We start from the raw sequence: 68,262 nt of genomic DNA on the forward strand, positions 1-68,262 counted from the left end.
GGTGGGTACAAGCATCCTTCCCCCTGAGAGGTACAGAAGCCTGCAGGGATTATTCTTTGAGGTCCCTGCAGTTATGCAAGGGCCACGGAGGGCAACAGGAGCTGGCAAAAGCATTGTGGAGGTGTGCTTCTTGGATTTGGGATGGGGATTTCCCATTAACCCCAACATCTTGTCACCACAAGAAGCATTTCTACAGGGGCTCAGCACTACAGGACGTCTAACTCCTTGGCTGGGGAAAGCCAAAGGCTGCCCATGCTAAAATGTGGTTTAGTTTTTTTCCTTCTTGAGATTGTTTTATTTTTTTTTTTATTTTAAGCTTATTGCACAAAACCTTTGAAAATTAAGTATAATCCCTGTGCAAATCAAAGAAAACCTAATCACAGAATGCAAATGCCTAAAAATGCCTGTTCAGCAATGCACACAGGACATGATGTAATGTCTTTGGTACCAACCTGCCAATTTATTTCACAGAAAACCACCACCACCAGAGACCCTACTGTTATTAAGAACTGGATGCAAAATTATGTTCAGAGTGTTTTAATAACAAAGCATTCCAAGGCAAGTTAACACATATCACAGGGTATGACTTCGATTCCTGTCTGGCATGGCACTCTCCCCCGTGCACACTCGTGGCAGTTCAAACAAAGCAAAAAATAAAAAATAAAAAATAAATCTCCCCCTCTTTCAAGGCATGTTGCAGAGAGTCCCCAGAAGTTCATGCTGCCGACCATGCCTCTCCACGTAGAGCACCGATCTCCCCCAAACCGTTTTTATAATGTCCTCAATAACTTAACCCAATAGTCATCTGCTGCCAGTATATCACTGAAACTAAATAGAAAAAAAACTTTACATAAAAGATGTATGCACAATAAACGTTTATACTTTAAGCAACCAGCCATACCAACATAATTTATATAAAAAAACATTTGTCTTGTCCAACTAACGTCTAGTAGAAAGATGGCTGCTCAGAGAAAAGGAAGCTGACTGGCATCCGGTCGCTGATACACTGAATTTATTACCTGTCACTGAACTGCCGTCACGCGTCGTCGCGGACGCGGGACTCGAGATTTTATTTTTTTATTTTTTTCTTTAAACAAAATACATATGGCTGACGTAAAAATATCAGTTTTGATCTAAAGAAAACTATATATTTTTTTTTGCATAATATTTATATATAATTATTTTCCCCCTCCTAACATGGAAACTAGAACAACAAAAACAGATCAGCTAATGAACAACCAGACCCTTGCGGCAACCCACCAGTCACAGATTTCTGGGAGCGACTTTAAGAGCCTCCAAAGTTGGCTTTTTGTTGTTTTTCATTGGTTTAAGGTTGTTTGTTTTTTTTTAAAGCAGGTCTGAGGTAATAAAAAAAATATCAAAAGAAAAAAAAACAGTGCCCCCCAAGTATTTAATAAATATTTATGTGAGCTTGTAAGAACATCATGTTTTAATCTTTTTTTTTTTCCTTTTTTTTGCAAGTATTTAAAATAGAAAAAAAGCGATCTTTTGAGCTATGTCCCCAAACCCCACGGCCACCCCTCTCTTACACCACTGGTGCACACCCAGGCAAGCAGCACCCCCGTGTCCTGCCCAAGGCATTTTTTCGGCTCGCGTGCAGGAGGAAGGGGAGGACAGCGATGGGTTTTTGTCTGCGCGGGCAGGGGCTGGTGTCTCGACACTGAATTTGCAATTGAGAGGGGCAGTGGTGGCAATTTCTCCTTGCTGTTGGCAGTGTACGGAGCCCAGCCTTCACCCCCCCCCCCCCCCCCCCTTGCCAGCACCGGGGAGGGACGGGTGGGTCGGTGCTGGGCTGGGCAACGAAACAAAGACACTTGGTTTTTGCTGTTGTCGTTTAAGGAACACTTATTTCTTGGCAAAGTACTGGGCCCTCGCGTGGCAGGCGGTGCTGCAGGTAGTGCTCGGAGAAGGCACGGGAGATTCTGCTGTGCGTTCTTAAAGAAAAGGAAAAAGAAGAAACCAGCCAGCCCCCCACCTCTCGTGGGCACCTCTGCTTACAGGGACAGAGGCTGGGCAAAGACGACGACATCGTACAGCCAGTTATGACCAGGTTCTCTCTGCTTCCAACCAAACCAAACCAAACGGGACAAGGGACAGAAGGCTGTAGGCTGTTTCCAGCCCTAACCACCCAAAGCCACTAACCAGGGGTGCACCCATGGGGAAAAAAAACTAAAGCCCGAGCAAAGCAAACCCCTGCCTCCTGCTCTGCCCCCTTCTTGGCTTTGCAAGAGGGTCGGGGCAGAGCCGACTTGCCCAGCACCCCGGGACCTCTGCTCCACAGCCCGAGGCTCTCACCCTGGGGAGAAAGAGTTACAGGAGACCGAGGCGAGGCAGGATGCAGGGTGAAGAGATGATCAAAAAAAAAAAAAAAAGCAGCAAGTGAGGCATGCAGCACCCCCTGGGAGCCCTGCAGCCAGCCAGCCAGCCTGCCACCTCCACAAGGGAGCCCCTTCCCTGGCAATCACGGGTCATCCCACTGGCCACGGAGACCCCCTCCCTTCCAGGGGCCACGCAGACAACCTGACCTGTCCCTTCCACCATCTAAGCTGGCCCAGCCGTACCACCAATAACCTGCTGCTCATCCTCCTACCGCTTGGGGAGGGATGCGCGGAGCTGGTGGGCGCCGCTGGAGCATCCTCCGGGGCTCCTCGGCACTTAGCTGCAGCTTGCACTCCGAGGCTGGAGGATTATTTGGCCCAGCTGAACACACAAGCCAGAACAGAGAAGAAAAAAAAAAAAAAAAAAAAACCTCTGCTCCTGACAGCAGGGGCTGTTAAAGCTTTACAGGGCTCTTGCCAAAAGTTTCACAGCCGTTCGCAAGCAGAAGAGATGCATTTCTTAGGATTCCTCAGGAAGGAGCCCTGCTGCTCACCACCACGGTTCTTCCTCACCCCCTTTACACTGCCAGTTCACCTGCACTTAACTTGGTAGAAAAAAAAAAAACACACAACAGGATCTTTCATGGCTACAGCCGAGTCACTTTCATTCCTCATCTACCAGTCACTGCTTTGGAAACAGAGAGAAACGTGTGCGCACGCAGAGGAGGAGCTGTAAAGGCTAGGTACCATTTTTTCAAGGTGGAAGACTGGTGTACATCCCTGTATCTATCAACCTGCGAGTAAACACCTTCCTCCTGGCTGTTTGTTTGCTTTTTTATTATTTTTTTTTTTCAACTTGTCGCACTACAGTGCTAACTCCCCCACTTCCCACTGTGAAGTTACCGGGGGCAAATCCCACAAGCAAAGAACAAACCCCAACATTAGAAGAAAACCTTAAAAACCACAAGTGGAAAAATAAAAGTCAGAAGTGCAGCCCACAGCCCTCGGGCAGGGAGCGTGCATGTAAGACTACAACAATTTGAACTTTTCTTTGAACATGCATTTTTTCAAAGTGAAAACCCCCCTACGGACGCATGGAGCCCAACTCCTGGAGAGGAAATGACCTGGCTGTTTCACTTGGGCGAGTACCACTGAAAATTAGGGATGAAGATGCACAAAATTTTGGCGTAGCCCCTCTCCCGACACCCAGCATCGTGGTACTCCGGTTCCCACAGCTAAATAATCGTTTAAAAAAAAAAAAATAAGAAAAAAAAAAACAAAAATCCCCGAAATGATATACGTATGAGCAGTTTGACACGAAGTGACCGCAGTGTGTGATCAGTTACTGGTGCCAACATCACACAGGGCGCGGGGCGAAGGTGGAGGAGGAGGAGGAGGAGGGGGTCGAAGTTCTAAGGTCAAACCGATGTCTCCAAGCTGTGTAAGGGGCTTTCGGGCTCCGGGAAGGTGACCTCGGTTTGATCGCTGTCCACTGCATTGTTATTTCTGTTGAGGGATGTCGATCCACCCAGGCTATCCCCACCTCGCTTTTTGAGTCCGTCGGTCTCGGGGTCGTCTTCAGCGCTGTCAAGGAATGGTGTTCGAGGCTCGTCTTCCTCCAGGATGAACTCTGGGTGAGTCATGAAGTTATGGATGGAGCTTCTGGACTCGGGTTTCTCGAGGCCTTCGTACAAGGAGCTACGGAACGCATTCACCACTTTGATCTGCCGGGAGGCGAGGGCGCAGAGCATGGGGGGCAAACAAAAGAGGGGTTAGTAGCGGCTACGAGAGGCCCGAGCTCCCAGGAGAAACTAAAAATAAAGACAATGAAACAAAAAGGACGACAACAACAACAACAACAACATCACCACCACTGAACACACAGCTAAGTCAAAATGAGAGATCTATGGTGAACTAGGAGGGCCAACATGGATCAGACTCAGGCACTAGGTGTGTGATGGGGAATCAACCGACTATGGGGCGACTTCAGAAGCTGCAAGAAAAGACAAAAAAACTCAAAAAAAAAAAAAACAGATCACTTCAAATGAATGGAAGCCAAAATGCATTAGTTGTCATTGTGTGCGCGCACGCGTATCTGTGTGTATCAACGAGGACAAAAAAAAAAGTGGAACTACGACTCAAAAAAGAGGTGGGTTAGACAAAGAGTGGGTTCGCTTCAAGGCAAAAACTCTACCGTGGGAGCAACGTGTTTGTTTGCTTCGCTTTTTAGTCCTATAGAAAGGAACGGGCTTTAAAAAAGGCGTCACTGGCTTTTCAAGCCCACGTGCAGCAGTAGGTCCAAGTGGGTGCCACGAGCAGCAAAAGGGCCCCAGCCAAGCATGCAGGAAGGAAGCCAGATGCCCGCGAGCTTCCCCGCACTGCTGCCACCTGGATCCTGGGCTGGAGCTCTGCGTCCTGCCCTACAGCAACGCGCCCGAGAGGACCCGGCGGTTCCCAAAGGCAGCTATTCTTGTGGACGCTCTGCACAAAAAACAACCCCAAACCTTGCTAGGACCGCTCGCTGCTCCCGTGAACAGCCAAGGGGGGCTGTCAGCACTGCCAAAAGCCAGGCTCCAGGCACGGCAAGCGGGAGATCCAGAGCCCAGGTTGGGCAGCCAGCCTACGGCCGTGCCGCCTGCGTAGCACCGGGAGGGAGAGGTCTGGAAACCAGCCAGGACGGAGGCCACCGCTGGATCCGCTGCTCCTCCAGAAACCCAGCCTTGAAAAAAACCTCTTCCAGCCCTCCCTCTGCAGCTGGGTCACAGCCGTTGGGTCGGATCGGTGGCGAGGGGGCACAAGGCAGCGATGCTCGGGGCTGATGTGGGCGCCCCAGCGCCCCCGGGCAGCGGCGTGCAGGCGCTGGCATGCGTGGGGCGACCAACGCGGGCGCCTCGGGGCACAAAAGTGCTCCAGCCCCCATGGGTGACTCGGGGCTGCGGTCACTCGAAGACGTCAAAAGGCATCACCAAACAAGAGCGTTGCAATCTGCGGGCTTTCCAAGCGGAGCTGACAAACCGAGCTGAAGGCTTCCAAGCCTAGAAGGACCTGGTGAAATCACGCAGCTTTGCCTTTTACTGCAAAGCCGGGAGCTACCCAGCACAGAGTGCTCTCCAAAGCATCTCTTGGGTCACTCCACCGCATCTTGCACTGATCCTCCCTGCTGCCTCTCCCCAGAGGTCCCCATCCTGCCGCAGCAGCTCACACCAGCACCCTCCTGGCTCGTGGCACCCTCCCAGCCACCAGGGAACTGCCTTGAAGTCGGTAACACCTCCCCGTAGCAGCAGCAGCCCTGCTCCATCTGTCTCCTGCCCCACAGAAGGAGCCCTGGTAGTCACAGGCCACCTCTGCCTGCTCCCCATCCATGTCCCCTGCCTGCTCTCACGGTGGCACCGTTGGCTGAAGCTCGGGCACAAATAGGAGAGCCACAGATTGCATAGATGGGATGCTCTCCGCAGCATCCCCACGCTGCACCTCTGCAGCCTCCCCATCCCTCAGCCGAGGGAGCAGAGAGTGCAGGGCTGCTAGAAGGAGAATGATTCAAGTATCCCCTTGCAAGCTGATGAGGCTGAAAATACACGTGTGTGCTGCCACTTCTTCGCGAACAGGCTGCAGATCTGGTGAACAGACACACCCCTTGTCGCGGGGAGATGAGCCAGGTCAAGCGGTCCGCCTTGGTCCGATGCTAGGAGGGAAATCGCCACGCAGCACAGCCACCGAGAGCCTCCTGGGGGGTCTTTGGTCTCAGCACAAATAGCACCCACAGAAGCAGACCAGAGAAGTTACTCTGAGACGAGTCCCATGCCTGAAACCCTGGGGGTTTACCTGCAGGATGCTCCAGGGGCTCCCCTCCCATGGGGGTGCCCTTCCGAGCCTGTCAGAACAGCGGTGCCACCCCACGCTGGGCAGCAGCACGGCGTCCCCAGGGGTGCAGCACACCTTCTGGAAACAAACCAGCCAGCTCCAGCACGCACACGAGCTGGGTGAGACACCCCCGAGGAGATGAGCATGGGCCGGGTACCCCCGTGCTGCTGGAGCACCAGCTGGCTGTGGGAACGGAAGGTTTGCGTGGCTGGGAACGGGAATTCGGAGCTGCTTGATGCACTAGCGGCCACAGCAAGATCCTGGATAAATTCAGGATTTAGGGTGAATGCACAGGACAAGACAGACCACTGAACAGACCGCCTCGTGCCGATGGCGACAACCCGTCACTTCATCGGCATCCCAAGAGCAGCAACTGCAACGACTGCCAAAAGCACCGACTGCTCAAAGGCAGCGTGCAAAACCACCTAAACCACACGCAGCCAGCCTGAACAAGCTAGGGAGAGCCCTGGTGCCCCAGAACCAGGTGGTGAGCCCAGGACAAGCTCCAGCAGAGCAAGGAGCAGCCTCACAGAAGCCCTCCGACACCACTTCAAGCACTGGTGAGCCCAGACCCTGCCTACCACATCACTGCCTTCTGCTCCACAACAGCTTCTGCTGCAGCTTTCCCCAGGTATTCTGATTTAAGCAGCTCCCTCAAACTGATGCAAAATCAATTCAGCCGTTCCCTTGTCAAAGGAGCTTGGCGTAACCTCTGAGCTTGGAATAAATCCTCGTTTTACACCAGCACTGCAAAGAGCTGGGCAAAAGCCACTGCCCACACGGAGGTGGAAATTACAGCTTCTGCGCGATGCCAGCATCAGCTCCGCCACCAACCCATGGCTTGCTGGGCCCAACTGCCTCAAACCAGGTCCAAAAGTCCCAAAGAGGCACGGGGTTAGCTCCGCTGACCACCTCCTGGAGTCACTCCTGAGATTTCCCTCTCCTCCGACGCCCCCCAGCTCCGCACACGGGGCTGCCAAGGTCCAGCCCCGGGGAGCTCATCTCGGAAACGAGGTGGGAGGCAGCGGGACGCCGTCAATCTGTACGGAGGGAAGAGGAGCGCAGAGGGAGGGAAGGAAAGCAGCAGAGTGCATAGAGAAAAGTCCAGACAGAGAACAGAGGGAAGGCTTAGCAGCCTGGGTTAGCCTTTGGTAAGGTCGGCCGTTGCCTGGAAGGACACGTGCCATCCAAGTTATCTATCCCCCTGCTGCAGAACGGGGAGAACATCAATCCGCAGACTGCAAAGAAATCTGCATTTGGATTTTCTCCACCCAAATTCCCTACCCTGTGACCCCTCTAACGGGTTTTCTGCCGATCAAAGTCCCGGTGGTGCAGAGATGCAGTCAGGAACAGAAGGCAGCTGCACTGCTGCAGGAACACGGGGTTTAAACAAAATAAAACTCAGGCATCGGTGGTGGCTAAACAGAGAGAAAACAAAATTACCAAAAATTCTCTCTTCTCTCCCACGTTGCGTAAACAGCGGGGACCGAGCGCTATTCAAAAAGTCGCCGAGGGTATTGCTTTAATAAGAGAACGAGGAAAATGACTGTGCAATAAAAAAAGAAGCCAATTATCTGGGAAAGACACGCTACCTACTCACAGCCTGGCACAGCCCTGCGGAGAGAACCCGGCTCCCGTGCTCGTGGGCCACCTCTGCTCACATCGAACAGGGAGAGGGCACCGCATCGCAGGGCTGGGCTTGGGGCTGGGAACCCACGGCCGGACGCGGGATCCCGCTGGGCCCAGCCACGTTTTCTGTCTCCGTTTGCATGCAGAAAGTCACAGGCACAGAACGGAGCGGCCAGCCGGGCCCCGCTGAGCTGCTGCACGGGGCAGCGATGCTCTGGGGACACCGGGGGACAAACGGAGCCCCCCCATGGTGTCCCCGCAGAGCTGTGACACGCTTCGGTGTGCTCCTTGCCATGGCAGCACTGGCATTTGCGCTGAGCTGCGGCACGTGCGCTCCAGCGCCGTCCTGCCCGGGGCTTGCTCCGGCCTCGAGGCAGGGCTCTGGGGGTCCCCAGGGTGCACAGCAGGACCCCGGCCTCGGCACGGGGACCTCAGCCCTGGCCCAAACGGCATGCAGGTTAACCCACGGCACGCGGGGGCTACTTGCTTCCAAGCCAGCTCCGATCCAGGGGGCTCGGCCGCGGCTGAGCCACGGTGACCGGCCGCTCGCGCACCACCGAGCCCCCCGATCGCGGCAGGAGCCAACAAACCTCTCCTTGCACACGTGCAAAAAGGCAGAGAGCATGCAGGCGGCTCCTGGCCGCAGCCCAGCCGGCCCTCAGTAGCGTGCTGACTGCTGTGGGAAGGGTCTGAGAGGTTGCTTTGCTCTCAAATGGATTTAGGGTTTTGGTAAAGCAACTTCTCCGCCAGCCTCCTGGGGCCACAGCGCTCCCTTCTCACAGCAAGGCTCTGAGCTGCTGAGAAAGGCACGGTTCTTTCAACAAGAACCCCCCAGTTTTGCACCCCTCAGGAGGGCGGACTCATAGGTCAATCCTGCAAAGGAGGAGAAGAGGTGAAAGAGAAGGAAGCAACGAGGAATGGGGTGGGGACGGACCTGAAAGTACCATCGGCTCGTTCGAGGTGCAACGGCGTAAAAAATTAATTTGTTTTTAAACGATCTCCCGCCCCATCCTTCACTTTAGAGATCAGTGCGTCAGTCAAGGGCCAGAGGGAGAGAGAACAGGCTGGGGGAGGCTGTGCAGGTGCTCGCTGTGGTTATTAGAAGTCATGCATTGTAATAGACTATCACTCACTGCCCGCAGGAGGAGATGCAGCAGCAGCAGCAACAGCAGAAGTGGTGGGAGTGGAATTGACGGAGGAAAGAGCTACATGGGTTGGGCTAGAAACATTTTTTACATCGTGGTGCTGGCTCACGATGGAAGGCTGTCTCCTGAGGGCTCCCTGCAAAGAGGAGGCGCCGGTCTGGAATGTGTAAACTACGTCCATCTGCAAAGAATCAGAGAGTGAGATAGCGTCGCCCCGGGCAGAGACAGGGAGAGGGGTCGGGGACAGAGGGAGCGGGGTTCGGGCAGGCACACAGGGACAGGAAGGAAGAAGGAGGGATGGAGAGGGGGGAAGGAAGGAGGAGAGCCCCCCACCCACGCTCCCGCAAACCCGCAGGGGTTCGGTGGGTGGCTGGGAGCAGAGGGGAGGCGGGCTCCAGCCCCGGCAGGTGCGAGAGGTGCGGGGTTGATCCCAAGAAATGCGGGGTTCATCCCACCACCGAGAGAGGTGCGGTGGGGGGGGAGCACCCCGGGTTACCCCGACAGTCTGCAGGAGGAGCAGAGAGAGGCAGAGGGCAGGCAGAAGTGGGAGCTGGCAGCCAGCGGGCTGGAAACTGCACTGGGAGAGCATTTGGGGTCCCTCAGCCCCACGGGGCCACGGTGGGCACCCAGTGCTGGGGCCGTGCCAGAAGGCATCGCAGCCTCCCAGCCAGGGCCGCGGAGGACTCGGGGGGGCAGCTGGTAGGGAAGCAGCGAGGCAGCACCCCCAGGGGGGCTGCGGGCACCCTCCAGGGCAGCAGAGACCAAGCTGGGTCGGTGCCATCCCAAACTCTTCCCCCCGGGCTGTCCCCAGCCCCGCAGCTCCTCGCTGCTCCCCTGGGGAAGGGCCAGACCCGTGTGCGGCTCTAATTCACCCCGGAGATGCTTCGCATCCTGCTTCGCTCCTTGCCCAGCCCGACCTCCATCCCCAGCGGGATGCTTGGCCCCGGCACACCCGGCTGGCCGCGAGGAACGGCCCCGCGCTTCTCCTTCAGGCTCACTGACTAGGGGCAGAAGCCCGTGAGATGCTCAGGTTTGACCTGCTGCTGCTCTGCTCAGCGTGCAGGGCACCGCGGCCCACAAGAGAGATGCGAAAGCAGCACCAGGACTTGCCAAGAGCTGCAACGTCCAGGAGCATTTTTTGTCCGTATTCTAATAGCAAAAGCTTGTTGGAGCACAGGTCTGCCACGGCTACAGGAGGAGACCCCAGAGCCTGCGGGTCCGCATTCGTACCTACCAGGACACCTGGATTGCCTCCCAAAGCCCGCTGCTCCCAGGGGAACCAGCCGGGGGGAGCAGGCAGCTCAGCCCCCGCCAGCGCTGCCCCTCACCTCGAGATCCTCAAGGTGACATCTCCCAGAGGAGAAGCCAACACGGCACAAAAAAGCTAGCTCCGGTCCCTGTGCCAGGGGCATTTTGTCTGGCCCGAGTTGTTTTAGGGCTGGAGAAAAGGGAGCGAAGGGTGATGCAGCTCTGCGTGCCCGCAGAGATGGGGCCTACAGCTTCGTGCCATGGGGCAGCTCTGCCCCAGGCCTCGAGGGAAAAAGGGAGCTCTCCCTGCCCCGAGCAGCCAACCATCCAGGTGGAAAAACAAAACAAAACAAAACACCCTTTGGGGAAAAAAAGCAACTGGTGTAAAAGCCATCTTAACCAATCCTCCTCCCTTCCTCTGCTGCAGGGCTGAGAGCACCAGGCAAGGAGCCAGGAGAGCTGGCAGGGAGGGATGGCAAGAGCCCCCGCGGGCAGAGGGAGGCGATGCTTGCTCACAGCAGGGGGATCTGCTGGGCAGCACAGCAGCACCCAGCACGGCCGGCAGAACCGAGGGTGCCACGTTTGGTGGCTGCTCGCTGAGCCCCAAGACTTGGGAAAGCTCAGAGACCGCAGCTGGCTCTCGAGAGCACCAGCAGCCTCCTGGCACGGGGTGCAAGCCTTCTCCAGGCAGCTCGGGCTCTGCCCGAGCCCGATGAGAGCTTGCATCGACCCCGGAGCAAGAGCCAGCCCCGCCACAAGCCCCCGGAGCGGGGCAGGCAGGAACTGGGTGCGCCACGATGCAGCCCCACGGGGCTGACCCCCAGCAGGCTCCAGCGCTGACGGGCAGCGGGCTGCAGGACGCCCCCATCTGCGTCAGAACAGCCCCCCCGTACCTCCCCCTACCCCAAGCCATCCCAGCAGGCCAGACCGTCCCGGTTTCTCAAAAACCAGGGCAGACCCCGAAAGGCACAGGTGGTGGGAGAAGTCTAGCCCAGGAGGTTATGGCATCCTCCGAGCAGCAGCCGTCGCCTCTTTCCAGAGGGAGCCCCTGGAGAGAAAGAAAGAGAAAGAGAGAAAGAGAGAGAAGAAAGCCCCACAGGAGCCCCCACCCCACAGTACCTGCGTCTGTATCCTGTTGAGGCCCCTGAACCACAGGATCTGCCCCCGCCGCAGCTCCATCTCCGCGTGGTCGATCTCATCCACATCCTCGGGCAGCTCCTCCTCTGGGATCTCCTCCTTGGTGATGCCGTGGCCGGCTTCCTTCAGGAACTTCAGGTGGCTGGTCGGGACGGTGCAGATCAGCTGGGGGGCGGCAGGGAGAGCAGGGCTCAGCCCGCGGGCTGGGGCAGCACAGAGCCCCCAGCCAGCAGCATTCCCCAGGGGAGCAGCCCTGCAGCGAGCTGCCAGGACTCAGCCCAGAGATGCCAGCCCTGGAAGCACCCCCAGGGCAAGCAGGGTGGGAACGAGGAGGCTTATCAGCATCCTCCTCCTCCTCTCTGCTGGAGTGGTTTTAGGATGGAGCATCATCTCCTGCCCCAGCACCGAATGAATGCTGGGGGGAGGCAGGGCGGTGAGGCAGAGGGAAAGGAAAGGCAGTGGGAAAGCCCAGCAGGCTGGGATCCCGTCCAGGCACTGAGGAACGGGGTGGTTTTATTTTTTTTTATTTTTTATTTTTTATTTTTTTTTTTTTACACAGGCTGGCTCTTACCTGGCCCCAGAGGAGCTCTCCCACTCCAATAAAAATACACCAGAACCACTGGCTCAGGGTGAGCCCAGAGCAGCTGAAGGGCTTCCCACCAAACTCCACAATGATGATCTACGGCACAGGAGAGAACAAGTCACACGCCGGGAGCTCACAGGGCTGCAACGCTCAGCCACGGGAAGAACAGGTCCCCCAGAAGCCCACGTATCCCCTTTCCTGGGATGACAACTGGGGAAAGGACCTTGTATCTACGCTAGCAAAGACACCAGAGGTGTGCTGCCAGCCCTGGCACCTCCTGACACACTCTGGACCCTAGATGCCAGGTTGCGTCACCGAGAAGCTGCTAGAGAAGAACAAGGGAAAAGAACGGGGCTGTGGGGGTGGGACAGCAGCACCCATGGGTCCTCCCAGCCCCACCACCCTTCCCTTTCCTTAAATCCTACCCCACGGCCTCACCTGGGCTACAAAAGTCCCCAGCACCACCGTGCAGAAGATGGGGTTGCGATAGATGGCCTCGAAGACGTTCCTCTCCCCGTGGATCTTGCGCGCGTTGATCTCGTTGAAGAGCTGCATCATGACGAAGGTGTTGAAGACGATGGTGTAGTGCTCAGTGGGTGGGGAGTGGAGCGGGGCGTTGCGGCCGCTGTCGATGTCAAACAGCTTCTCCCCTAAGCAGGCAAGGGGTTTTGGGGTGGGGATGGCGAGGAAAAGAGAAGATGAGATCCTGTTCCTTACCTCTGCTCTGCCTCAATGGTATTAGGATCCCAGTTCTCAGCATAAATCCTTTATCACCACCCCTCTGCTTCCCACCCCATCAGCTCTGTGTTGGCCAACATGGGGTCCCCAACACCGCTGAGGGTCTGGTGGCCATCTGCCCCTTTTATTCGTACCCCAGTTTCTCGGGATCTCGAAGCTCACCCACAAAAAGCAGCGTGAAAATGATAGTGAGCTGGTAGACGGCATGCCCCAGGATGTTCTTCATCATGGTGCGGGAGATGAGCGGCTTGTTGCGGCCATAGGGCTTGCGGAGCAGCAAGGACTCAGAGGGGGGCTCGGTGGCCAGGGCTAAGGAGGCGAAGGTGTCCATGATCAGGTTCACCCACAGCATCTGCACGGCCTTCAGGGGGGAGTCCTGCAGGGAGAGGAGGGAGAAATGCGTCACACCACCAAACCTGCCCCATTTTCGGGCCGTTTCGTTCCTCGAGCCCAGCCCGGCAGCCCCGTACCTGCGTGATGCAGGCGCCTGTGAAAGCCACGATGACGGCCACGACGTTGACGGTCAGCTGGAACTGCAGGAACTTGGAGATGCTGTCATAGACATTGCGGCCCCACATCACCGCCTTGACGATGCTGGTGAAGTTGTCGTCCGTCAGGATGATGTCCGAAGCCTCCTTCGCCACGTCGGTGCCTGCGATGCCCTTGAGGGCCGGGGAGGAAGCGGCAGGGATGAGGCACAGGGCGAGCTCCGCGCTCTCCGTCTGCCTGGCTCCACGACGCTGCTTCTTCCCCAAAAACAGCCCCAAGAGAAGACCCCGCCGCAGCCAGGAGCTGATGCCAGCCCTGCCCTCTGCTCCCAGTCCTTGCTCCATGCAGCAAACCAAGCGCGGAGGCTCCCGAGCAGCACAGCCTTCAAGGACAGGCACGGCTGAGCTCCAAACTGGGGCTACGGGTCAGCTCAGCATGCCAGCCAGAGCTGTCAGTGCTCCTGATGGGCCACGCTGCAGCAAAGCAGCAGCCCCCCAGAAGTCACTGCAGTGTCTCAGCACGGTGAGATTTGCTCTGTAGGAGCTGGGCTCGCTGCATTTCCCACTGCCGGTATGGGGAGGCGCTCGCTCGGCACTGCACACACCCAGCAGTGCCCTGCAAGGAGCCCGTTCCCTGGCAATTTCCCCCAGAAGCTTTCTTGAGGTTTGCAAAACCTGCTTGAGATGGGAACCTCACCCTGCCTGTGCAGGGCAGGAGCTTCAAAGGGAAGTTGCATGGAGTCACAGCAAGCTCCAGGGCACTGCTGGACCTCCCAGCTCAACACCCTGGGCCACTGGGGGCAGGACCCTGGTGCTCCACGAGCGCTTTGTCACCTTCAGCTTGACACCGTCCCCACAGCTGGGGCAGAGAAGCCAGGCTACTGGAGGATTGTTTTCCAGCAATTGTTCGCTAACAGTCCTAGAAAGCTCCTGGGAATTCGATCAAACCTCCAAAGAAGGTTTCTTCTTCCTTTCTAAGCCACCAAGGAAGATTTGGAAGAGCTTCGCCGCTCCACAGACAATTCAAGTGTTCAGAACAACCAAGTGGGTCATCACAGTTTCTCTCCCCAGAAAACAAAGCCACCCCCGAAGCAGGGAGCACCCCTTGGTGATCCCACTGCCATCCCTACCATGGCAAACCCAACGTCAGCTTTCTTCAGCGCTGGGCCATCGTTGGTCCCATCCCCGGTGACGGCCACGACCTGCCTCTGGTCACCAACGGTGCTGTCGATGATTCCTGCATCGGGGACAAGCAGCACGGAGAAAGTCAGCTCCGAGGGCAGGCTCCAGCACAGGTTACGCTGCAGAAGCACCCGGGCAGAGCAGACCGAGAGGCTTTGGGGAGGGGAGGCAGCCACAGGGGGCTGCCACACACCCACCTTTGACAAGCGTGTGCTTATCCGTCGGGGAGGAGCGGGCCAGCACGCGCAACTTGGGCCAGATCTTGTCCAGCTGCTCCTGTTCCACCTGCAGGACATGATGGATGTGAGCAGGGCAGGGATCCCCAGACCCCTTTTCTGCCCCACCAGAGAGCACAAACCCCAAAACCCCTCGCCTTGAGGCACCCCGATTCCCCCGAGAGGACCCCCAAGGGCCCCACCTCGCCCTTCTCGTTGCGGATGAGCCGGTTGAACTCCTTCCCCTCCAGGCACAAGAAGTCCTCCCCCGGCAGCAGGATGCCGCACTTGGTGGCGATGGCGCGGGCGGTGTTGATGTTGTCCCCTGTCACCATGCGGACGGTGATGCCTGCGCGCTGGCACTTCAGGATGGCATCGGGCACCTGGGGACGCGCACAGGCAGTGGGTGGGTGGGCAGGGCAGGGCCACGCGGCTCCTCTGCCACCCTCCCCAAACGTCCCCCCCTCCCCAAATGGATCTGGGCAGGGTCTCGGTGCAGCCACGAGCCATTTAACATCCACCTGATGCTCAGCCGGGTGCTCAGCCTGGGGACCAGCTGCTGAACCTAAAGCTGCCGCCCCCCCCCCAAACCAGCTGAGCAATTTATCCCTGGGGGTACGGAGAATTCCCCAGGGACCAGAGCATCCCTCAGAGCAGCTTCCCGGGAGGGTAACCTCACTGCCCCCTCCCCATCACGCTGCGGAGATGGGTGCCAAGGCAATCCATCAAAACGGGGGCATTCCTCCCCCCCCCCCCAACTCCACACTGCTCCGGCAGCACGTTGCTGCCCTAATGGGTTTATCTATTACGGAGCGGTGGGGGAAGATGATATTAGTGAGGAATTAGCAAATCGAATCACAGCCTCCAGAGCCGGCACAGACGGGGCATCTGTAATGCAATTCCCGGGCCCAGATACTTGAACATCTAATAAGGAAAGATGCAAGCAAGGCAGGAGCGTGGGGGCAAGCTCCGAAATGTAATCAAGAGGCAGGTAGCGGAGGGTTTATTGCATTACGCAGCTGCCTGCCCGGCACCCCTGTGGTGGATGGGGGCAGCGAGCTGCAAGGAGGAGGGAGGAAAATTGGCTAGATCAGTCCTGCCCTCTCCAACACCCTCGTCACTCCTGCCTGGCATCTCCGTGCACCTTAGGACTGCACGTGGAAGGAGTTGGGCTTGTGCACAGACCTCTGCACCAGTAAAGGAGCGGGGTTTGGGGGGAAGCAGGCTGCCACCGGGTCCTTCTGTCTGGGTATGGGAGGGATATGCCAGCACGCAGCATCCTGGTGCAATTCGGGGATGGACGTGCAGGAGATGCTCATGCTTCCCTATGGGACTCATGATCCTTAGGGACATGGAAAAGGGCTCCTGGCCCAGGAACGGGGCTGGGTGAAGGACAGCGCGGGGGCTTTGGTACCTCTGGCCGCACAGGGTCCTCTATCCCGACCACAGCGATGCAGGTCAGGTCAGACAGGATCTCGTTCTCGCTGTCCCAGTCGGGCTCGGCATCGGCGGGGAAGTCGCGGAAGGCCAGGCAGATGGTCCGCAGCCCGTGGCACGCCATGGGCTCGATCACCTTCTTCACCATCTCATCCCGGTCCTTTGTCTTGAACACCCGGGGGTCACCGTTCTTGTCCAGGATCTTGGTGCACCTACGTGGGACCAGGACAAGAGGGTGAGGGAGACTGGAAGCAGCAGAGGCACGCTGCCTGCTCAGCGATCCACTCCCTGACACTCAGTTTTCCTGCCTGTAAAATGGGTGCATCCCCCTGACCCAGGGCTGCCTACAGCTCTACCAAAACCACGCTACCAAGAGCCAACATTTCGCCCAGAGCACCTCCTGATGCTCAGCCCCTTCCTCCCCGCTCCACAAGGGCTGGGCACCCCCTTCACCCTCAGCCCCACTCCCAACATCTCCACGGCACATTGAGAGCCCGAAGCCCCCGGGGCTGGTGGGATGGGGAAAGGACCCGGAGAGCAAGGAGGGGACGGTTACTTGCGGAGGATGATCTCGGAGGCTCCCTTGCTGTACATGCGGAAGCCGCCGTTGCCGTTCTTCAGCACCGTGCTCATGGACTTGCGCACCGAGTTGAAGGTGTAGACCTTGTAGAGCTTCTCCTCTGGCACCTCGTTGCGCACCACCTGGTAGTCCTGCTTCAGGTCCAGCACGAAACCCAGCAGGGCGCACTCCGTCTTGTTCCCCACTTGCCGGGGTAGCCCCCCTTCCTTCTCTGGTGGCTGGAGGGGAAAAAGGGAAAGAAAACACAATGTCAAACCTGGGTATGGCAGGATGGGAGCTGTAGGATTGGCCAACAGTGGTGGGAACATGAGGCTTCAGCTCTCCAAGAGCCTGCTCACCAAGATCTTGGATGTGTAGGCAGAGTTGATGGCGACACCGTTGACAATGAGGTCCAGGATCTTGGGCAGGATGGCTTCGGGGTCGGGGATCTGGCGGTAGTGGGTGTCCCCCACGTAGGCCTGCACCACGGTCATGCGGTTCATGGTGAGCGTGCCTGTCTTATCCGAGCAGATGGCGGTGGCGTTCCCCATGGTCTCGCACGCGTCGAGATGTCTCACCAGGTTGTTGTCCTTCATCATTTTCTGCAGCAGGCAGCGCACCCAGCAAGGTTAGAGCCAGAAGCCCAAATTTCCCCCATTAAGCCCTCTACATCCCCCTCAGTGCCCCCACCGGTCTCACCTTCACGGAGTAGGCCAGGGAGATGGTGACGGCCAGCGGAAGCCCCTCAGGCACGGCCACCACCAACACGGTGACGCCGATGATGAAGAACTTGACAAAGTACTGGATGTAAATGGGGGTGCACTCCGCCAGCCAGGGCCGGCCCTGCACCCCAAAGGTGTCAATGACGAAGTACAGCACCAAGATGATGACCGTGATGGCCGACATGATCAGCCCTGGGGGAAAAGGGGCAGAACAGGAGGTGAGGGGACGCAGGGGATAGCCCATTCTCACCCCGAGATTTCCAGGGAGAGCCGCTCACCTGCCTTCCCGATCTGGACCGCCAGGCGCGTCAGCTTCCCTTGCAGCACAGACTTCTCCTTCTTGGGCACCTTCACCTTCTTCTTCTCCTTCTCCTCATTTTCCACCCCTTCCTGGCTCTTCAGGGGTTGGATCTCTAAGGCCACACCATCCTGAGTTTTAGCTACAGCCCCAGGGCAAAATAAGACACCACGTGTGAGTAGGAGAGAGACCGGGAAGACCTACAGGACACCACTGAGAAAGATGGTGGTGGGAGAGAGAGAGAAAACCCAGAGCACAAAACCATTCCCTACAACACACACCATTCCCTACGACACACACATCCAAGCACATGGAAACCTCGTGGCCCAGGGCCCTGCCGCCTCCCTGTCGCTCAGTCTTTGCCATCTACCCCTTGCCCCAGCCCCACGGATGAAGGGTCCTTGGAGCTGATGGTGGCCAGGGACCACGCAGGACCATTTCTCGTGGTGGTGATGGAGAAAACCCACTGGCCAAGCCATGGGCAGGAGGTCTCCAACCCCTCCACGGACTCCTTCGCCCCTCACAGCACACAGGGAGCACGTTGGGCTGGCTCCATAGCTGCTCCAGTGCACTGGCAGACCTTGTCCCAGCAGGGACAAGCTTGGGAGGGGGCTTCCCTCTGCTCTGCGCCCCTCTTCAGTGCCTTAACGCCTTTTTAATGCCCTTTGGGGACTCAGCAGGAATCCTTTCACAGGGGAGCTGGAGGGGTGAGATGGAGGGGGACGGTTAGGCGGTCAGATGGAGTTTGAAGAGGGGTGAGCCAGCTCCCGTACCCCAGCCCTGAGCCATCCGTCATGTTTTTAGGACCATGGTTTTAGGACTCAAGAAAGCTGTTACAGCTCGGCCCAACTCCCTGTCCTCATCCAGCTGAGGGTCTGGAGACCCAGGTCGGCTGGGAGTTGTGGAGCGGGATGGGAAAAGAAGAGGATGCGATCCCCCTGCGAGGCTGCTGGGGCTGGGGGCGCAGCGGGGGCCCCCCAGGTGTCCCAGGACCTGTCCCCTCGATGGTTGGAGACAGCCCCGAGCTGCCCCGCATCTGCCACCTCCTCACGCCAGCCCCCGACACGGACAGAACAAGCACCCGGACACAGTCTGACGGGAAGGAGGGCAACTCAAACTGCTGAGAGGAGAGAGAGAAAGAGAGAAAGAGGTGGAGAGAGAGGTGCAGAAATGGGCTTCCTCCACAGCCTGCAAAGAACAGGGTGAGAAACACTGGCGAGAGACGCTCACGGAGTCGAGGCCATGGGAGGAGAGGGTGCAACCATCCCGCAGGCCAGGTCCCAGGGGTGGCTTATCCCAGGAGGACGCGATGCGCCCATGTCTCTCCCCCAGCTGTGCCCAACCACAAAGCCCACAGCATGGCAGCTCCTGGGGGGCACGAAGGTTCAGAGCCACCAGGTCACATCAGCGCGGACACGGATGCTGTGCCAACGGTCCGGGCTGTCGGGAAGAGCCCCGTCCTCCCTGCACGAAGACTTAACCCCAAGCAGAGCGAGGTGGCCACAGGGAAGCCAGCCAGCATCGTCCCCGCTGCGCCCAGCGCCATGAGGCCGTGCCGGAGCCACGGGACCGTTGCACCCTCTCCCAGGACAACGAGGCGAGAGTCCCGCCGGAGCAGCAAAGAGCACAGACTCATGAGAAGAAGGAAGGAAGGAAGGAAGGAGGAATGCTCGGTAGTTAGTGTGGTGCTGGTTCAAAGGATGGAGAGGCTGGTTACCTTTGTTGCGATTTTCGGGGGCTCCGGTTTTTTTACCTGTTCAAAGAGAGAAAGGGTGCAGGGCTGAGCACACGGAGCTGTGGCCGGCAGGGGGACGGGACGGGCCAGCCCCGCTCCGAGGGGCCGCATGCTGCTCCGGCGGCATCCGCGCACGGGGCTCAGCACCACTGCTGTCACCCTCGGGTGCCAAGTGTGGGACCCTGCCAGCTCACCTTGCTGGAGGCCATCCTGCACCCCAGCACGAGGAGGGTCTGGAGCTCCCCGGCTCCCCCAGCACCCCATCCCCATAGGTAAAGCACTCCCTACAACCCGCACCAGCACCCCACAGGGTGCTGGGGTGTCTCAGGCCTTTGGACAGAAGCCACAAACAGAGCTCGATCGGCGCCCAGCACGTGCTGAGCACTCCGGCCCCCCTGCTGCCACCAGATCCAACGGGGACACACAGACTTGCCCCCCCTGCAATGGGCAGCACTACATGGGGTAGAGCCCCCCCATGCCTGTGGCGGGCACTATCCCCATATCGGGGTCCTCCGTGTGCCTCCACAACACCAGAAGCATGGGGCTTCTGTAATCTATACAAGCAGAGTGTGATAAAGGGGTTTATACACCAGACCTGGTTTCTCCTCCCCCCCCCAGCACCACAGTGAAGCTCTCCGTTCCCCAACTTTTGCTCCCAAATTGAGGGCTGCAAGGCCCCAGCACGTGGCACGGAGCTGGGTTTGCTGCAGGGCTGAGTGCCAGAGCTTGGGGACAAGGAAAACCCCAAGCACCGTGCCCGGGTCCCAGGCAAGCTGCTGCTCAGCTCTGCCAGCAGCCGCTCCCCATGCTCCCACCTCTGAGCTCGGCTGAACCCCAGCTTCCCCGGCCCGACTCACACCAACGCTGGCTTTGAAGCCTTTGTGTCTGAGGAGGGCTGGCACGGAGCAGCGGGACGTGAGAGCCGGTAAGCGTTCGAGTCCCAGCATGATTGGGAACAGCTCAGCCCGCCCGGCTGCCCTCTTCTCCTCCACCCAGCAGGGCACAAACCCCTCCTCACCTTCTTCCATCCCCTGCGCTTCCATCCCCTGCCCAGGAAGCTCAGCAGAGATCTTCAGCCGAGTTTCCAAGGCTCTGGACGGGCTGCTGACACCCTGCAGGCACTCACCTTCCCACCACGGCATGGGCAATGAGCACCGTGCCACTGCAGGGCAGCGCTGGCAGCCCCTTTCCCCGTGACCCCATAACCCTCCAACTGCAGGCTGCAGCTGGCAGGAGGAGAGCTGGAGCCGTGACCGAAAAGAGCCGGAAAGCCGAGGTCTGGGTGCACGAGGGGCTTTCCCCTCACAGCACGCCCCACGCTGCCACAACAGCTTGCCATACTGCCTCGGTCACACACGCTAAAGCCCAACCGCATCCCATCGTTGGTTTGTTGTGCACCAGCAGATGCTCCCCAGGGAAAGGAGAAAGGCAACAGGAGGGAAGAAGAGGGTTCGGTAATCTCCTTACCTTTCTTCACCTTCTTCTCCTCATCTCCTTCTCCTGCCCCCAAGAGAGTGAAGATGATTCCCGTCTGGGAGTTGATCCCCACGGCGGTCACCACCATCCGCCCGGAGCCCTCCATCACATGGGTACCTGGCACACAGGGAGGCGCGGTGAGGCAGGACACCAGCACAGAGCTCCCATCACCCCCAAAACACCGGGACCAGGCAGCAGCCCCCTCCGCACAGCAGCACAAAGCCCCCACACCAGCCAGGGTTTCCTCCCTGGGACATCTCCCCCCGCGCTGCCAGCCTCAACAGCAAGCACGGGGGCACTTGGGACATGGGGTCTGCCCAAATGGGGACGCTGGAAAGGTGCCGCTGCCGTTCCCATGTCTCTCATGGTACAGGAGCTCCTCTGGGAGCCACAACCCAGCCACCAAAGGTTGCCAAAGAGATGGTCAGGATCCCGTCCCGATCAATTCAGCAATTCACAATGTGATGCCGACAGGTTTGGGACTTCAAACCACGCCGAAACCTCAGGCTTTTTGCTCTGGTGCCAACACGAGTTGGGTTTTCCGCCCAGAAGCCTCACCTGACAGCAGCATGGGGTCTTTATCGAGAGACTTCTTGACCTGGTCAGACTCCCCGGTCAGCGAGCTCTCATCTATTTTCAGGTCATTCCCTTGGATCAGGATCCCGTCTGATGGCAAGAGGTCACCTAGGAGAGGAGCAAAGACAGGGATCGGTCCAAGCCCAGCCAGCCACAGCTTGCCATGTCCTGCTGTGTCCCAGGAGGACTCGGGTGTTAGCAAAAGGACTCAAAATTCAGCCTCAGACCAAGCTTAGAGGTAGGAGAAGCAAAGGGAGGGTATTCAAGAGCGATATCTAATGGCTCTAAAATCTTCACACGCAAAGCATTAGTTGTGAGGTCTTTCAATTGTATGGTGCTCCCTCATACTTGCTTTTACTGAATCAACACAACGCCTTCCCAAAGCCTCAATACATCCAAACTGTTACACAAACATCCACCTGCAGAGGTAGGGAAGAGCTCTACATGAAAATAAACACCATACAGGAAAAAAACAAACTCATTCCTGATGGGAGCTGCAGGGAACGAGCATAGCCCTCAGTAAGCCAGGAGCAGGACCTCATCTAGCCTGAGGGCTACAACATTTAGGTCTTCCCAAAGACACCTCGCTGGGGAGATGCTCACCAACAAGGACGTGGTTGTGAGTTGTTTGGGACCAGCAGGTTGCTGAAACAAGCCCCTGCTGCAGGCTAGTGAGCGGAGCCCCATCGCCCCGGCCTCTGAGAGGAACAACCGGGCCGCCCGCACCCCCCACTCACCGTATTTGATCTGCGCGATGTCTCCCACCACGATCTCGGCCACAGGGATCTGAATCACCTGCCCCTTGCGGATGACCGTGAACTTCTGCTCCTGCTCGATGCGGCTCTGGAGGCCCCGGAATTGCTTCTCTTTGCTCCAGTCGTTGAAGGCGGTCACCAGCACCACGATGATGACCGAGAACAAGATGGCCGCCCCTTCGATCCAGCCGGCCTGCGACTCGCCCTCGTCCTCCACACCGCCCGACGACTGCCCGCACACTGCAGGTTGGGGGGAAAAAGAAAACCCGTTTGTACAACGGGATGCTCGGTGTCTCCTGAGAAACACACACAGAGCAGAGCCGGGATGCTCCCTGAGGTTCAGGCTGGGAATGAGGAGACATTTCTGCTCAGAAAGAGCGGTCAGGCGCTGGGAGGGGTTGCCCAGGGAGGTGGTGGTCACCGTCCCTGGGGGTGTTCAAGAAAAGGCTGGACCTGGTGCTTGGGGACATGGTTCAGTGGGTGACAGTGGTGGTAGGGGTGGTTGGAGCAGATGATCTTGGAGGGCTTCTCCAACCCTAATGATCCTAGGATCGCCCACATGGGGCATCATGTCTGGGAAGAGCACTGCCAGGTTTGGGGGAGTTACCAAAGGACACCTTGTCCCAAACCAAAAAAGAAGCCACGTGGGATTTGGGAAGCCACCAGACCATACAGACCCCTTGCCCTCTGAGCATCCCTTGGGGAACAGCGAGGAGCAGCGCCATGGTGACAGCTCTGCCCAGACATCCACCAGTGCACATCCCCTGACACGTGTGGGATGACGCCAAGGGCCCCGAGGATGGGGAGAAGCCACCATCGAAGGGGACAGCAGGAGCAGTATGGCTCCGAGGCACCACCAGGATGGGGGGGCCCACGGGGGAAGCTTTCATCCCAAAGCCCAGCGGGGACCCCGGGACTCACGTTCATTGTCACCGCCTGGGGGGTGGTAGAAGGACAGGCCTAGGGAGATTATGGCTGCTATTTCCAAGATGATCAGCGTGACGTCCTGCAGCGCCTCCCACACTAACTGCAGGAACGTCTTGGCCTTCTTGGGGGGAATGAAGTTCTGGCCGAACACCTGCCTCCTCTTCTCCAGGTCGGTCGGGTTCCCGGACAGACCTGGGGAGGGGACGGTGAGAAATGAGACCGAGTGACAGCGCTGCCTCCATGTCCTCACCGAATGGCTCTGGTGCTGCAGAGAGGAGCAGAGCCTGGGTTTTGCTCCTGCCACCAGCCCAGCGAGGGACACCCACGGCAGGCACGGAGCCGCTGCTCCCCGGTGCTGCAGTTAATGCCAGTTGGCGCTGGCCGGCTTGTTTACACGCTGCAGCAAATTAACCGTAAATCTGGCACCGCCAGCGGCGCTCGGAGCTGTCAGAGCCACCTGATGCCTCTCTCCTGCCAGCTCGGGGAAGGGGAAGCAGCAGGGAGCGCCGCAGGAGTGTCTCCGACCCCGGCGGACGCCGAGCCCCACGGCGGATGGGGGACAGCACGACCCGGGGGCTGCTCCTGCTTTGGATGGGTGGTGGGAGCTAGGAAAGGAATAGGACAGCTTGGATCTGTGCTGCTGCTGCTCAGCCTGGCTGCACCGGTGAGGGGAGAGCAGGAAAAAAAATGGGGGGGAATTGGGTTTTGGGGGGGGGGGGGGGGGGGGGGGGGGCTGAACCTGTTCCTGTGGGTTGCAGGGGGTGGTGGAGCACAGCAGCCTTCCAGCAGCACAGCAATGGGGAGAGCACTCGGCCCTGCTGCCTCCCCGTGCACCAAAGAGCTGTGGGGGGGGGGGACAAGGCAAGTGCAGCCCTCCCAGCCCAGCACCACCTTAACACAGCCCCGTGCCGAGCCCCTGTGTTTTCCACCTTAAGAGCGGCCGGGGCTGCTGCCAGCTCCCGAAATGCACCGGGCAGGGGCTGTAACGCCCGGCCCTGGGGCACCCATGGGTGCCTGGAGCAGCCTGGCAGCGCCACACCCCACCCCGGGGCAACTTCCCCATCGCAGCCCAGCTGGAGGCAGCAGCAGGATGCACCCCGTTTCCCCCCACCATGACGAATCCCACGGCTGTGGGGATGGGACGCGCTGGCGGAGCAGCCCATGCATCCCCACCCAGCCCTAATCCCGGGATCTCCCGGCCCCCGTGGCCTCCCCGAGCCCAGCCCATGCGGCGGCGGGGATGGAAAATCTCGCTAAGCATCGCTAAACGTCGCTAACCGCCGCGCCTGACTCACGCCGGCGTCACAGCTGGGAGGCTCGGCATGCATGGGATGCCGCCGAGGGCACACACGTGGCTCCTCCAAACCCACCTGGGAGCACCTCCAGGGTCTATCCCCCCCCTCTAATTACCCCCACTCTCATGGGGTAATGAGGTTGGGGTGGATTTTAATTTATCTGTATGGGCAGGAAGGGTTGCAAAGAGCAACAGGCATGCAGCGTGCCCAGCAGCTGACCGCTCCTCGCTGGGGCCACAGCAGGGTTTGGATAGGACCCCGCAGGGGGGCAGTGAGCAATTTGGGGTGGAGGCCACAAATTGCAGCAGGAGGACAAAGTGCCCATGCAGTCGCTGCTCCCAGATCAGAGGGGAGGCACCACAGCTCTGTACTCCTCCAGGCCAGAGGCTAACAGGGACCGCAGGGTAAACCTCCCCGCCTGGCCTCCACCTCTCTGCGGAGGCTTCTCCTATGATCCTACCACCATTCACCCCATTTTCCTCATTTTGACGATGTAGATCTTTGGTTACTCCCCCCCCCAGCAGGACAGCAGGGCGCACGGGAGACCTTGGCAGAGCAGAAGCAAAGCTGCTTTTCGGCACAGCAGAGCCAGCCTCCCCAGGAGGAGGCCCCCCACGCCAGGCTCCTTGCTGCAGCCCCGCGGGTGGAGGCCGGGAAGGAGGCAGCGGCCCCAGAGCTGCCACGACGAGCGCGGTGAGTCAGGGCGGTACTCGCCGACACAACTCGTCGCCCAGGGGACACCGGCGGGAGCCGCTCCGAGCGGTGACTCAGCCCCGCTGCGCGCTGCCGCCCCGCTCCCCTTCCCACCCCGGGATGCCCAGCAGCGGGGTCGGGGACAGGCCGGTCCCTCACGGGTGTGCGGTGGGCATGGGGAGAAAGGGGTCACCCCTTCTGCAGGACCCCCAAGGGGCTGGGGTCCACCAAGACCTCGTTGGGCAAAAGGCAAAGAGGAGACCCCCATACTGGAAAGACCCCTGCCAAAACCAGTGGTGCAAGGGGAGATCCCACCCTATGAGGTGGAAGCCCCCAGGCTGCACGTCCTGCGCACGGGGAGATTCCCCCCTATGAGGATGAAGCCCCTAAGTTGCACATCCTGCCCTAAAACCTGGCCAGGGCATCCCACCCGGTCATTATCGGGGCAGGGCGCAGCGCTGGGCTTGCAGCTCCCTTCTTCTGGGGCTTCCCTCGCTGGGCACCATCACAGCCCCATCGGGTTCCCCATGGAGCACGGAGAGGCAAACCCAGCACGGCAGGAGCCAAGCAGTGCTTTGGGCTTTCACTTTTCCTAATAATATCCCAGCTCATAGGAAATAACCTCCTTCTGCTCTCTGGGCTCAATAGGACGGTGTTTGGGACAAGCCACAGGGGTCACCTCCAAAGCAACAGCCGTGTGCAGAGCAGGGGCTCAGGCCTGGAAGCAGGGATTGAATCGGGATCACACGGCGTCCCCTCAGTACTTGAGCTCCCAGACCAGGGCCTTTTGGGTTTGCTTCCCTCCCCGCCCCACTCCCCTCCCGCCCCCAAAAGCGCGCTCACCTTTTGGCACGGCCAAGCGCATTGTTTTGCGGTCAGGACTTGGTATTTCCACCGGGACTCCCCCCCCTTCTCTAATGACATCCCGGGATTGTCTCCCCTTCCCGGTCCCGCTCACAGCTGGGAAACACGCTAACCCCAGCTCCCAGCCCCAGCGACAACAGCCTGCCAGGCTGCGGGGCCGTGGGGTGGCCACGTCCCCACCCCACGTCCCCATCCCACACATCCACTGTGGTGCTGGAAAAAAAGGGGCGCGGGGAGAGAACCCCTTGAACACCATGGAGGGGGTGCACCCAAAGACACCCCAGGCTGGGAGCCTCAGCACCTGGCCCGGCCCTGCTTCCATACAGGGGGCCCCAAAAATGCCACCCCTGCAAACGGGGAGGAGAAGTGACGTCCTTCCACCCAAACTCCCCAAATATCAGCCAGCACCCCCAGGGGGGCACCAAACCGGCCACCACCGCTCAAACCTACGATGCTCAGGTGGACCCAAACCCAGGCTTCCAGTTCACATTGAAGAAGCCCTAAAATTACGGGGCTACGGGCACCTCCCCGTCCCCATCAGCGCCTTGGGGACGTGCTGCCTGACCTTTGGCCGAGACGCCCACACCACACACAAGGTCCCCATGCCGCTGAGCGCTCTCCAACCTTTACACCCCCTTCACCCACATCCCACGCAGCGCTGTGAATTATTAAACAGAAGAAAGGCCAGCACCACGCTCGGGGCAGCAGCGGGGCTGGGAGAGGAGCCCCATACCCCTCACACCCCACCAGCCATCCTATTTTCACCAGGAGGCATGGAACCACGTCCCCGAGACCCACAGAGGATGCCCGGCGCGACGGAACCGCGCTTTGAGCTCAGCCACGAGCGCCTCAAGCCCGACAGCTCCAGCCACGAGCTCCCCAACCCATCCCACCTCGCCGGCCGGCCGCTTACCTTCGACGGGCGACGTCTTCAGCCTCTTGCAGACGTTGTGCACGCCGCCGTAGGAGTCGTTCAGCCGGGCGACCGCCTCGGCGCTCCTCAGCTCCATGAGGTTCCTGAGCTCCACCACGGAGCACCCAAAGTCCCCCTCATGGTTGCCTTCGGCGACCGAGTTCCCGGGGTGGTGGTCGGCCACGTTGTTCGTCATCTCGACCCGGCGGCAGCGGCGCCGCGGGGCGCCGGGACGCAGGGGCCGGCCGCGAGGCTGCGGCTTTTTGGGGAGGGAGCTGGGGGCGGCCCCGCGGGGGTCCCTGGGGGCTGCCCGGGCGCAGCGGTGCCTCTAGCCGAGCCCTTCTCCTCCGGATGCAGGTGTAAACAGGATGCGCATGTTACCGCGGAGGCAACCTTAGCAACGCCCGGCGTGCATCTCCCGCGGCAGGAGGAGGGCTCCCTGGATACCACAGCAACTGGAGCTGGAAAAAAAAAAAAAAAAAAAAGATGGGAAGAGGAGGAGGGGGTCATCGGGGGGCCTGCGGCCAGATGCGCGCAGCCCCCGCGGGATGGGTACGGGTAGGAAGAGGAGGCGGCACGGTTCGGAGGCGCGCGGCGGCACCGCGGGCTCACCCGGCTCTGCTAAAGAAAAAAGCAAGAAAAAAAAAAAAGAAGGCTCTGCCCCAAAACCCCAAGGTTTGGCTTTTTTGGAGGAAAAAAAACCCCGGTGAAAGCTGAGCTCGGCCCAGCCCGCCGGGCAGGAAGGGCGGCCAGGTGGTTCTCCGCTCAGCCCACAGCTGGCTGGCCCCGAAAATGCTCCCATTGAGCTGGGTTTAAAAATACAGCTCGGCAGTGGAAAACAGCTGTTTCCGCCCCGCGGTCCCAGGGAGGCAGCGCCTGGTAACGGCGCTGGCAACAGGTAAGCAAAAGCATCCCGAGGCAGCCGACAGAAAGGGGCTCGCAGCACCCAGCAGGCTTTTGAGCGCCGAGAGATCCATCAGGAAACTGCTAAAACCCACGGGTTTCTCCGAAATAAAGAGCGTTTTGCATTAATGGCACCTTCTCAGCTCTCCCTCTGTGCCCTGCTCGAGCTCTCGCACCGCAGCCTGCAAGGAGCCGGATCCCTTAAAGCCCCCAAATGCTGCCAGCCCCACTGCAAGGGTGGGAGAACCCCAAAAATCTATGAGACCAGGCAGTGATGTGAGCATCCCCCTTCCCCAGGGCTTAGGGATGGATCCCACAGCAGCACCAGGAGCAGGAGGAACGGTGCTGGTGGCCACCGGGGACACGGAGAGAGCTGGGGCACAGCAAGGACCAGGGGATCGAGGGCTCCCTCTGCCAAAGGCCCCCTCTGGCTCCGCTCCCCAGCTCAGCCTCCAGCACCGACCACCACCCTTGCAAACCCACCAGCCTGGGCAGTTCCACACCAAACACCCCCAGTTCCAGCCCCAGCGGTACCGGTTCAGCAACCCCTCAAACAGCAGGATCCCGAAAAAAAGCAGCCCCCTCCCCGCCCCACAGCCTGGCCCCCCACACCGGTCCCTCTCCACCGGTAACGCCCGGGTGGCCGCAGAGTTATCAGGAGGCAACAGGCACCAACGGGCCCGCCACGGGAGGGTCCCATGCAGCAGCCGAAGGTGGAAATGGGATGGGGATGCTGCCGTTCCCATACAGAGCCTTGGCTCTGCCCCCTGACCCCGTAAAGCAGGGAGCGAGCTGGAGCAGCAGCATCCTTGGCCGTGCCCAGCCCCGTCGCCACGCGCAGCTCCTCGGGGAGCCGAGCTCATCCGTCATCTAACGGCGTGAAAGCGCCCGGCGGTGGGAGGCAGGAGACGGCTGATGCAATTAAGCAGACTCCCGCTGATCAACAGAAAAAAAGATAATGCCCCCCCACCTCGGCGCACTAATTTTCCCCCTCTTTCACAGTCACTAACGTCTTCTGAAGGGAGCTGAGAGGCTAAGAAAAAGGCGGCTAATTAATACTGTGACGGCCTAGCCCGTAATTACCCCCGAAGGAGCCACGGGGCACCCATCGTTACCTGCCCAGGGCGGCGGCGAGCTCCTGCCCGCCGCAGCACCAGCCCCGAGACTCACTCCGGTGGTCAAGGAGAAAGCAGGGACCTGGCAGGGGGTGGCTCTTTGAGCACCCCCTGGCCCCAGAGCTTGGGGACAGAGCACGGTCCCATGTCCCAGACCCGTTCCTGGCCCATTTCTGCCCCGTCCTGCCGGCACAGGACAGGCTCCTCCGCTCCCTGGCTGGGCTGGGCAGGATCCATCCCAGGCAAGTGGAGAGCTGCGCTGAAGCTTCTCAAAGACCTAACACTAATGAGTGCCTAACGACTCCCGCAGCATTCAGCAGGCTGGCCGTAGCTCAGTAATTAGTTTCCCGAGCCTCCAGGCGCTGCAGAGGGAGACGGGCTCTCCGAAGGCCCCCGTGGGGACAGCGAGGGAGGCAGAGGTTACGGGACGCTGGGCACCCCGCAGACACGTCCCACAGCAAGAAAACACAGGGCGGGTGGGAGGACGCAGCCAGGGAGCCCGAAGGAGCGGCCAGCGCTGCCGTGTCACCTCCCGGTGTCCCCATACAGACGAGGGCCTCGGTGGTGGCAGCGGGAAGGAGGCGCTCCCGGAGCGCGGCGGCAAGGGGACAACGGGGCACGGAGCGGAGGGAGCAGGCGGGGAGGAGGCAGCGGCTGCCAGGGAGCCGTGAAGCCGATGCAGTGCTGCAGACGAACCTGCCCGGAATAATAAACGGCTGCATTACACCTCCGGCCCGGCCGGGGAGAGCGGCCGCACGCCTGCGCCGGGGCCAGCACGGCCCTGGGTGCGCGCCGGCGTGACCGTCCCGCGCCGTGGTGGCCACCGGTGCGAGGAAAGGAGCCCGCCTGCCCCTAAACACGGGGGGAGAGGAAGCAGGCTGCTCAGAGAGGGACGAGGATGTAGGATTTGGACCCCATCCTGCAGGCACCAGCGCCGTGAGCAGCCTGGGCGGTGCTCCCAGCCCCCAAAAAAATCACAAAGTGCATCCGCGGCACAATCCGCGGTGACGCTGCTCGCGTGCCGGGGGCTCACGGCTTCCCTCCCCAGGGAGAAAAAGCCAAGCTGGAGTGAAAATCAGCCGGGCACGTCCTGCGTGACACCTCCAAAGCAAGCCCTGAGAGGGCTCGCTGCGATGCCTGCTCGGGCAGCTGTTGCAGGACCGACGGAGAGCAGCAGGCACACGGGGATGCGCCCGCAAACCCGCTCGGGAACCCGAATTCCCCAGCACGAGCCCCGGGGCTGCCACGCCACGGGATGCCGCCGCGGGTCCCCAGCTCTCCTGGGACTCCACCATGAGCGCTCGCTGTGTCCCCGTGCTGCAGATTGAGGCGAATCCTCCCTGTTTTGGAGCAGGCAGCCAGCGAGCCCAGCGCCGTGCACCTGGTAGCCAACCCAACCAAGCTCAGCTGTTGGCTTTTTTTTTTTTTTTTTTTTTAAGTTAAACCCACAAAGGATGGGGAAAATCTCCTCTGCGTTTTGCTCCAGAAAGCCCCAAACATCTCCCCCCCCGCCATGGGGAGGAAAACCAAACCCATTTGCCTCCCCACCCACCCGGGGGTGAGCAGAGCCACAAACCCCAGCTCTGCCGGGCAGGATGAGGCCCCCTGAGCAAACCTCAGCCCCTTTGATGGAGTTCCTGCCCCCCCAAGCACCTGCCCTGCTGCCCCAGCCCCGAGCCGTGCCACGGGGGCCGTCTCCTCCGCAGCTTTTGGCTGCTGGAGGTTGCCATGGCAAAGCCCACAGAAAGCTGTGCCAGGGATGCTGCTTATGTTGCCAAATGGGAAGAAAAAAAAAAATATATATATATATAAAAAATTAAAAAAGCATCCAGGGAGAGACTGAACTGCTCTCCCCAGCTCTGCTCCCACCATGCACGGACCCCATTGAGCCAAGGAGCTGCTGGAGAGGAGACAGATCAGTGGGAGAGGAGAGAGGTGGGCTCTGCTGCGCTGCAGCCCCTCGTGGTGGGGATGGAGCAAGAGCTTGGGGAGCGCGTTGGGAGCCCCGCACACGGGGACGCGCACCGGGGATGCTCAGCGGGCAGCTCCGCGCGACGCACCCTGCCTGCTTCCGACAGATCCAAAAGCCCAGGGCAGGAGCTGCTCTTGGCCAGCCCGGGGGGAAGGGGGGGGGGGGGCTCGGGGAGGGCACAACCGCGCCCCCCAGCACTCTGCCCAACTCCCACCTCAGGGCCCCCCTGGCCAAAGCGCCGTGCCCAGGGCGAGCAGCAGCCCCCTGGGCATTTCTCTGCCCCCCAAACATGCTTGGAGCAGCACCGCAGCCGCCCACCGCCGCCCACCCCGCACCGTCCCCGTTCCCCCCCCCCTCCCCCCCTCAGAAGGAAGCGGGGGGCCGGGGAGCCCCGGGGCAGGGGAGCCCCGGGGCAGGGGCGCGCGGCCCCTCCCCGCACACTCACCAAATCGCAATGTGCAGATGGCAGCGGCACGCTCGGCTCCGCTCCTCGTTCCCAGCAACACCCATGGGGAGCCTTCCCCTCGCCCAGCGCCGCGCTTAACCCCTCCGGCACCGGCACCGGACACCCACGAGGAAACCAAGGCGGCTCCAGGCGCGTTATCTCCCCCGGTGCACTAACACTCCTCGGGGGAGAGGTGCTCATAAATCGCTGAGCTGGTTCGTGGCTGCAAATGGCACGCCCCGGGGGCACGGTGCACGGATCCCGAGGGGGCTGGGGCAGCCCCCGGTGCGTCCTCCGCAGGATTCCCACCCTCAGGACCGAGCGATTCAGCCCAGGAAGACGAGAGGCAGGGTCAGGGCCTGTCAGCAGGCAGCGAAGGTCACGGCGTGGGAACCTCAGCCCTCCGCCCTGATGCCACGGAAAGAGGCCGCGCACCGTGCAGTGGGGTTAGAGGAGCGGATAAGAGAGCAGGGACACCCCAAAACACCCCCAGACAGACCCCGCCAGGCTCGCACTCACCCATCACCTGGGCGGCTCCATCGCTGCACCACCACCCGTGCAACGAGGGAACAGGACCCGCTCCCACCGCTCCTGCTCCCCAGTCACGCCAGGATCGGGCTCTCCTTCCTCCTTCCCCTGATCTGGGGGTGCCCCAGCATCCCCCCCTGCCACGGGGCACCCCCGCGGGATGTCCCCTCCCTGCTGCCACCTCCCACCGCAGCATCCGCTTCCTTCGCCGAGCGCCGCGGGCTGACGGAGCCCCAGGGGAGGGGACGGTGGCATTCGATGGCTGCGGGGCACCCGCCGGCAGGAACCCCCCCCCCCCCCCACCCCGGTGCCACCCAACCTGCAGCTGCCTGATGCGTGGGAGGCTGCAGGCACCCCGGGGTGCGCGTACGGGGATGTCCCCGGCAGGTGGGGAAATGCAAAAGCCAAAAGGCAGGGGAGATCCCAGCGATTTGGGGAGACCCCTTGTGCCCTCTGCACTGATGGGGAGCAAGCTCCCAGCCTTCATCTTGTAGGAAGGGGGGGGACCTGAGCACGTCAAATTCCCCAATTCCCACGTGGAGCAGGCTCCCACGCAGCCACCACCCATGCACCGGGCCGATGCCAAGTGCCCGGGTAGGGGACTTGGATGGGTCAGGGCTCACGTCCCCAAGAGCTGCCACCCCCGGGGGGTTCACCCGCTCGTCCCCACGCACGATGGGTCCCCGCGGGCAGCAAGCCACCAGCTGCTCCCCGCTTCCACGAAGCCCAGATCCCCTCCCGCACCCAGCCCAGCCCAGCGCCGGCAGAGCTGACCCCAACCCCATCCCCACCAAGACACCCACAAAACCACACAGATCTGGGGGCGACAGAAAGGGCGCAGCGCCCGCCCCGCACAGCCGCCACGGGGACACGAACCACGCGACCGTGACCCCCGTGGATGCGGCAGCAGCATCCCACCCCAGCAGCCTCACACCATCACGCATCCTCCTCCTCCTCCGCCTCCCACAGGGCTGCAGGGACCAAAAGCAGTGAGCTGGAGGAATGGGATGGTGGCTGAGCCACGAGGAAACACCAAGGGGAAGGAGAAGGGCGCAGGTGAGGGGCAGCGAGATGCAACCTGCTCCAGGAGCGCAGCCACTTGGCGCATCCCCCCCCCCGCAGGGAGCACGAGCAGCTGCCAGCAGCCCACTAATTAAAGCTGCCGCTCACATTTGCTCCTATTTCGCCTCTTGTTCACTAAGGTAGGGAAACTGGTTTGTTGCACGCCCAAGGCAGCAATCGCCTCTTGCAAAAGAAGCGGCGAAGAGGCAGGAGAGCACCGGACGCGCTGCGGCACCACAGGACAAGCTCGGACGCAGCTCCCCCCCAGCACAGCACCCCAAAATCCAAAATGCCAGCCCCGGAGCTGGCCCCGGGGTTCCCACATGGGGCATCCATGTGCCGAAGCCACCGGCGCGTGGCGGGAGCAGAGGCCTCTGCGCTGGGGGCTCAGGAATCTGCCCGCGCTCCTGGGCTTCCCCGCGCCACCGCGGGCAGAGGAATTTCAGGGGGGTGGAAAAAAAAAAAAAAAAGAAAAAAATCGGAGGGAGTCTCCAGGCGAGCTGTCAAGGGGAATGTTTCCATCTAAGGCCTTGGTATTTCTCTCCCGGCGCCTGCACTAAATCACCCGGGCTCCTCTCATTATTCTTTTGTGCTTTACAAGGTAGCGCAGCCGTCGGGCAGGGGGAGGAATGCAGGAGGAGGCCCAAAGCGAGCCCCAGCCTCTGCTGCACGCAAATACCTGGAGCCCCCCGGGCCGGGTGCCTTCGGAGGGTGCTGCAGCCCCGGGTGCATCTGAGAGAGGGACGGATGCTGGGGCTGGGGGCTGCGACATCGAAGCTGGCGGTGTCCAACCGTGCCGCGCTGGTGCGGAGCCCCGGCCTTCATCCCCTGCTCCTCCCTCCTGCTCAGCACCGGGAAACTGGTTCCTCCTGCCCCAGCATCGCAGGCACCACGTGCGGTGATAAGGCAGCAGCTGGCCAACTATTGGGCAACTCTTAACTCAAGTTGTTTTCTTTTTTTTTCTTCTTCCTCCCCTTCTCCTCCAAACCCAGTTGGATCTGTTGTGCGATTCCCCCGTGGCGAGGGGAGCAGGGCGGACAGCTCTGCCCCACGCTGGCACCCCACAGCACCTCCGCCACGCTCCGGCCCCGCCGCAGACCCGGCCCTGGGTTTTTGGCCGGTCACCCCGCAGCCCCCCAGCGAGCCCACACCAAGCCCAGCACGGGGATGCTCGGAGGCCGGGCTCCCGAAGCGCTGAGGCAGGGAACGTCGCTCAGAAGCGGACGTCAGTGCTGGCCAGGCTGGGGGAGACACGCTCCGAAGGAGAGGGCGCAGGCCACGAGGGTGGGATTAAAGCAGAACGCGTGCAGAAAGCCAGACGGGGGGAGCCAGGAGCCCTTCCCTAAGGGACGGGGTGCTCCCTGCCCCGCAGCCGTTTGTAGGGGCAGGGGCAGCCCCAGACCCTGGCCCAACAACCAGAACCAGGCTCCTGGACCAGCTCCATCCCCGCTGTCCCCCCCCTCACCCTGCTCCCTGCAGATACCCATCAGATTTGGCCACCGGGTGCACGTCCATCGCCACTCTGAGCCAGCCCGCACCGAGTCCTCAGGGTGCCCCTTGGCCCCCCCCCACCCAGCCTGATTTGGGAACCTGCTGGGCTCCGACTGCCGCAGCCCCAGGACCAGAGCTCCCCGTGGCTCCAACACATCTCCTTCCCAGTCAAAGCAGCCCTGCGTGCAGGAGGGGATTAATTATAGTCCGTTAATCACAATGGCAACGTCCCAGAGGAGACTGGACCTTGCCCCCCTGCACCATACACGGGTGGGGAAACTGAGGCAGCGAGGTGCCGGGGGCAGCTGCAGCCCTCCGCCAGCCTCCAGCCGGGAGGAGATCCCGGCAGTCCCGACTCCCACCTTCCTGCACCCTCTTCAGGGAGAGGAGAAACAGCTCGGCTTAAAATAAAATAAAGTAGCAGGCAGGCACCGACCCACGGAGCACGAGGGCGTCTCGCAGGCAAAACAACACCCAGAGAAGCAGAGAGCGAGCGGCCGGGGCGCATGGGTACAGCCACGGTATTTTTAGCAGGATTACACAGGGAGAGGGGATTCCTACCCTGAACATCCCCGGGGGCTTAAAATAGGCCCCGCCACTTCCTCCAGCAGCAGCCGGGCGAAGCATCGGCTGTGTTTGCTGTCACCCATGGGGTCGGTGAGCACCCCGCTGGCCCCACGCACCCCAGCACCCACGGGGGACATCCCATGGCCAGGCTCTCCCTTGGGGTGGGTTTTGGTTTCCCTCCCTGCGTGCTGCGGGGGGCCCTTCATCACCGGGGAGGAGGCTGAGCCCCCTGCCCCACCGCGGGGTGTCCCCGGGGAGCGATGCCGGCGGCGGGCGCGCAGCACTAACCTCTCCGCCGGCGCGACGAGCCGCTTCCTTGGCGAAAAGAGAGCACGCGCAAAAAAAAATATAATAAACAGCGATAAAAAAAATCCCCCCTGTTCGCAGCAAGGGAAACTGAGGCAGGGGGTGCAGAGCTTGTTTGGCACCACGGCGCAAGCAAGTGGCTTGACGCCCAGGGTCTCCCCAAAGCGTGAGTGCACCCCAGCAGAGGGGAACCCCAACGAGCCCGGCCACCCCAGTGCTGGAGGGCAGCAGGGACGGCTCCGGGGGCACGTCCCCAAGCTGGGTGCCCGACGCCAAGGCCAGCAGCAGGGACACGGCCGAGGGGACACTGCCACACGGGCTGGGGACAGGGTGGCCGTCCCCACTGCTCCCGACGGTGTCGGCTCCGGCTCACATCACGGGTAACTTCTCCCACCCATGCTCGCGGGTTTCCCTCGCGCTGCGCCACCGGGACGTCCGGGCTTCTCCATTCGGAGCTCCAAACAAACGGCGGGGATTTGGGGAGGATAAAAGGGAAAGGTAAGCAACCAGGCTGGGGGGCTGCGAGCCCCCTCCTCGCCCCAAAAGGGTTAAAAAAGCAACGCCGGCAGAAGCGTGCCTGCGATAGGAAAAACACCCGCGCTCCCAGGGCGAGCGCGCCGGCTGCTCGCCGCTTCCCTTCCCGACATGCCCCGCTCCTGGGAAAGTGTAGGCTGTTTTCCATATATAACTGCAAACTGTTCCATGCAGTAAGAAGTCTAATTAAAGGGAGGGAGGGAGAGAGGGAGCGACGCAGAAGACCAAAAGGCAATATTTATACGAGGGAAGAAAGCCCTGCATCCCCGGCACCAAATTAGACCCTCGCCGAGCGAAGCCCGTGATATCATCGGGAGATCAAATCTGGGCAGAGCGGCGGCTTTGCAGAAGAGGCAAATCAGAGCCTGGAAAATATGTACCAATAAATAAGAGAGGAGAGCCAGATGGGCCAAGAGAGCACGGGGAGGGGCAGGGGAAGGAATAGCTAATCCGAGCCAGTTGCTCAGGATAATGCAAAATATTGCGGGAGAGTGCGCGCACGCCCTGGCCCCACCAGGCTCCCCCACGGCCCGGGGCTGGAGAAGCAGCTATTTAAGCAAATAGCAGGAATCTGCTTTAAAAAAAAAAAAAAAAAAGAAAAGTAATAAAGCCCTAAATGAGGGAATGGGGAGGGAAATGGCAGCAAGGAGAGGGGCTCGCTGGCACGGTGCCGGAGCTGAACAGTGAGGTTGGAACGGAGAGGCTGGGGGCAAAGGGGCACCCACCCCACACACGGGGTGAGCCACGCAGCACCCAGCCCTCACCCCACTGCTGCCCCCCGGCTCTCCCATAGCCGAAATCCCACCCCTCAATGCCTCGGGACACCCCCTCGTCCTGCACCTCCAGTGCAGGGGGGGCATGGGGAGAGCATGCGGGGCCGAGCAGGGAAAGCGCACGCCGGGTCTATTCTTCAAAGCCTCTTTGTTAGAGCTGCACTTCCCACAAGTGCCAGCCACAGCCCCAAGGTAATCCACAGGCAGCTAACACATTCCCCGAGTTATTAGGTCCTCTGCCTACGCTAGGTGTCAATGCATCTGAAAACCGTTAGCGTGCCTTAATTAAAGCGCCAATAGATTTGAGAGTCATCCTGCCGAGGCTGAGCCCTTGCGGAGAGGCTCACACCGGGCTGCGCTGCTCTGCGCCAGCCCCAAAATCACCGACGGGTGCTGGCAGCTGGGGGCAGCCCCCCCTCGGTGTCACCAGACTGGATGGGACCCACGGCCCCGTACCCCTACACGCACCCTTGTGCCCGGCCCCATCCCGACCCAGCGCCCTCCTTGCGCTGCGCCCCAAGCCCCCCATGCTCCCTCCTGCTGTGCTTTGGGCACTGCCCCAGCAGCTCCCAGTTGCACCAGTAACCCAGAGGCACTGGGATAGCTCTATCCTTAAGGGTCAGCATGAAGTTGCCGGCGAGGCTCCTGCTGCCCACGGGTGTCCCCCCCCAGCTTGAGGGTGCCTCCCAGCCCCGCTGGCACTCACCCACCTCCCAGATTTTGTCACCGCACGCACCTTTCACGCCCACAAATTGCACCCTGCAGTGATGCAAACCTGCAGCTCGCACCATTAAAATCCTGCCGTCAACCCACAGCAACACCAAGAAACAACCAGCTTGGGGGCAGCGACCCTCGCAGCATAGCCAGGCGCGATGCTCAGGGCACCCCCTCGCCACGGACACCCCATTAAACGGGGGTGCAGCACCCCAAGCCCCCCATTGAGCCATGCCCCAGCTAGCACAGACCCAGCCGCCCTAAAGTGGCCGAGCGGCGCTCCCTGCCCTCCGAACAAACTGCCTCGGAGCCACGAGGTCGCCCGAGGTGACAGCGGGACGGTCGCCGCTTCGCGCTCACGGGACCCGCGGGCAGCGCGGCTCCGGCAGCCCCCGCCTAGCAGAGGCGCGCGTACAGGTGGGTATCGAAGCTCCAGCACTAATCTGGGGATAATAGCGGCTTTAGCAGCGATAGGGCAGGAGATTACTGCAGCGATCGGGGCGTTCTGCTGCCAGAGGATCTGCCTGGAATAAAGCGAGCGGATGGTGCTGAGCCGGCTGCTGGCTCCCCGCTCGCTGCCACTGAGCCGAGCAGCACGGCACAGGGGTGACAGAGGATTCCTCGTCCTGCCCATCGACCTCCTGCTGCAGGGCAGAGAGAGGTTTGGGGAAGCCCTGCCCTCTCCTCCGGGTCCCTGCTTCCCAAACCCATCCCTCGAGCAGGGCAGGACCGCAGCAAGGCTCCTGCGCACGCCGCAGGGCTGGGAAACAGCGAGGCTGCAGGCAGCTGCGGCCAGAGGAGCAGCAGGAGGAAGGGAGGATCCCTCATTGTCCTTTCCAAAGGGAAAAGGGACAGTCCCTGAGCAGGGTGCCAGGCAGGGCAGGAAAACACCGCAAGCCTCCAGGCAGCATCTGTCCGGGGAGAGCAGCAGAGACCCTGCACGCGCCCCCCTGCGCCGCAGGAGCGCGAGCTGCAGCGTCTTGCACGGATTTGATGCATTTCACGTTCAACTGCAGGAGCGAGAGGATTCCCCCGGCTGCTGCCCTGCAGAGAAACATGCAGATGCTGCAGGGAAGAGAAAAACAAGGAAACGCCGCCTGCTCCACCCCGGGCAGGCAGATAAACGCGGCGCAGGACGTCAGCGCGAGGTGAAGCCTGGCGCACGGCAGCCGAGCGCGTCTGCAGATGGCAGGCATGGACAGGGAGAGACGGGAGGAGAGGAAAAACAACGCCAAGAAGGGACGCAATGAATTAAACGAGATTAAAGGCAGCAGGACAGGAGATAGCACTACAGCCTCAACACCAGAGAATCCAGCGATGAGCGGAGGCAGAACGCGAGGCTGAAGGATTTGGGCTCACCAGAGCCCAGCCCACAGCGGCACCCAGCCCTCGAGCACCCACCAGGTACCCGAGCAGCCACCGCTCCACCACCCCGGATGAGCCTCCCCAAAAAATGCACCTGCAGAGCATGGCTCCAGCCTCCTTCCCCAGCAGGCAAAGCAGCCTCTCCTCCGGGAGCCGCGCTCGGCTGCGTTTTGGCACCCGGCACACACCCGAGTAATTCCAGCCGCCCATGGGAAGAGCAGCCCGCAGAGTCAGCCCCCTGAGGAGCAGAACGGCGCTCCCAGGGCTGGTCCTCGGGGGCACAGCGCATCCCCCGGGACGCACGAGCAGGTAGCGGGATGAGGTTCGGCTTCCCCCCCAGGGAAGGCGGATTTCTCCTTCCCCAAGGAGCTCGCTCAGGGAGGAGCGCAGCACGATGCTCTCCAAGAAGGAAGCTGCCCGAGCTCTCAGCTGTTCCAGCCCTTTTTGGTTTTGGATAGCCCATTTGGGGTCAGCTCCACAAGCAATTCGTCACTTGGGAAATAGCCCCGCTTCACCCCTCCTCCCTCAAATAAAACTCAAAAGACATCATTTAGCCGAGCCCGGACGACTAAAAATAGCCGGCACTAGTCACCCTGGAAAACGCGGGCTGGGCACTTTCACACTTTGGCAGCACGGCCAGGGGGACGCGGGTGTTTCGGGTCACAGGAGAGGTCCCCGCGGTGTCACCGGCTCGGGGAGCAGCCCGGCCCCTGCGCTTTCCCCAGGCGGCGTCGGGCAGGATGCGGTGACTCAGAGCCACGTCTGCACGAGGACACCCAGGAAAGAGGAGCCGCGCTTTCAGTTTTTCCACAGCCAAGCCGGGTTTACGGTCCCAGCTCCCCGCAGCTGATTCACTCCCCCCCCCCCCCCCCCCCCATTTCCCCAGTGCCCCCGGGCAGAGGCAGCCAGGTCTCTCCGCCCGGACGCGGGATAAATCCCGGCACTGAGTAACGCGTACCAGCGGGCTGCTGCTGCAGCTTTCCTCCTCTTCTGCAGCAGCAGGACTGGCACGAGCGACGTGACCCTCGCCAGGCCCAGGCTCTGCCTTCCCGCAGCCCTCCTGGGGCTCCTCCAATGCCAGCCGGGTGCTACCGACCAGGACATTTCACCCCGTATTTTTTTTGTTGCGGGTTCTCACAGCGTTTTTCCAAAGAAACGTGTGGCTCCTCCTGGGTGGGTGCGCCCAGAACCGGGAGCTTCCCGGACAGCCCCTGCTGTCCAAACGGCACCTCCAGCACATCACACCCGGATCCGTCCCCCTCCCACGTCACCCCGAGCTCAGCTATCACAGCAAACCTTACGGCTGGGGCTTCCAAAGGGAGCCGAGGCAGAAGCTGCCCGGAGGCCTGAGCCATCTTCTCGCGTGTCCTCGCGTCCCTTGGCTGCCCGCAGCGGTGGCAGCCTGATGGATGGCACGCGGACGTGAGCGGCGTTGCCACCGCCGGGTAAAAAGCATCTGCACAGCGCAGCCCGAGCTCTGCCCGGAGCAGCCGAGCGCTTCACTAACCCGGGGTTGCTTTTAAGTCGCTTGCAAGAAGGTGGGAAGGAAGAGAGAAAAAGCCGGAGCGCCGAGCCGCTATGTCCCTGGGAGGGCCGGGGCGAGAGACGGAGCATCGGCGCCTCTGAGCTCGGCGACTCGCAGGAATAAGCAGGGAGAAGATGAAAAAAAAGCTGCACGAGAGGGAGGGCGAACACCACAGCCGGGGAAAGCAAGGGGACAACGGTGCCCGAGCTGCCCAGCGGGGTCCTGAAGTAGCATCTTAGGAAGCGGCGCTCCAAATCGGCCGCCTTCTGCCCGAAATCTGAGCCCGGACCTGAAAACCCGAGCGGGGGATCCGCCGCTCAAAGAGCAAAGGTCGCAGCGAGCCCCGGCCAGACCCCGCGAGCACCCGGTGGGGCCGAGCTCTCAGCAGCCCCCCCGGGCCGAGCAGCCTCGGCGCCGCGAGCTTATTTTTAGCCTGGGGAGCGCAGGAGCCGCGAGCGGCGCTTTCAGTTCCCAGCCCCGGCCAAGGGGGAGGCTCTGGGGCTGTCACTGCTGGAGCAATCGCCTCGGGTCTCAGCCCTCCCCACCGCCCCCCCGTCACCAGACACAGCCCCCGGCCAGCATCGGCACGGAGCGGAGCGATGCTCCCCAGCACCAAGCCTTCCTCCTCTGCGTGGGGAGGAGGAGGAGGATGCTGGGGTCAGGACCCCGCGGCACAAGGCTCCGGCTTATTCCCAGCTCCCTACGGGACGGCGCCGCGTCAGGCAGGGCTGACCTTTCCGCACCTGAGACAAAGAGGAGCCGGCAGCGGCCTCAACGGCGGAGGAGTCGGGGGGACGCGGGGTGCAGCCCCCCCCCGGCCGCCGGGACGGGGGCAGAGGCAGGCCCAGCACGGGGCCCCGGGAAGCACCGCGCTCAGCTCCCGTCGGCGAGCGGGAGGGATCGGGATCGGATTCCTCCCTCCCCATCCCCTGCCGGCCAAACTCTTCCGGGTAGGGCTCCGACGCGCTGCCCAGGCACCCCAGCGGCTCGCTGCATCCAGCAGACCCCGATTGCTTTGGCGGGGGGGAAAATATACATTAATTGCATTAAAAAAAAAAAAAAAAAAAAGAGGATAGAGATTTGCATGCCAGCAACACGGCGGTCGCAGCCTGGGGACGCCGGAGCGCCCAGGTCCTTTGGCTTTTGGTGCCCGGCTGCCGACTCATCCCTGCCATGGAAGCCAAAGTTTCCCCGTCGGCACAAAGAAGCGTGGACAGGCGGCCAAATCCTGCACTCGGCCTCCACCACCCTGCCGAGGAGTCCCCACGTACCCCAGCCTGTGCGGGGGGCACGGGGGCTGCGGACAGGACAGGCCCCCCAATGGGGGCAGCCTGGAAGCGCTCCGTGGCCCCGTACATTCGTGCCAGGGTCCCCCAGGTCCCTGTCCCCGTGCCGGGGTGGCCGTGCCGGAGCAGCTCCGTGGCACGCGCAGAAATGCTCCTGCCCAGGACACCCCGCACCCCCAACGCCCAGCCCCACACCTCGGCTCCCCCGGGTAAAACCGAGAGCCAGAAGCTCCCAGGCAGGAGGGCACCGCACTCAGCTGTTACTCACGGGGAGCTCTCGGAGGATCTAGGTTGCTTAATTAGCGCTTTAAAGAGTCCCCATCCCGGCGAGTGACACACCAGCCGCTCGTCATGCGCTCCGCATGTCTCCTGCCTTTGCTTTCTTCCTTTCCCTACCCAGGGTTAGCTTCTTTTTTTTTTTTTCCCTCCCCTTTTCTAATGAAAAGATCGAGGGGCAGGATTTATAAGTCCACGGAAACTCTATTATCCCCTCCGCATTAAAGCCAAAAGCGACTAATTAAAACATCAAAGTTGGACGTTTCATTAGCTGAGGCTCGGAAAGCCCTGGCGGGGAGCAGGGAGCGGGGCTCCCACAGCTGCACCGTGGGCCTGCACCCCGGGACGTGAGCGGGGCAGGGAGGACAGGGTGCCACCACCCGCGTTTTACCCCCTCCAGCCGGCCACTGCGGTCCCCCCCTCATTGTAGGAGGGAGGATTTTGCACAGAAGGAGGATTTTTCACCAGGGAGGCCGGGGAGAGGAGCCCCTTCCCCTCCCACTGCGCCCAAAGCTGGGACCTGCCTCCCCCAGGAGCACCTCCAGCACCACGGGACGGGTCCTCGGTCTCTCCTGGCCACGGCACGAGGCCGACAGGGACGGGCTCGATTCCCCAGCTCACCCAGGCCGATTTCTTTCCTCTTCCACCGGTTCTCCACCCGTGCGACAGCAACGCCACCGCCGCCTCCATCCACCTCCCCCAGCCACCAGGCAGCCGCGTCCCGGCCTCACGCCGCGTCCCCGAGCCCGCTTGGCTCCCATCCCAGCGGCCTCCGATGAGAGAGAGGGATTTGGGGACGCCGGAGGAGGTGGCACCTCTCGGAGCACGCGGTGGCCATCCCTCCAGACCCGCAGCCCATCGAGGCACCGCGGCGTCCCCCTGCTCGGAGAGCAGCAGTGATTTGCCGAGCGCGGCGCAGCCTGCCCCCGCCGGGGAGGGGCCCGGGAGCCCCAGGGGGGGGGGGGGAGCAGAAGGTAGATAAGGGGAGCAAGATAAAGGGAGCAGCCGATAAGGGGAGCAGCTGGTAGATAAGGAGAGCAGGAGATAAGGGGAACCGCTGCTCGCCCTAGAGCCGCCGCTCGGCGCCGGGCTCCTCGCGTCCCCCAGATCCCTGCAGGCTCCTTTCCTGGAGCTGCAACAGGGGCTGGTGACCGCTGTGGGTAAACTCATGGCCTAGCGAGGATAAATATCTATATATTTTATTGATGTATATATAGATATAAATACAAGGAGGTGAGCAAGGAGCATGCAGGGAACCCGCAGCCACGGTGCGGGCAGGGAAGGTGCCGGCAGCTCCTCAGGGCAGCCAGGGAAGGCCCTGAGGAAGGGGGAAACTCCGTGCACGGCTCCACCCCGGTGCTTTCTGCTGCACAACAATGGCGTGGAGGAGCAGCAGTCCCTCCCTGCTGTTACTCACCCTGCCCAGGACCTGCGGTTGCCCCGCGGCCGCTCCCAGCGCCGGGTGCCAGCTCCGTGGGCACGGCACAGGGCAGGACGCGCGGCTCGGCGCCGGAGAGCACGGGGATCCCCGGCACTGCAGGAGCCAGACCCACGGCACGCCAGCCAGCGCAGGGAATTCCCTCCGTCACCATCTCAACCAAAAAAATACCAAAAAAAAAAAAAAAAAAAGCAACCGCACCACCCCGCGCCCTCTCAAGTCTCTACCTGCAGCTCTGGCAGCGTCGCCCCAGCGAGCTCGTCTCCCCGGGGAAGGCGCCAGCACCGTGCTGGGGTCCCAAAAGCGTCCCCTGTGCAGCACCCACGGCCCTGCTGCGGGCGAGGGTGGGTCGGGAAAGGAGCCCGAGCCCCAAGGGGCTGGGCACGGCACTGGGCACAGCGCTCCGGGACCGCTGCAGGAATGGGGAAGCTCTGTGTGGCCACTCCGGTGCCCTGCCCAGGCGAACGCAGCCGGCACGGGCACCTCCTCCATCACGGCGGTGCTGCGCCGGCTTTGGCACGGGGCAGGAAAACGACATATCTGAGAGCAGAGTCAACGGCTGCGGGGAAGCAAAGGGCACGAGGCTTTTGGGAGGCCTCCAGGACACCCCCCCCCCCCCCAGCTCTCTCCATTCATCCCCGCAGAGCACGACCTGTGGCCGGGGGGGGACACCTGCAGCCACCAAAGCCACCCTGAGGGGACTGGGGTGGCAATTCCTAGGGCCGGGCACCCAGGGGCTGCCCGCAGGACAAAGCCTTGCGGCAGGATGGGACCGGAGGGACGCGGGGCCGTCCGCTCCTCCCGCTCCCCACGAAATAATTCAGGTGCGTTTCGGCGCTCAGGGAAGCAAAAGATTGAGGTCGAGGGCACCGTCTGGAGCCACGCAGCCAGCACAAGCCCGGCGTGCCATGGAGGAGCACAGCAGCATCGCAGCCGTGCAGGGTGGGGACACGGAGCGGTGCCCCCCAGCACCCCCAGCCCCCACCTCCGCCCCGCCGGGCACAAACAGGCTGCGTGGCTTTGAGGTTTGCAAACCGAGCCCCCACCCAAGCTCAGGTCTCCAGAGATAAGAGGACAATAACCTATTGTCCCTCCTCCCGCGCCCTTCCCAGCACCCAGCTCGCCTCTGGCGATGCGGGGGGGGGGGGGGCACCCAGCCCCACACCGGCACCTCGGGACCCCCAAACCCCAGTGGGTCATGGCCGGGGGTGCCGTGCGCCCACGGGGGATGCTCGGGGTGCTGGTGGACACCAGGCGTGACGGAGCACTGCGGATCCAGGACCTCGCTGCAGAAAGCTGGAGGCAGGGGCAGGAGCCAGAGCTGCTGGCCACGGGGGCCACAGCCTCACCGGTTTTCGGTTTTCCCCTATTTTCCCCATTTTTCTCTGCCCCCCCCCCCCCCCACTCCTGCTGTGGATGCGATCAGCTGCCTTGGGCAAGCAGCAAGCAGCCCCCAAGGGAAAGGGATTTTTTTTTTTTTTTTAGGGGGGGGGGGGGGGGGGGGACACGAGACGACAGCCCCCCCTGCACCGTCCTTGGGCTGCCGCAAGGCGCTGCCCCCCCCCTCCCCGCCCTGCGCTGCCTCTGCCCATCCCTCCGGCCCCGCTGCCAGGCTGCGGCGTGCCCGGGGCTGGAGGCAGCGGCCGCATCCTGCCCCTGCTCCTCCTGCCTGCACCCCCCCCCCCCCCCGGCCCCGTGTCCCCCCCCCCCCCAGCACCTCCACACGGCCACAGGCGGGACCGGCAGCCCCACACACAACCCCCCCCCCGTAACCCCGACCCCCCAAAAAAAGGGCGAGCAACAAGTTGCAGGACGCAGGCAGTGCTCCTTCCCCCCCAAAATAACAGGGTGTACCCCCCCCATTAGGACCCTCACCCCTGCCCAAAGACCCCCCCCAGAGACCTTCACCCCCCCCCCCCCAAGACTCTCACCCCCCCCCCTTCAAAGGCCCCCCCCCCCCCATTTGGGGTCGCGCAGCACCGAGCCTGGGGGATGCGCATCGCCCCCGGGGGGGGGGGGGGGGGGGATAAGGGACCAAGACACAGGACAGCCCCCCCCCCCCGTTTTAGCCCCCCCATCCCACCTGCTGCGCTGCCGGCCCCGCTCCGTCCCTTCCTCCCGGGGCCAGCAGCAGCTGCAGGGCGGGGGGGTGGGGGTCAAAAAGGAGGGGGGGGGGGGGGTCCCCCTCCTCCTACCGGTGGGGGGGGGGGGGCAGCTGCTGCGACCCCCCTCCCCCACGTTTACCCGGCTCGGCACGGCCCCGCTGCGTGCAACCGGGACAAGACCCCCCCCCCCAAAAAATACCCCCCCCTCCCAAAAAAAAAAAACAAACCAAACTCACCGGCTCGGCGCCCAGCCCCGGCTACCGGCGGAGCCCCCCCGGGAGGCCATGGGAGGAGGAAGAAGAGGAGGAGGAGGAGGAGGAGGAGGAGGGCGGCGGCGAGCTCCGGAGCTAGCGGGAGAAACTGCTTGTCATGGCAACCCGCGGCGAGCCGAGCCGTGCCGAGCCGGGCTGGCCCCAGCCCGCCGGGGGAGGGGCCCTCTTAAGGTGGCGGCCCGCCCCGCCGCTGCTTAAGGGAGACGGGGAGGGGCACGAGGGGTCCTCGCCCCCCCCCCCCCACCCCCCTCCCGTGCGAGCACACCAACCCCTCCTCCCCCCCCCCCCAGACCCCTCCGTGCAAACCCCCCGGGGGGGGGGGGGGGGGGGGCGGTTGCGATGCGCAGCCCCCTGCCCGGCGCCGTGGACCCCCCCCCCCCCCATCGTCATTGGGGTGTGGGTGCCCCCCCCCTTTGAGCTGTACTGATATACCCCCCCCGCTTCCCCCCCCCAGGAGGTGTGTGCATGCACAGCCCTGCAGTGTGGACCCCCCGCCTCGGGCAGTGCGGTGCATGCACGCCCCCAGTCAATGTGTGCCCCCCCCCCCCCCCGGCACTGCGGGTGCAACGCGGTGCGGTGCAGGCACCCCAAAGCTCCGTGCACCACCCGCCCGGGTGCAGCCCCCGCTTGGGTCGTGGGGGCACCCCCAAACCCCGTGGGACCCCACCCCCCCGCAGGGCCTGCACCCCTGGGTGGTGTGGGTTGATCCCCATGGAAGTGAGGTGCGGGCGCCCCAAAGCAGTGGGGACCCCCCCGCAGCGTGGGTGCCCCAAACTGGGGTGGGTGCCCTAAACCAGTGTGCATGCCCCAAACCCGGGTGGGTTCCCCAAACCAGGGAGGGTGCCCCAAACCAGGGTGCGTGCCCCAAACGAGGGTGGGTGCCCCAAAGCAAGGTGGATGCCCCAAATGAGGGTGCGTGCCCCAAAACGGGGTGCGTACCCCAAACCAGGGTGGGTGCCCCCATGCCCAAAGCCCTCCCCACTCCAGGCACGGGGATCTCCAGAGCACCACAAACAGTGACAACAAATCGGGGTTCCTCGGGGGCGCTGCGGTTTGTCTGCCCGGAGCTGCCCCGTGCCCAGCGGGGTGTGCGCAGCCCCACAAAACGCGGGGCGCAGCCCCACAAAAAAATGGGGCACAGCCCCACAAAACGCGGGGCGCAGCCCCCTGACATCCCCAGGGGCATTGGGTGCTGGTGTCACCCAGGAGGGTACATGGCACTCCTCGAGCTGCAGAGGGTCGAGCACAAACCACGGCCCCCTCGCCCTGGCAGACCCAACCCTCACCCCTTTACTTTTATTTTTTTGGAAACGAGGAGAAAACCACGCACTGATCCGGCCGAAGCACGCCGGTCGCCGCGGGTGCACCGAAGGCGCAACGCGGCATCGCAGCGGCAGCACTGGTGCAACACTGGGTGTAGGCAACCTTAACTCAGCACTAATCCTGTTGTTTGGGCACGCAACGCAGTTCAAGTTAAACCAGTGTAACATCTGGGCGCGCACAAGCCCTAGTTTAATGCTCGTAACATTTCCCCCCCGAGGGCCTGCGCCTCAATAATTTTGCATTCTGAGTAGTCCCAGGGGAGGGTTGCCCCAGGGCCCCGCGCAGAGCCCCCAGCGAACGCTTTGGGCCCTTTGCTGGGGGATTCCTCCCCAGCCTTGTGGAGCTGCGAACCCAAACGTGTGCTGGTAAAATGCCTCCCTTGGGTGCTGGGTGTCACCCAGGTGAGCTGGTCGTGGTGGTGCAGAGGCCCTGCACATTGTCCTTGTCCCCACGGGGCCACCGGCTGCTGGCTCAGCAGGGACGGGGAGCAGGCGCCAGTGCTTTCCCCATGCTGGCTCCGTGGCTCGGCCAGGCAGGGGTGCTGGGGAGTTCCCTCGCAGCACCCTGCAGCACCCAGCACCCCACAGCACCCAGCACCCTGCAGCACCCAGACTGCTCGTCTTCGGTGGTGGGGCCCCCTGGCATTTTCCTGGGGAGTTAGACAGACGTGGTTAGTCCTTCTTACGAGAGCTGGGGCTCTCACGACAAGAGCAAGCCTTCTATCGCCGAGCAAACTCGGGCATCTTCCGTTTCTGAGCACGGTTTGTCCACCGCGGAGCCGCAAGAGGGAATAAATGTGGGTTTAAGCCAATGTCCTGCTCCCCCCCAAAAAATAAAGAGCACACTGCACTGACCACCTTTGGTCTGGGTGACGGCAGAACAGATCAAAAAATAGCTGGAGGTGCAGAGGGCAGACGGTGCTTCCAGCGGGCTGCAGAGCTGCTATTGAGACGTAACGGCCTTCTAAAACAGGGTTTCGGAGCTTGGAAGGAACCTCTGACCATCTGGATTTGGACTCCTGAAAGGAAATCAGCCTTCCTGCCTCGGGGAACCTGTTGTTAACGGGGCAAGGCGCCTTCCCAGAAACACCACGAATTTGCAGCCTCTTTGGGCTCCGGCTGAAATGGGGGAAGGCAGCTCCCTGCAGCCCAGCACCAGGTGCTGGCCGGTGGAGGAACCAGCCAAAACCCGTCAGAAAAACGTGCTCCCCATCCAGGGGCAGCCTGCAACTCCAGCGCCGGCACTCAGCGGCTCCCGCCCGGCGTGTTTCCATTACATCGAGAGCGACCATAATAAATACAGAGGCTAAAAACCCCTTTCCATTTTACATTTAAGGAAAAGCACACGGGGGAAAGCCGGGCCCCGGCAGGAGTGCGAGCGCCTCGCCTCTGCTCCGGTGCCGCGGGGAGCGGCCGGATCCTGCTCGCACCGGCCCCGCTCGCTGCAGCAAAGCGGGCAGGGCGCTGGGGCAAGGTAAATGCAAGGGTCCTATAGGGAGTATTTTGGGGTCACGCAGGCCCTGGGCTGATGCTGAGCTAATCCTGCTCTGAAGACGTGTCCGCACGCTTGCCGGGATGGTGCCTGCGCTCTGCTCCTTGGTGCCACCCCTCTTTGTCACCTCCTGCGCTCCCTGTCCTGCAGCCCCTCCGGATAAATGAAGAAACGCGGTGCTCGGAGCGTGCTACGTGTCCCAGAGGGGCAGAAGCTCAGCTGGGTGGAGGTAGCAGGATGGGTGCCCCGTGCCCTGCTGCCTCCCCGTGCAACGTCCCCAGGGAGCAAACTGCTGCGCCGGGGGCAGCCGCAGTGCAGGGGCTGGAAAGGCAAAGGCACCGACTGGAGGCTTTGCCACCTCTGGAGAGGTGACACGGGGGTGTCCCCACGCTGCTTTGCTGGGGACAGATGATGCTCTACACTTCTGCAGCCGGGTGAGGAGGGAGAAGGAGGCGAACCTGGAGTCCGCAGCCCCCCTGCTTGTCACCAGCTCCAAGGGAGATGCTGGATCCTGCCGGCGAGCCCCTGCAGGGCTGCTCCCTGCGTTGTGCTTGTGCCTTTGGCCTCCCTGCTCCTCTTGGATGGCGGCTGGAGATTCAGATATTCATTTGTTCCCTCTCCTTTGCCCAGAATGAGCTCTGGCCACGTGTGCTGGGCTGGCGGGGCCGACTGTGCACCCAGGCACGCGGCCGCGGGAGTGCATCAGGTTTCAGGACCGGGTCGTCCTAAATCCTGCTGGAGCCCCGCTGCGATAGGAGCCTCGGCTGTTATCTGGATCCTGGTATCTTTTTTCTGTGCCATATGGGACCGCGGTACTCCGGCCGGGTGCTGTGTGAGCAAAGCAGAAAGCGATCCCTGGCCTGAGCGGTGCTTAGCCTAAAGGAGACCAACAATGTTAGAAAAAAAACCCCTGAAACATAAAAGATCATCCCGACGGGTTCTCCTGTAAAAATTGGGCTTAAGTGATGATTTCCCTTTAAAAAGAGCATGAAACTTCACAATAATTTGTCTTTAATGTCTCCCAGGCTGGGAACTTGTAGGTGGAGTTTTAGCCCAAAATGAATTGAATCAGCCAAGTTGTATCAGCCAAGTTACAAACCCATCAAAACCCGAGGCCAGATCCTGATCTCATCGCCGCGGGTACAAATCCAGCGTGGCTGCGCTGGAGTCGACGGGGAAGATTTTGTCACCGTGCCGGGGAGCAGAGAGCAGGATTGGACCCCAGGGTTTCTAATGGAAACACTGACTGAGCCTTGAGCACAAGGCAGAGCCGGGCGTCTGTGAAATCTCTCTCCATTCAGGGCTAAATATAGGGAGAGAGAGAGAGAGAGAGAGGGAGTGATTCAACTTTCTGTGCTCACGGATAAATAAACCCCCGGCCAGGAGATGCCAGGAGCTGCTGGGGGTCCGGCCGCCCCCACGGCCCCATCCTGCAGGAGGCAGAGCTGGCGGTGATGCTGCCAGGAGGTGCCTGGCAGCACCTGGGGCATGGGGCAGAAGGGGATTTCGCTGCCTCTGCTTCCCTTTTTTTCCCTCTCTCGGCCCAGCCCTGAGCATTGCTGGGCTCCAGTGGCCACGTTTTGCAAGGCTGGTGCCCAAAGCTCGTGCCCAGCCTGCTCGGTGCTGCCAGGAAGGGTCCCATCCTGCACCCAGCTTTGCCCCTCGCCTGGTTTGTCTCACCTGAGGCTGAGCTTTCTTCTTGCTCCGGGGCAGCTCCCCAGAGCCTCGCAGCCCCAGAAAAATCCCCGAGCTGCCCTGCCACGTTATTGCTAATAAACATCTCCTAGACTGTTTCTGCTATCTTTTACTCTAACAGCCCCGTTAATTCCTAATTAAGCAGCTACTTCATCGGGAGGGGGGCTGAAAATAAAAAGCAAAAGTGGGACAGGAGGGATTTGGGCCCAGTTTTGCTTTATGAGCGTAATTAGGAGACAAAATTGCTCATTCACCCAAGGAATTCATCACCAAACGGCTTCGGAGCTGCCTGACACGTGGGGTTTTCCCTGGGTACCCGGTGACTGGCGGCGCTTTTCCTCTCCCCATTGTTGTACGTTCCCATTTGGAACCAGAGCCACAGCAGGCTCAAAATCTATCAAAACCCCAATATTTGTGCCAGCCGAGGAAGTGCTGCTCCCTCCTGGACACCCATGGGCAGGATGAGGCTGGTACCATGGTTAGGGACATGCCAAAGCCCCCCAGGAGCCTTGGGTGCTCCCGCTCCTTCCCTCTCCTTGCAGCACCCCGTGGTTAGGGCGACACAAATGCTACCCCTTGAGATCTCGGGGACACCCCGTCCCCTCCTTGAGGGATTTGGAGGTAGACAGCGAGATCCTCAGCTCCACCTCAAAATGAACATTTCCCCCCCCTCCCCCCCCCCAGTTCCGACCTCCTTCCATTCGTCACATCGAGGAGGAACCTCGTACTCGGTGTTTGCAGCACGGTAACACCTCCGGGACCTCAGTGGGACTGAGGAAAGTCCCTGCTGCCGGGAGTGACAAGGCGGTGGGTAGTGCTGAAAGGGAGGAGGGAGAAGTGACAGCGCCGGGGGGGCTGCTCGCGCCGCTGTCACCCGCAAGCTGTCGGTGCCGGAGCTGGGGAGGTGGAGGAGCCCCGGGCTCCCGAGTCCTACTTCGGTGCCTTCCCTCCAGAAATGGGAGAAACGGCCAGGATGGCACGGGGGGCATCAGGTGCTGTGCCCCGTGGTGCCTGGAGCAGGATGTCACCGCAGGGCTCTGTCCCAGGGGGTCCCCCTGCCGCGGTGCCTTCGCGCCCTCTCGCAGCCCCCCCGTGATGCCGCAGGGCCGGGATCAGGAGCGAAGGCGCAGAAATGCGTCTCCTCCTCTCTGCTTCACAGCACGAAACCGACTCCAACATGCAATTTGCAGAAATGCCAGGCCTCCCTAACCCGTGTTACCCCCGGGCAGTACAACCCGGAGGCATCCCTGGTATTTTGCTGGTGTCCCTGGTATTTTGCTGGTGTCGCTGCCTCTGGGCCAGAGGAAGATGCTGGTGGCCAGGAGGGCTGGAGCAGGGCAAAGCCAGGGCGAGCTCAGCCCCTGCGAAACCCCAGCATGAGCAGAGAGAGGCGGCGAAGGCGGGCAGAAAACGTACAAGATGAAAAGGTGACCTCTCCCAGAAACAGGGGGAAGGAAACCATAAACACTGCCAGCCACGGCCGCGGGAAAACAACAAGCAGCGACTGTTTTATTTGAATAATAACCATCAATAATACATCGCTAAGAAGCTGCAGATGACTGCAATTAAAAGAAAAAAAAAAAAAGCATTGCGTTCCCTGAGCAAAATCTAAATTATTCCTCACAGCTTGTCCGCTCGCTACGTTATATTAAAATGAAGCAGTTCCTGGTGCGGCGTGGCTCAGCGGAGCCCAGGAGCCCGGGTGGAAGGCATAAAAGAAGAAAAAAGGCAAGGAGAAAGAAGAAGAGCCCTAATGTAGAAGGTTATAAATATTTTACAGCCGAGGAGGAGTGGGGAGCCACCGATATAGATGCGGTTGCGGGCGTCCATGGTGGGAGGGAGGAATTAATCACAGAAACAGAGGAGAAAGTTTTCTCGAGGAGCCCATGCACACACCCACGGCCAGAGCAGCTTGGGTGGGGGGGCTCCTGGGTGCTGGGTGCTGGGGTCTCAGGGTGCTGGGCAGCTTGGGGGCTGCTCCAGAGGGTGCGAAGGTGACTTGGTGCCGACGCCTGCCCCTGCCAGGCACCGCGGGCAGGGTGCTGGGGCCAGGATGGGCACCGCGCTACTTCTGCATTTCAATTCCTCTGCAAACACGGAGTGAAAATGTTCACCATAAAATAAAATAAAAACATGAAACCCTGCAGGTGGGGCTGGGAATGCACCCCAGGCATTGTGCACGACCCCATGCACAGGCTCTCTTTTACGGGTGCTGCTCTGGGGGCTCGGGGCACCGGCCGCTCGCGTGTGCCCGCGGGTGACAACCCCGCTATGTGCACCCTGCGGAGCCTCGGCGCTGAGCAAACAGCAGCCGGCCACCCCTCCTAGCGCTATCCAAACACCGGCTCTGCTATCCAAACACAGCTCCCAGAGCCAGGTGCCGGGCTCGTTGCACCGCTCCCCGTCCCTGTCTGTGCCACTCCCCGTGCCTGTCCCTGCTGGCGAAGGGAAGGGAGTGGAGCACCGAGCACCAGCCTGGTGCAAACACCACCAAACGTCGCCCTTGGTGCCGCTGTCTCCTGGCAGACACCAAACACTTCCCGGGGGAGGCTGGCTCTCAAAACCAGCCAGCCATGCAGCTGGAGCCATTCCCCACCCTCCACAAACGGCTCCTTTCCCCGGAGCCCTGCGATAGCAGCGTGGGACGCCGCTGCTTATCAGACACCGTGGTGTGCGGCAGGAGCAGGGGAGGCCTCCCAAGGCCAAGATGTTTTCTTTTTTTTTTCTTTTTTTTTTTCTTTTTTTTTTCTTTTTTTTCTTTTCTTTTTTTTTTTCCGTCTGGCTCTCAGCTAGGGCTTCCCAGCCACCCCAAGCACTTTGCAGCGCTGGGGACACCTCCATCCCCTCTGCCCACTCCCTGGGCAGAGGACATCCTGCAGGCAGTATGGGATGCCCGTTCCCAGCTCCAAGCTTTGTTCCCATCCGCTCTTTCTGTCCCAGCTTGGTTCTGGGTGCAAGCAGAGCACTGCTCGTTTGCACGAGGTGGCCCCGGGCCCTGGGCCACCGGCCCCAGCCATTCTCCTCCCCTGTCCCCGGCAGCACTGATTGGAAAAGCTCAGTGGCACCTGCTGGGAGCCTCTGCAGGTATTAAAACCTCTGCGCCTAAAAGCACCTCTTTAAAAATTAAAGCCTCAGTGAGAAAGAAATGAGTCGTGACGGGGAGAGATGAAGCTCGCGGTGTCTGCAGATCACTGAAGGAAGGAGCGCCGGTGCCAGTGCCGACTGGAGTCACCGTCCCTGATGCCCTGGCCAAAAGGAGGAAGATTAAGTGATTTTGAGCATCCACTTCGTCCTGATGCTGAGCGCCATCCAAGCAGGACAGTCACAGCCCGGCCTTCTGCCATGGCCCCATGGGGACACCGAGGGCTTTGCTCCCCCAACAGACCCCACCTGGCCACCAACGCTTTCTGCAAAGCACACGACCCCATGGGCAGAGTGCATGGGGGTTACCCCAGATCCCAAAAGCTGACAACCCTGGTACTGCAATGCCTAATGCTAACGGGCTGCTGGAATAGCTTGTGCTGCAAATATGGCACAGACGGATCCCTTCTGCGAGACGTGCATGTGTCGCACATCGGTGGTGACGCCAGCAACTTATTTCCCCGCTGACTGCTGAGACGGCTGCTCAGCTCCCTCTCAGCTGTGACGTGGGAGCCTGCCCTTAATTTCCAGTGGCACCAATATGCTTGCTTCCTCCCCTCCCTGCCAGCCCCACTTTGCTCCATGGGGGATGTGGCAGGCAGTGCTGCAGATCCCTGAGGGGTGCTGGGGGGCACTGAGCCCAAAGCTGGCACACGCCAGCCTCCCGGGGAGCCAAACCCGGCAGCTGATGGTGAACCCAGGTCGTGTGTGACATGTCACATAAGTAAAGGACATGGATGTTTGCCTCGAGAGAGGAGCTTCCAGCAAGAAAAAAAGAGCATTGCTAGTATTTTTTTTGCTATTGCAAAAAATTGCTATTGCAAAAAAATATGCTTTGGGGAGAGAAGCATAGTCAGGAGGGTGAGCATGCGTTCGTCCCTAGCCCCGAGCATGTTCCTGCGCCGTGCCCAAGGGATGTTGCAGCAGGGAGGACAACTGCAGGCATCTCTCTCTTGCTGGTTAAGGGTGCACGCATCCAGGCTCGGCACGGGGGACGTGCAGCAGCAGAGGCAGCGCTCCGGTGCTCGGGGCAGGGACGGGTGCACGCTGGCCTGACTCAGTGCAGCAGCTGCCAGGGCTGTGTGCTCTGTGGTCTGGCAGCAGCGGGGCTTTGTGCACTTATTTGTAAATACATTAAGCCCTCGGTTTGCAGAGAAAGGCGAGAGCCAAGTGCCTGCAATTGCCTGCACGGGAGCGTAACCTTTGGGAGCAGACTTTTCTCTGCTCTTTACCAGCTCGGCAGAATTGTTCTGCTCTGTCGAGCTGGAAATTGGCTGCAGATATCATCACCCAGGCATCAGGTTTGAAGAATAGACTCTCCTTTCAGTCATTAGCTGTGGGCAACAATGCGAGCGGATGGGGAGGAGGTAAATGACTGGGACTGGCGTGGCTCAGTTCTCCTCCGTGCAATCCCAAACGAGGGACTGAAACGAGGCAGAGAGAGGTCTGCAGCAGGGCTGGAGGGACGACAACGATGCCTGCACAGTGCTGAGCAGCAGCTGGGAGAGCTTGAGCCCTCCAGCCACGCCAGGCTCCAGACCTCTCTCTTATCCTTTGTCCTGCTCCCTCCCTGACTAATTTCCTTCCTTCCCTTCCCCTCCTTTGTGCTGTCCTCCTGTATCCCATCCCTGCCCCGTGGCCAGCCCCAGGGCGAGAGGAGCAGCCTTTTCCTCCCCTGGCCAACCAGAGCGGTGATGGGGAACGTGAAATCCTGGAACAAACCAAAAACAGACAGGGCTGAGATTACTTCCCCTGGCAGCTGACGAGGTCACCGTCCACTTTTTGCAGAAGTCGGATGCTTTTGTCATTCCTTACAAGCAGCAGTGGGCGAGGGAGCCAGCTGCTAGTGGCGTAGCTCAGGCTCTGCCCCAAAGGGAAGCGGCTGCGCCGGGGCTGGAGCAGGGCATGGCACCGGCAGCGTGATCTGTCCCCGATGACTGACTCACTCCTAACACACCCTCTGCTTCGAAGGCCATGGCAGGAACCAGTATCAGAAAGCAGAAGCTGGTTCCTTCCCTCTCGCTTCCCACTAAGATTTTCCAGTGACCCATCATTCTGCAGCGCTAACGGAAAGTTGCCCGGCCCCTGTCCTTTCCTTGCCTTGAGTGGTTGGTTGGGTTTTGTTTCAGCTGTGTCTCAGCATGGTCCGTCCCCAGCTGAACACCCCTGGAGGACAAGAACCACCTCTGGCATTGCTGTATTGCTTGAAACTCACTGGGTTTTGCTCTGAGCGTGCACCAGGGTGACCCGCGAGGACAAGCACTCGTTTATCACACCCGGCTTGGGCACGGGTCACCAGGGAACGTACAGCTCCTGACGAAGTGGAGCTGCTGCTGCACGAAGTGTGATACCAGTCACAGCCTGCCGCCACGTCTGGGGCTGCTCCAGCATTTCTGGGCTCAGCTCTGCGGGGACGGGCCCCAGAGAGGCTGCAAAGAGCCGGCAGGGAGCAGGGGAAGGACCCAGCGAGCCCCAGCTCCCCTGGGATTTATTTGTGTAAGCCAGGAGTGGCAGCACAAGTAAAAGCTCTCACCCGAGGGGAAGGACAGACCGCAGCACCCATCTGAGAGCCAAAGCACCCAAACAGCTGCTGGGGGGACCAGTTACCCCCCAGTGCTCCCCCTCTCAGCTACACACACCTGTGAGCTAAACGCACCATCGAGGGCATGGTACCTTGGGCTGAGCCCCTGCCCGGGGGGCAGAAGGCACCGGTCCAATAACGGGTGGAAAATCCAGGTGCTCGAGCACATTTTGGGACTCCCAAAATGCTTCAGCTCCCCGGACATGCTGCATCCCCTTCTCCTTGCTCTCTGACAGCAAAATGACTCTGAGCCAGGCTGGGTCCAGGCACACTCCAACGCTGCTGTCATGAGCCACGGCAGCACCTGCAGCTCCTCCATGCACTACCTCGGCCTTAATCAACTCCTCAATTATCAATTTAAAAGCCCCACAGACTGTAATCCCCTGCATGTACTCAACTAGAGGCAGCCAACAGCCAAAGGGCTCTCCTAGTGCTCGTTCCCTAAATCTGCTCCTAATTAGGAGTGGACTTACCCCTGCGATTAATAGCTGGAGTGTGACATTAGTGACTGGATGTCGCAGATGATCTGCTTGGAACAGGAGGCAGCAGAGGGGCTCATCAACGCGTAATGAACGGGGCGAGTGTCAAAACAGCGGCTAAAGGCTCTGTACCTGGCTGGGGGACAGCAGAGCTGGCGGTTTCCAGCAGAAAGCTCCTGGCTTTGGGACAAGTCGGGGGGTTGGGTTTTTGCACGGAGCTGGAGATGCTGCAGAGGCGATGCTCACGGTGCTGCCAGCCCCGGGGCTGTCGCTGCAGACCAAGGAGCTCTGGAACCAGTCCTTTGCCCAGCACAGGGCAAGCATCCCTTCTTACCCCCAGTACTGGGGTGCAGAAAACCCCCTTTATCCCAGGATTTCTGCCCAACACAGCGTTTTCCCCATGCCCTTGGCACACCGCAGACCTGCGAGATCAGGCAGCTCAGCTTGTGTCCAGCATGGGACACCCCTGCCGTGCCTCATCGCGGGGGACAGCAGGGTGACAGAGGCACACGAGGAGGGCACAAGCCCCTTCCTAACCCACCCCAACCAGGTTACGCTCTCCCGTGCCTCAGTTTCCCCAGCTCCCCCCCAGCCACACCGCAGGGTGCGCATGGAGCCTGCTGCCCAGAGTCACTGCCGAGCGCGCCAGGCGCTATTCTTAGCTTTAAGGGAAGTAAAAGCATTTCTGTGCCTCGGCATTTCATTTTCCCTCCTAACACGAGCTTCATGGAAGCGAGTTAACCCCTTGGTGTAACGTCCCACCCGGGGAATCACCAGCCTGCAGGTGGAAAAGCCACGGGGCAACTCCCAGGGCCACAACACCCCCGCTGTGCCCTCACCAGCCTTCCCCAAATATTGGTGGCCCCACTCACCCAGGGCTGGTGGCAGCCAGCTGCAGCAGCTCAGGGCAAGAACATGTTTAAAGCTTTATTTTTCCGAGCAGTTTTGTCTTTTTTTTCCAGCAGTTTTACCACGCTGGGGGTGTTTTGGTGATGGGCGAGCTCTGCACTCCCTCCTGCTGCTGGAGGGGACGGAGCTCTCCCTGCCTTTGCTACCAGAGCGGCTCCACTGTTTCAGTCTGAGATGCTGGGGAAAAAAAAAAATGCATTTAGTGACAGAGGAGTTAAGCTGCATTCTGGGCTAATGGCTGGTGAAATTACATTAGAAAAAAAAAAATATGGAACAAAACAAACCCTTGAAGGTTGAAGACTGTAAACAGCAAGGGAAACTAGGACGCAAGGCTCGAGCGGGAGAAGCTGTTTGCTGCAGGTTGAGGGCGAGCCGCGGGTGACTCACGCAGGTGACGGCCGATTGCTCCCAGGGCTCCCGGGTCTGGTTTGGATCAAGGCTGAGCTGGGCTCTGGGACAAGGATGGGTGGCTCCTGGCCCTGCTCTTCGGAGGGACGGATTTCACATAAGGCAGCAGCTTCGAGCCTCATAAAGCCGCCTTTATCTCCCCCCCAGCAGCACTCCGACATCCAAATGTTTCCTGGGCAGGAGGGGCTGAGCCGATGGCCTGGAGGCAAATGGGCTCCGTGGTCCTTTGCTGCATCCCTCGAGCTGTCCCTTGGCCCAGAGGAGGGCTGCTTTCTGCTTCTGCCTCACAGCTGGCGAGGCAGCAGGGCCTGAACACCCCTCCAGCCCCCAGCAGCACCCCCAGAGATGGGTAGCTGGAGGGAGGGAGGTGGGTCAGTAAACGCTGCGAGCAACGCAATGAATAATTCAGGCAGTTGGGCATCAGGCAGACAGACGTGGGCAGAGCGATGGGTGTGGAGGGACAGAGGCAAGCGCACAGACAGACAGCGGCACGGCCAGAAGGGTGGCAGTGCAGGATCCGGCCCTCCGAGGTGCCCACACACAGGAGGCTGCCGCAGATGGGGGGGAGGAGGATGGCAGCATGAAGGGGGCACGCGTACCTGTGCTGCCTCCAGAGGAGAAAGCCACCTGATGAATAACACCGAGGAATAATTACAACGAACAAACGCTCGTGCCAGGCTCCCTGCGGCCGGGGGAGCGCAGTCTGCTGCAGCCCTGCCTGCCCACCGCCCGCCCTGGCCTCGTGCCCCCGCCAGCCCCAAGGCCACGGTGACATTAACCCGCTTCTCCGCCAGCGTCAGCCGGCCACGTCAGCCGCCTTCTAATCAGCCCCAGCACTTCCGAGCATCCCGGGGGCTGCCAGAGCAGATCCTTGCAGCTGGAGGCGAGCAGGAGTGCAGCCAGCGCCCGAACAAAGGCAGCACCCGGGGCTCGCGGCAGCTTGGTGTCTGGGTGCCCCCTGCGCACCCCCAAAATCTGCCCTGTCCCCCCCAGCCCAGTGCAGAGGATGGCTTCTAGCAACTGCTGCCTTCCCGGCATGTCTGAGTGCTGCTGCTCCCCCCGGGGAGCTGGGACGCTGCCACGAGCCGCGGCGGGCTGTCGGAGGAGCCAAGCTGGTGCACGGCCCAAAGCCTCTGCTCGCAGAGCCCTGGGATTAGGGGGATTTCTCTTTCCTTCTCCTCGCTTCCATTCACAGCCTGCATTTCCCAGGGGCAGCAGGTCCCCGGCTGGGGAAGGCACCTGCCCTGCCAGACCCCGATGGCAGCACCCCGTCCCTCGATGCCCGCAGCACAGCGGACACCCCCCCAGCTTATTTTCGATGGCACGGGGCCGCACGGGGCCACCCCGGGCCAGCCCCGCGTGCCTCTCGGGGGAACTTGGCAGCAGGTGCCCGCTCCTCGCCGCCTAATCCCACTCCCTGCCACCGGCCAAGGGCTGACGGGAATAAACACCCCCACCGCCCGCTCGCCACATGCCTTTCCATAAGGGGAGCGAACCTGCTGGCACCACGCGCTGCCGGCCGAGGTGTCGCTCGCTCCCGGCTCGCTTCCAGCCCGCGTTGCACCAGGGGCCAGGCAGGGGATGGACAGCGGAGGCTCCTGCTGGGCTTGAACCCCCAAATCCCCTGGGCACCCCCGGCAGGGTGCTGGTGACACAGCCCCGTACTCTCCGGCAGCGCAGCACCTGCGCTCTCCATCCCAAATTCTTCGGCAGAGGCTGAGCTGTTGGTCACAGCACCATGCAAGCAAAAGTGCAGAGAGGCCATTAAATAAATTGGTTAATGAGAGTGTTAATTAGAGATGAGGAGGCTCTGGGAGAGCAGGCGGGAGGGAGAGAGGGGCTGGCTGACCTCCCATGGGCCAACCTTGCTGCAGTGGGGACACGGTGGGGACACAGTGGGGACAACCCGGGGTGGTGGGTGAAGGGTCCCAGGTGCTGCTTCACCCATCAGCAGGGCTGCCCCTGTGAAGACAGCGTTCAAAGCATCACTTCCAATACCCGTCTGTTTTCCCATCCTGCCATGGAGACAGCCTCCTTATATAAACCCTGTTAAGTAGGACGGCCTTTTATATCTCTTTCTCCCATCTCCGCCAGTGGCTGTGGAGGCTCCAGGCCTCCGAGCCATCCAGGCTGCTTGGCAGCAGAGGATAAAAGCCATCGGGGTGCGTGCAGCCCGGCTGCCCTCGTGCCCGGCCCCACAGCTCCTCGCCGTGGCCATGCAGCGCTGGAGGGGACCGTGCCCAAGCCAGCCACCAGTCACCGACACTGCTTGGGTGCATCCAACCCTGTGCTGTGCTCCAGGGGTGGCTTGGAGCTGGGACCGAGGGATTTAGAATCAAGCGGCTGAGTTGATGTAATGCCCTCCCTGAGGCAGGAGCAGATGCAAACGGAAGGGGTGAAGGTGAGGCCGTGGCACTGAGATGCATCCGCGCAGAGGACCCCCTCTCTTGCAGCCCCCTCCGCACCCTGGCCAGCTGCCCGCAGCACCAGGGCATCCCCCAGTTCACCATCCCTTGTGGCTGTCTCTGGCTGGAGCATCTCCTCCTCCCCGCTGCCTTTCCACCAGCCCTCTCAGCCATCTAAAATGATGGCTTTAACAAGGGTAAATGTTTGATGAACAAGCTATTAAATATTTGTGGCCGTTGCATGTGCTTTCAATTATTCAGTGCGAAAACGCAGGCGAGGTGTAGGCAGGGTCCGTGGCAGCGAAGGACACGGCAGCCCCGTGGGACCCTGCTGGGCTGGGCATGGCCAGGGAGCCTGGGCAGAGGCAGCTCCAAGCCTCCAGCAGGGAGAAACCTCTGGGGATAAAGCCCCTGTGCCAGCAAAATCATTTCACGGGGAGTATTTGTGCTATTTTGGGCTGTGTTCGGTGATCAACTTGAGTGCAACTGGGAGGATGGTGGCTGGAGCAGCTGGTGGGGAAGGAGTGGGGATCCCAGGAGCAGCAGAGCACTGGATTTCCAGCTCCGAGGTGTGCGAGTACGACGGATGTCTGCCTGGAGGCAGCCTGCGACACCGCAGGGCTACCCGACATGGCAGGCACGTGGATACACGCTTGAAAACGGCAACGGGAAACGAAGAGATATTTTGCAGGAACCCCTCCCTCCTGCCAGCCCCAAATCCCTTCCTATGACAATTTTCATTCTGGAGTAACACCTGCAGGGCTGGGATGCCCATCCCTGGCTGCCGAGGGTGCACGATTCTTTGTGCCATTGCTCCCGCTGGGGGAGCACCGGGCTGGCCCCCCCCGAGGCACGGGTCGGACCAGCCTCAGGATGCCGGCAGCTCTGCTGGTTTCCCAGCTGACGATCAACCCCTCAGCATCGTTTGAATCAAAATCCCATTTTTGTATGTCATCATTCTCCACAAAAGAGGGATGCGGAGCTCTGACCGGCTCAGGCCCGGAAACATCCCGGTGTCGCGTTGTGTGCAGAGGCAAGGGCATCCTCACCCTGAGTCCTGGGCCAGCTCCAGCTTGGGTGTTTCTTATTTCCTCCCGCCAAAGCTGCTGCTCGCGTTCCGTTCCCGTTGTGTGCAGTAATGCCACTGGAGGATATTTCACAGCTCCCGCATCTCACCCCTCCTCTGCCTGCTGGCAGTTTTGGCAGGAGGCTGCCAGCATCCATGGCGAGCATCCCTGATCCCCCCATCCCTTGTAGCCATCACTCCCGGCACTGATACTGCTGCAGATTTGTCCCCTTGTACTGTGGCTGCATCATGTGCAGGGTCCTGAGCTCCAGCACCATCCGAACCCGCACCCCACGGAACCGGCACGCTCGCCTTCGCTGGGCTCCTGGCGCTCGCCGCTCTGCAATCACAGCCCTGGAACATACCTGGGGGAAGCAGCCAAGAGGCATAAAATCCCTGCTGAGCCTCTGCCAGCCAGAGGAGTGGCAATTAAAACAAAGTGATTAATCACAAACAGTGAGTGGCTATAAAACTTTCCAGTAATAGGAGCGAGGCTGGGACAAGCAGCTGGGGAGCTGAAGAAGCTCCGGTTGCAGTGGGACGGCGGCGGTGCGTGGACAGCAGGAGGGTGAATGTCAGGCCTGCCGAGGGGAGAGAAGGTCCCTGGTGGCTCACAAAGTGCTCGGATCCCTCCTGGCTTCAGAGAGAGACACGATATTTGGCTGGAGCTGTCGTCTTGGCCAGCAGAATGAGATGCTTGCTGGGCCGGATGTTTTTTGCCACGGTGCCCACAACGGTGCCGTCCGCTGGTGCCTGGGGTTGTGCGGGTTTGGCTGGGGCAAGGGGGAAAGGGTAAGGTCTGAGTTGCACCGGCAGCAGGTGGCAGGTGCTTGGGCAGGGGGTATTCAGGCTCTCTTTTCCCCGAGCATCACATTGGCCACATCCAACCCCAGCTGCATCCCCGCTCGTGGAGCTCAAAGCACCCAGATCAGCCCCGGTGCCGCACGGGGTCATCCCCACCCGCGATGGGGAAAAGCGAGGATAAACCCGTATATATGGCGGGGGGAGGTGGCAAACAAACAAGCAGCGATCACAAAGGGCTCGCCCACTGCCTGGTGGTGGCGATGGAGAAGAAGCGAGGAGCTCTCCCCCTCCTCCAGCAGGATTCGGCTCGCGTTGGGCGCGTGGGAGGACTGGCAGCGCGGAGATGAAAGCGCCCGCGGGGCTGCTCGCTCCCGCAGTCAGGTACCCACCCAACGGCGCTGCAAAACTTTCTTCCCTTTGAAGCAAGGAAACCCAAGGATTAGCCGGGCTCTTTCATTGCCATGACAACCCTAAAACATTTATCAGCCGTAATTGCCGAGTGGCTGGATCCTGGCTTACTCTGGGCACAACGCTGCAGCAGGTTGCCTTCTGCCCGGCTGCTCCCCTTGGTTTTTACACCTGCATCTTCCGAGCTCTGCCCTCCCGTGCAGCTTGGCTGGAAACTGGGGACACCGCCTGGACACTGTCCTACCCCCAGAGTGCCCAGGGGACCCAAGATTTGGCTGCTTTAATGCAAGGAGCATTTGCTTTCCCCCGGAGCTTACCCGCAGTGATGGAGCTGCATCACCATGGTGGGAAGGAGAATCTATTTCCCACCCTCATCGCCTTACTGCTAATAATCTAAAATATTGCCTATCTAAATTAAGGGTGGTGCTGACCTTGGCACGGAGTTGTGCTCGCCCTCAGCACTGGTTGGGGTAAATGGGGTTTTTGGCTTCGTCTCAAGTCATTAACTCCTCCTAGGCAGTCATTAATCCCCAGGAAATGCCCTGTGACTTGGATCATTGCTGCTTAATTAATACAAGCTCCCGTCACTGAGCTGAGGGCCAAATCCTGAAGTCATTGTGTGCATTGCTTCCCCTTGGATCCGGGAGCTGCTCCTTGAGCCCGTGGTGGCCGCAGTGCCGGAGGAGCTGAGCCAGCCCTGCAGGACACCGGTGCTGGGGATGTGGGTGCTCTGGGATATGGGTGCTGGGGACGTGGGTGCTGCAGGGCCGTCAGACTCATGCGCTGCAGCCAAGGCTGGTGTTTTGCCATGGGCTTGTGCAGCGCCGAGCACTGCGCCGTCCACACCCAAGACAACCTCTCTGAGGCTCAAGCACCATCCCAAGAAGTGTGATCTGTTGTCTTAATAATTCACAATTTATGGAAAGCCCAAGGCCGGGGCATGCAGGTGGGAGAGGTGCTGGAGGTCGAGCTTGGTAACTGAAGCCCTTAATCACACGCAGATCCTCATGCTCCCTCCATCCCCGGCAAGAGACAAACAGCAAACACTGGTCTCAGAGACCTCTCATGCAATTAGCTTTATCCTTCTTAGCTTGTCAGAAATTGAAAATGCAGCACCTCCTCTTCCCCGGTCTCTCCCCTGCCCTGGTCTTCCATGATCTCTCTTAAAAGAGAAATAAAACCCCATTCATCACCATAATGATTTTTATTTCCAAGCATTGCTAGTGATTTATGGACCTGCTTCCCGAAGCCGCTCTCTCCATCAGCAGAAAAAGATGAATGTATTTGGGAGCGGGTTAGGGGTGCCAGGGGAGATTAGGGGACCAGGAAAACCGCGGGCAGCCACGTGTTGGCAAGTCTTACAATAAAATGGGTGCTCTGAGAAAGTGCCACCCATCCGAGGAGCCCCTGGTGCTCTGCAGATGCGGGAGCTGGGGAGCATCGCCCGTCCCCACTGGCATTTGGGGCCATGGTGACAGATGAGCCTGTAAAAACCCGAGAGAAGCGAGGCCATAAATCCCCCGCACGAATCCGCCCAGAGCGCAGTGAGAAAGGTCACTGTGCCTGGCATTTCCCACCGAGGTAATTACGGGTGGGCAGAAGCAATGCGGGGCTGAAATATCAGCAGGATTTACATCGGGGGCAGCGCTGCTGCTGGTCGCTGGCTGCCCTGCTGCGGCCGGATCCTGTGCACCGCAGGGGAAGGTGGCCTCAGAGGGAGCTCCGTGGGGAACTAAGCCACGAAAAAAATCTGGTCCTGGGGTCACTGGAAGGGAGCAACAGTGAGGGCTCAGCTCAGGGTCGCATCCCCCAGCTCTGCTTTTGCTGATGGCAGATTCTGGGAGCCAGGCGTGCAATGCCTCAAAGGGGCTGGATGATGAGCGTGGTCTGTGCTCCTCCAAAACCTGGGCTGCGAATAATCCAGAGGATTCACCCTTTTGGGGAGCAGGCAGGAAGAAACCCGTGCAGCCCCCCAGACCACTGGAAGCCATTTGCAAGCCCCCATGTCAATGCCTCCAAACCCAAACCCTTCCCAGAACCACTGCTTGGTTTGCAAATTTAGGCTGCCCATATATTTATTTTTGCCCGTGTTTATTTGCCTGCATCTTTTTTTTTTTTTTTTCCTGTTTGTCTGAAGTTATGGCTCAATTTCAGGAGTTAAAGAAAACTCGGTTTATAAATAGTGTGCTCAAAGCACTGCTTTCCAGAAACGACAGCGAGTCGGCTCCCAGCAAGCGCCGCTGCCCCAGGGGAGGGTCACCGCGAGGGGAGGGGGGTTGCTTTTCCCACATCATCTCCTCAAACAGCTTCTAACCCTCCCGAGAAAGCTGGGGCGAGCATTTTGGGTGGCTTCTCCCCAGCGCTGGAGGCACAGCCAGCAAAATTTGCTGCTCTGAGCGTAAAAGTGGGGCTGCAGAGGCCGGGGACAGCCCGACCCCAAGCAGCACCAACACCATCCCCAAGCAGCACCAGCCACATCTCCCCACTTTGAGCAGGGGGACACATCCCTGAGCTTGCATGCGAGGCTGATGCTGGAAAAGAAGAGGCAAAAGGAAGAAATTCCTGGGGAATTGTCACCATTGGGTTGTTACCGCGGACAGGCTCACGCTGCTCCTGGCACCCATGGGGACAGTCCAGGAGAGGACCGGCTGCTCTTGCCCTGCTTTATTTTTCTTCCCATTCACGGGCCAAAAAGCAAAACCAGGTGCATCGTTTTTAAATGACCAGGGCGGGGAAGGGGACAAGTGTGGAAAAGTCACATCATTTGGATCACTTTTTAAGGACACGAGTCATCGGGGCTGCGCGGAGCTGATGAGAACCACACAGCGTTTTGTCAAAGAGGAATTTCTGTCAGCGTGACTAATGGGAGCAATAACGAGAGTGTTTGGGATGAATCACTTAGCCAAAGCAGGACCAAGGGCATTGTCAATGGGAGGAACCTATAGCCGAGACTTTGGGGAAAACCGGTTGATTGGAAAAGCTGATGGACACCGCAGGAAGGTGGATGGGGACAGCCTGGTCCTGTGCCAGCCTCACCGCCCGTACCCGGTGCCGTCAGCAGGACATCAGCACCAAGCCACTGCCCAGAGGGGCCTGGAGCAAGAATTCCTGGAATCTAGGATCTGTCCTGAAAACCTGGGGGTCAGAAAGCCAAGAGCTATTTACAGCTGCCCTGGAGCAAGCCCTTCATTGCTTTGATGGGGCAAAGAATGGAAGCGTGGTGGGACAGGGGCTGTCGCTCCCGATGCGCATCCAGACCTCTCCAAAAATCCAGCCCTGAACATCCCTGCCTCCCTCTGCAAAGCATCCAACCCGAGCTCTATTTTTGGCTCTAGGCTGATTTCCTGGCGGCACAACCGGAGGGAAGCACCTGGTGCCCATCTCACTGCCAACATTTCACCAAAACCCCAGCTCCTGGCACCCTGCGGCTTCCCGGGGGCTGTCACCTCTCAGACCACATTTCTGGCTCTCTGACCCCAAAGCAACCAAGCCAGGGAAGTCTCACGCACCAGCCGAGCACTAAGAACCCCAAAAGACCCAAATTTCAAGGTGCTGAGCACCCAAGAGGTGGGCTGCTGGCCTTGCCCCTCGCACTGCCGCCCGGCACAGTGACCGAGCACGGTGATATTTGCACAAAGCAGTTTTCTGTCCCGGCGTCCCTCCGGGGCCAGCAACGCCTGCATCTGCTCCTGCTTAAAACGCGCTTTGCAAGCTCGCTGCCTTGTTCCAAAAAAGAGGGAGATGGAGGAAAGGAAGCGCCCAGCTTTGCTGGCTTTTGTTGCCTTTTTCTTTTTTTCTTTTAAAGGAGGGTTCATTACTTCTCCCTCTCTCTTTCTGTTCCTGCTCAGCATGGAAAGTTTTGCTTCAGCTCGCCCTTGTGACTGGAAAAAGAGCCAGTTCATCGCAGCAGAACAAGGGGGCTGTTTCTTCTTCCCTTTTTTTTTTTTTTTATTTTTTTTTTATTCCAGAGCTCCGAGGGAAGCGTTTTCGCAGGGAGACTGCGGGGGAAAAGGCAGGAGTGAGGGCTCCAGAGAAGCCCTGGGCACCAGACAGGCAGAGGACAGAGAATTGGTGGGGTTTCAGCTCAGCGAGGGCTACAAAAGACGGAAGAAGCTTGCTGAGGCACAAACCCTGCTGGGAGCAGATGCTCCATCCCTTGATCCCCGCTCTGGGGTCTTAACCCCAGCCCCTTGTTTCTTCCTCCAGATTTCTCAGCTCTTTCTGCCCCACCAGGTCCTCCCTTGGTGCCTATCCTGGGGCTGCAGCAGCCCGAGCAAAACCCAGGGCGAGGCAGGATCTGCATCAGGACCGAATTATGGGGCTTTTGGTGTTGAACTCTGTGCTGACAGAGGGGTATGGAAGGGGGAGGCAGAGCCAGTGTGGCCACCCCCACCTCCCCTAAACCCAAGGGTCCCCCGTGGGCCCTTTCCAGGCCAGGCAGGGATTTCTGTCCCCAGTCCGTGCCCGCAGCACTTCTCAGGACATCCGTGGCGGGGTCTGCGGCCAGCTCCCCGCTGCAGGCGCAGATGCTCCGGCCCCAGGTTTCTGCGTTTGTGGAGTCGGAGACGGCCACGCCGGCAGGAGCTGGCACCGGCTGCTGCCGCACGGGGACCCCGGGGGACGGTGACACATCTGCGTCACGGATGACAACACGGAGCGGCCTCAGCATCACTGCTCGGAGCCTCCCTGCCGCCGGAAAATACCCCGGTGGCTACCAGAGGCTGCTCTCCCCGTGTCAGGCTGCCAGCCCTGCCTCTTGCTTTGTGCCGGCAGGAGGACAGGGGACAAGGGGAGCATGACAGGATGCTCGTCAAACCCTATTCTTTGTCCTTTATACACCCTGCTCCTTCTTCCAGCTGCATCCCGAGGGCTAAGCATCTTTGCCCAACTCCGGTGAGATTTATCCTCCTCTTCCAGCTTCTCCTTAACCAACCATCCACCAATCTTCCCGACCAGCACCAGCCCTACAAGATCCAGCCTTGCTCCAGGTGCACGGAGGCACAGAGCACAGCAGCCCTTTTGCAGCAGGGAGGAAGCAAGCCAGCCTGCTGCAATTATCAAATCCGACAGCAACCACCGAAAAGCACCAGAAGGACGTGGCACAGCCTGCCAGGGCTCAGCGAAGCGGCTCGTCGCTCCTAGCAGGATGCGCTCATGCCCACCCCTCTTCCTTCCCCCTCCAGCCCCGTTAGCATTGAAGGGATTTCATCGACGGGATTTCCCTGCGCAGGACAGGGTGAGGAGCTGCTCCTGTGCTGCGTGCGCTGAGCATCGCTGGTACCGCTCCCTGTGAAGCATTCGTTAGCACTCGAGCTGGAGCGGCGCGAGGAAGGGGGTGGCATGGGGAGCTGAAATAGCTCCTGGCTCTTCCTCGCATCCCTTCCCTAGCTGGGAGCTGGATATCCCGCTGCCAGCCCGCCCTGTACTCCCTAGCGGATGCGTTTGTGGCCTTGCTGTAATTTCAGGTTGCTGTTTCCAAGGGAGGCATCACCCTCGAAGCCGCTGAAGTTCTTTTGGATGCTGAAACACCACCCGAGGTCAGCTACAGAGGGCCCAGCCCTAACCACGGGCTGCTGCATCCCACAGAGCTCAGCAGGGAGGCGGCTCCCACTTCCACATGCCCTGGGCTTTGCTGCAGATCCTTGCTCCAGCCAGGACCCAGCCTAAATATCCTGAATGTGGCCACTGGCTCTGGCTCATGTGCCTGGTCCCAGCCCTGTATTGGGGTGAAGCTCACATCTGCAGGGCTCCCGGCTCGGGTTCCCTTTGGTCTTGGAGAAAGAAGAGCTGGGAGCACGCCTGGAGCCCGGAGAAGTTTGCAAACAACCCAGCCGCATTCCCCGAATCCTTTCCAGCTCTTGAGGCACTGAAACGTTTGATTAAAGAGCTGCACGAGATCTGCAAGGAGATAAAGTAAAGGCAGGTCAGATTTTGGCCGCTCACCAGCGCAGCCACCACTTCACTGAGTGGAGCTGAGCCGTTGGAGCTGAGCCGTGCTGGAGGGGGGTGCCCCATCCCATGGGGCCCCAAAACACAACCCCCTTTTGTGCCTGGAAAGCC

General features: G+C 60.7%; 1 protein-coding gene across 5 annotated transcripts; it reads right to left on the reverse strand.

Annotated features, from left to right (window-relative positions):
* Positions 1-521: 521 nt before the first annotated feature.
* Positions 522-45,652, reverse strand: ATP2B4 (ATPase plasma membrane Ca2+ transporting 4). Of its 5 annotated transcripts, none has more exons than XM_035561334.2 (21): positions 45,457-45,652; positions 26,816-27,276; positions 23,045-23,242; positions 22,106-22,363; positions 21,351-21,476; positions 20,784-20,909; positions 19,299-19,334; positions 17,562-17,723; positions 17,261-17,475; positions 16,921-17,163; positions 16,559-16,800; positions 15,980-16,214; positions 14,769-14,948; positions 14,548-14,635; positions 14,299-14,405; positions 13,151-13,342; positions 12,843-13,056; positions 12,381-12,592; positions 11,931-12,038; positions 11,342-11,524; positions 522-4,063 (listed from the first exon to the last, which is right to left on the reverse strand). In XM_035561334.2, the coding sequence occupies exons 2-21, from the start codon at positions 27,009-27,011 to the stop codon at positions 3,758-3,760; spliced, it is 3,627 nt and encodes a 1,208-aa protein (XP_035417227.1). In that variant the 5' UTR covers positions 27,012-27,276; positions 45,457-45,652; the 3' UTR covers positions 522-3,757. The 5 variants fall into 5 exon arrangements, with proteins under 5 accessions (XP_035417227.1, XP_035417228.1, XP_050571355.1 ...); XM_035561335.2 differs by lacking the exon at positions 45,457-45,652 and adding an exon at positions 41,670-41,776; XM_050715398.1 differs by lacking the exon at positions 45,457-45,652 and adding an exon at positions 40,859-41,018.
* Positions 45,653-68,262: the final 22,610 nt, after the last annotated feature.

Source organism: Cygnus atratus, chromosome 24, assembly GCF_013377495.2.
Source record: "Cygnus atratus isolate AKBS03 ecotype Queensland, Australia chromosome 24, CAtr_DNAZoo_HiC_assembly, whole genome shotgun sequence".
NCBI lineage: Eukaryota > Metazoa > Chordata > Aves > Anseriformes > Anatidae > Cygnus > Cygnus atratus.

Bases quoted from the DNA above. Each gene is read 5' to 3' on its own strand.
- ATP2B4 (XM_035561334.2), bottom strand. From the start codon at position 27,011: ATGACGAACAACGTGGCCGACCACCACCCCGGGAACTCGGTCGCCGAA. The intron at 16,215-16,558 runs GTAACCGTCCCC...GGTCCCACGTAG, and splicing joins TCCGAGATCATCCTCCGCAA to GTGCACCAAGATCCTGGACA. The intron at 14,949-15,979 runs GTACCAAAGCCC...GCGCGTCCCCAG, and splicing joins AGGACCCTGTGCGGCCAGAG to GTGCCCGATGCCATCCTGAA.